The sequence below is a fragment of the Triticum urartu genome, chromosome 6A (genome assembly GCF_056163025.1).
Source record: "Triticum urartu cultivar PI428250 chromosome 6A, HENAU_Tu73, whole genome shotgun sequence".
NCBI lineage: Eukaryota > Viridiplantae > Streptophyta > Magnoliopsida > Poales > Poaceae > Triticum > Triticum urartu.
In genome coordinates, this window is record NC_141878.1 from 5,561,946 (window position 1) to 5,634,034 (window position 72,089).

General features: G+C 46.1%; 2 protein-coding genes, 1 long non-coding RNA gene, 1 other non-coding gene and 1 pseudogene across 4 annotated transcripts in view; 4 read left to right on the plus strand and 1 right to left on the minus strand.

Annotated features, from left to right (window-relative positions):
- Positions 1 to 15,534: 15,534 nt before the first annotated feature.
- On the minus strand, positions 15,535 to 16,364 carry LOC125515125 (uncharacterized). The gene is made up of 2 exons (XR_007286827.2): positions 16,088 to 16,364; positions 15,535 to 15,884 (listed from the first exon to the last, which is right to left on the minus strand). It is a non-coding gene; the product is annotated as an uncharacterized LOC125515125 (long non-coding RNA).
- Positions 16,365 to 25,645: 9,281 nt separating this feature from the next.
- On the plus strand, positions 25,646 to 26,869 carry LOC125515943 (uncharacterized). The gene has a single exon (XM_048681423.2). The coding sequence runs from the start codon at positions 25,691 to 25,693 to the stop codon at positions 26,591 to 26,593; it is 903 nt and encodes a 300-aa protein (XP_048537380.2). The 5' UTR covers positions 25,646 to 25,690; the 3' UTR covers positions 26,594 to 26,869.
- Positions 26,870 to 31,039: 4,170 nt separating this feature from the next.
- On the plus strand, positions 31,040 to 41,316 carry LOC147963017 (putative disease resistance protein At1g50180; annotated as a pseudogene).
- A 17,792-nt stretch (positions 41,317 to 59,108) lies between these two features.
- On the plus strand, positions 59,109 to 60,374 carry LOC125516088 (uncharacterized). Its single transcript, XM_087526601.1, has one exon. It carries the CDS (start codon positions 59,132 to 59,134, stop codon positions 60,086 to 60,088), a length of 957 nt encoding a protein of 318 aa, XP_087382727.1. The 5' UTR covers positions 59,109 to 59,131; the 3' UTR covers positions 60,089 to 60,374.
- Positions 60,375 to 70,914: 10,540 nt separating this feature from the next.
- Positions 70,915 to 72,089, plus strand: part of LOC125517209 (uncharacterized) — an 8,081-nt gene continuing 6,906 nt past the window's right edge. Inside the window, exon 1 of the transcript XR_015607233.1 lies at positions 70,915 to 71,230. This is a non-coding gene — a transcript (uncharacterized LOC125517209). The remainder of the gene's footprint in view (positions 71,231 to 72,089) is intronic.

Genomic DNA, 72,089 nt, shown 5'->3' on the forward strand with positions numbered 1-72,089 from the left:
TCCGCACCGGCCAGTTGAATTCGTTATTGAACTTGAGCCTGGCACGGAACCTGTGTGCAAGCGTCCTTACAAGCTCGGACCTGAAGAGTTGAAGGAGCTGAAGAAGCAACTCGATGAGCAAGAAAGAATGGGTCTCATCCGGCCTAGTTCTTCTCTGTGGGGTTGTGGTGTTCTTTTTGTGAAGAACAAGGATGGAACGGACCGACTTTGTGTTGATTACCGTCCAGTGAACAAGAAGACCATCAAGAAGAAATACCCACTTCCCAACATCAATGAGCTGTTCGAACAACTCAAAGGTGCTCAAGTATTCTCCAAGCTTGATCTCCGTATGGGTTATCATCAGATTCGCATTCGTGAAGAAGATATTCCCAAGACAACATTCAGAACAAGCTTTGGTTCATATGAATACACTGTCATGTCTTTTGGCCTCGCCAACGCTCCTCCGACGTTCTCTCGCATGATGAACTTCATCTTCAATGCCTACACCAATGACTTCGTTTTGGTCTATCTCGACGACATTCTGGTTTTCTCCAAGAACAAGGAAGATCATGCCAAGCACTTGCGTTTGGTTCTCGATAAGCTTAGAGAACATCAGTTCTACGCCAAGTTCTCCAAGTGTGAATTTTGTCTTGATGAGGTTCTTTATCTTGGTCATATCATCTCTGCCAAGGGCATTGCCATGAATCCTGAGAAGGTGTCTGCGATTGTGAATTGGGAACCTCCTCAGAACGTGAAGCAACTCCGCAGTTTTCTCGGTCTCGCAGGCTATTGCCGAAGATTCATCGAAAACTTTTCTAAGATCGCAAAGCCTCTCTCAAATCTTCTTCAGAAGCACGTCAAGTACGTTTGGTCTCCGGAGTGTGATATTGCTTTCAACACTTTGAAAGAGAAGTTGATCACTGCTCCAGTTCTGACTCCGCCTGATGAATCCAAGCCGTACGAGGTCTTTTGTGATGCCTCTCTCCAAGGTCTTGGCGCAGTTTTGATGCAAGAGAAGAAAGTTGTTGCTTATACATCTCGCCAGTTGAAGCCTAATGAGAAGAACTACCCCACTCATGATCTAGAGTTGGCGGCAGTTGTGCATGCTCTTTTGACTTGGAGACATCTTCTATTGGGAAGAAAAGTGGACATTTTCACTGATCACAAGAGTCTCAAGTACATCTTCACTCAGCCTAATCTCAACTTCAGGCAAACTCGATGGGTCGAAATGATTCAAGAGTATAATCCGAGTATTGAGTATACTCCAGGCAAGGCTAATGTGATTGCTGACGCTTTGAGCAGAAAGGCCTACTGCAACAGTCTGATTCTCAAGCCTTATCAACCCGGGCTTTGTGAAGCTTTCCGCAAACTTAATCTGCAAGTTGTTCCTCAAGGTTTCCTCGCCAACCTTCAAGTCTCTCCTACCTTAGAAGACCAGATTCGCCAAGCCCAGCTTCTTGATGCTATGGTGAAAAAGGTGAAGATCGGGATTGCCAAGAGTCAGTCCAAGTACTAGTGCTACCGCATTGATGACAAGGACACTCTCTTCTTCGAGGATCGTATTATTGTTCCCAAAGGTGACCTCCGTAAAGTGATCATGAACGAGGCTCACAATTCTCTCCTCTCCATCCACCCTGGGAGCACGAAGATGTATCAGGACCTTAAGCAAGCTTATTGGTGGACTCGAATGAAGCGCGAGATCGCTCAATTCGTGAATGAATGTGATGTCTGCAGAAGAGAGAAGGCAGAACACAAAAGGCCAGCTGGTCTCCTCCAACCTCTTGCCATTCCAGAATGGAAGTTTGACCACATTGAAATGGACTTCGTGACTGGGTTTCCAAAGTCCAAGCGTGGCAATGATGCTATATTTGTTGTCATCGACAAGCTCACCAAAGTGGCTCACTTTCTGCCTATCAAAGAGTCGATCACTGCAGCTCAATTGGCGGAACTCTATACCTCTCGCATTGTCTCTCTGCACGGTATTCCTCAAGTGATCTCTTCAGACCGTGGCAGCATCTTTACCTCCAAGTTTTGGGATTCTTTCCAGAAGGCCATGGGCACGAACATCCGCTTCAGCACTGCTTTCCATCCTCAAACAAGCGGTCAAGTCGAGCGTGTCAACCAGATTCTTGAAGATATGCTCAGGGCTTGTGTGATCTCCTTCGGCATGAAGTGGGAGGATTGTCTTCCTTATGCTGAATTCTCATACAACAACAGTTTTCAAGCAAGTTCGGGCAAGGCCCCTTTTGAAATTCTGTATGGCAGGAAGTGTCGTACCCCTCTTAACTGGTCTGAAACCGGTGAACGTCAGCTTTTGGGTAATGACTTAATCACAGAGGCAGAAGAAATGTGAAAAGTCATTCGTGATAACCTCAAAGCAGCCCAATCCCGCCAGAAGAGCTACTATGATAGTAAGCATCGTGATTTGGCTTTCGAGATCGGAGATCATGTTTACCTCCGTGTCTCTCCTATGAGAGGTACTCGTCGCTTCGGTATCAAAGGGAAGCTTGCCCCTAGATACGTGGGACCTTTCAAGATTGTCAGCAAGAGAGGCGACCTCGCCTATCAACTCGAGCTTCCTTCAAACTTTGCAAATGTTCATGATGTGTTCCATGTCTCTCAGCTTCGAAAGTGCTTCAAGACTCCTGACCGCACCGTCAACTTCGAGGACATTGAGCTCCAAGAAGATCTCTCTAATCATGAGCACCCAGTTGCTATTCTTGAAGAGACTGAACGCAAGACTCGCAACAAGTCAATCAAATTTCTCAAAGTCAAGTGGTCTCACCATTCCGACCGTGAAGCTACCTGAGAACGCGAGGATCACCTCCGTTCTGAGTACCCGGAGTTCTTTCAGTCCTAGATCTCGGGACGAGATCTTTTCGTAGTGGTGGAGTGTTGTAACGCCCCGGATATAACTTTCCCAATTTGTACTCCAACTCTTGCCGTTTCCGGTGTTAAGTTATATTTATTTCTCGGGTTCGGGTCTTTGTCTCCGTGTGTTGTTTTCGTTTTCATGCATCTCATATCATGTCATCATGTGCATTGCATTCGCATACGTGTTCGTCTCATGCATTCGAGCATTTTCGCCGTTGTCCGTTTTGCATTCTGGCGCTTCGTTCTCCTCCGGTGGTCATTTCTAGCTTTCTTTCGTGTGTGGAGATTAAACATTTCCGGATTGGACCGAGACTTGCCAAGCGGCCTTGGTTAACTACCGGTAGACCACCTGTCAAGTTTCGTACCATTTGGACTTCGTTTGATACTCCAACGGTTAACCAAGGGACCGAAAAGGCCTCGTGTGTGTTACAGCCCAACACCCCTCCAATTTGGCCCAAAACCCACCAAACTCTGCTCCATGCTCTAGAGCGTTCGATCACGATCGCGTGGTCGAAAACCGCACCTCATTTGGACTCTCCTAGCTCCACTTATGCCTATATATACACCCCCCCGATTTCGGATCTCTCCCTCTCCCCGAAACCCTAATCTCAGATCTCCGCCGCACCGGACGTGTCCGGCCGCACCGGACAACGTTCGATCCACCCCGCAGCCGCCACGTGGCCGCCGTACCGCCGCCGCCGCTGCAACCCGCTCGGGCCCGGGGCAGGCCCTCCCCGGCCCGGAGCCGCCTCACCGCCCGCGCCCGGAGTCCCCTCGCCGCGCCGCCTTCTTCCCCGTCACCGGGCCGCCGCCGCCGCGAGCACCTTCGCCGGGCCACCGCCGCCGCCCGCCGGAGCTGCTGCTCCTCCCGCTCCCTCGCGCGTCCCCGCGCCTCGCCGGACCCGGGACACCGGCGACCGGAGCCGCCGCGCCTCCCCCTGCCCGCGCCGGCCTGCTTCTCCTCCGGCCGCTTCGAACGCCGCGACTATGAGCGAACTCCGGCGACCCCGATCCACTACAGTGCCGCATCGCCAGATCCGATCCGCGCTACAGTAACCCTAATTTTTTTCACGAGGTGGTTTTTTTTTCTCTAAGTCCTGAAATTCTTGATACATATGCTCCTGTTCGCGACTCCGTATCTCCGCATCCGTAGCTCCGTTTTGGGCATATAATATATTAAAATGTTCGTCTCGACGAGTACATCATTTCATTCCATTGCATCATTTTCATTTGAGTTCGTCTTGATGCCCAAAATGCTGTTATAAGGAGGCTTCGTGAGTTAATTGTCAGATCTGCTAGTTCATCTTAGACTTTTGTCATTTTTGCCATGATTATTGTGTGCATGATATGCCTGTGAGTCCTTCATATGTTTTGTTAAGCATCTTGTTATCTTTCCAGAGGTGCAACCCATGCATTTTTAGGATGTGTGTGGTGACTTTTGCAAGCTTGCGAAGTGAGGCACCCGGTAAATCTGTTTTCAGAGACTTAGTAGTTTTCACTAAGTCTGGGATTATTTAGTTCATGATGCCATATGTTCAGCTTGTTTCCTAGTGATCCGTGCCTCTTTTGAGGATGACCAGTAAATGAGTTTTGTTAATCATGTTATGCTCTATCCATCCATGTCTTTGTTTGCAATTATGGAGCACCCTAGCTTGAGTCAATCGAGCTCTACTTTTGCTTCATGGTGAATCTGGGCAGTTCGTCAACTTGTTTGCGATTTTGCCGATGCTATTGTAGTTGATCCGTGCATGCTATGCCATTGTTCTTGCCATGTCTAGCTTTTATTTTGTGCCTTCTTAATGGATGTATGCTTGCCTTGCCATGACTTGCACCGTAGTGAGTGCATCGAGCTCGTTTACATGCCTTCGTGAGTTATATTTCAGCATGTCTCAGTTTTCACCAAGTCTGAAAACTGATTGTGTTTTAGCTATGTTCGTGTGCCCGTTAGTATATTTTGTGAACCCTTTTGGCCCCAGGTCACTTTGGGTCTTTTGTTAAGCTTGTTGAGTAGCTCCATGTAATGTTCTTACTTGTCTTAATCAGGTCTTGTTTCATGTTGTTTTGCTGCTCCGAAGAGGGCTTCGTGATCTGAAATTTCAGACAAGTGTTAATTTCACTAAGTTTGGAATCTGTTTTGCATTTGCGTTTTTGCCATGCTTGTTTGAACCTCTTAATGGATGAATTGGCCATGGCTCAGTGCTAGTATTTTGTTAAGAATCTTGTGTGCATCCCTGCCATGTATTTTGTTGTCATGTTTGGTGGCTGTTGCATGTTCATTTCATTGCATTTAGATGCCTACTCGCTGTAAATCGCAGACCGGTGTCATTCTTAAAACGCTTGCCATTTCCAAACCGTAACTCCGATTCCGATGATCTTTATATCGTTTTCAAGCGATTTCATCTCATCTTTCCAATGGCACCCTTGGAATTCCAAGTTGATGCCAGGTTCATGCATTTCCTGTCATATCTTGCATTTTGCATCCCGCATCGCATCCCGCCTAGCATATCATCATTTCATCATATTGTTTGAGTTTGCACGTGGTTGATTGTATCCTTGTTGCTTGTTTGTCTTGTTTGGGTAGAGCCGAGAGACGAGTTCTCTACCGAGGAGCCCGTTGAGTTTGCTTGTGAGGATCCAGTCAACTCTGACAACTGTGCAGGCAAGATGATCATACCGTCGAAATCACTACTATCTTTGCTATGCTAGTTTGCTCGCTCTTTTGCTATGCCATTGATATGATGCCTAACATTTGCTTGTCAGCCTCCCAATTGCCATGTCAAACCTCTAACCCACCTTGTCCTAGCAAACCGTTGATTGGCTATGTTACCGCTTTGCTCAGCCCCTCTTATAGTGTTGCTAGTTGCAGGTGAAGATTGAAGGCCGTTCCTTGTTGGAACATTTATTACTTGTTGGGATATCATTATATTGCTATGTTATCTTAATGCATCTATATACTTGGTAAAGGGTGGAAGGCTCGGCCTCTCGCCTAGTGTTTTGTTCCACTCTTACCGCCCTAGTTTCCGTCATATCGGTGTTATGTTCCCGGATTTTGTGTTCGTTACGCGGTTGGGTTATAATGGGAACCCCTTGATATTTCGCCTTGATTAAAGCTTTTCCAGCAATGCCCATCATTGGTTTTACCATTCGCCACCTAGCCCCTTTTCTTTCCCTTGGGTTCTGCAGACTCAAGGGTCATCTTATTTTAACCCCCCGGGCCAGTGCTCCTCTGAGTGTTGGTCCAACCGAGCGATGTCCGGGGCTACCAGGGGTAACTCTGGGCTGGCCTACCCGACGTCTTGCTCATCTGAGTGTGCCCTGAGAAAGAGATATGTGCAGCTCCTATCGGGATTTGTCGGCGCATTCGGGCGGTGTTGCTGGTCTTGTTTTAACCTGTCGAAGTGTCTTGAATTACCGAGATACCGAGTCTGATCGGAACGTCTTGGGAGGAGGTCTATTCCTTCGTTGACCGTGAGAGCTTGTCATGGGCTAAGTTGGGACTCCCCTGCAGGGATTGAACTTTCGAAAGCCGTGCCCGCGGTTATGGGCAGATGGGAATTTGTTAATGTCCGGTTGTAGATAACTTGAACCTTAATTAATTAAAATTGAATCAACTGAGTGTGTTACCGTGATGGCCTCTTCTCGGCGGAGTCCGGGAAGTGGACACGGTGTTGGAGTAATGTTTGCGCAGGCTGTTCTCTAGCTTCTCGCTCGTGCCTTGCCTCCTCTTCTCGCTCTCCTTTGCGTATAAGTTAGCCACCATACTTGCTAGTCGCTTGCTGCAGCTCCACATATATTTGCCTTTCCTTCCTATGAGCTTAAATAGTCTTGATCGCGAGGGTGCGAGATTGCTGAGTCCCTGTGGCTCACAGATACTATAACTCCAGATGCAGGTGTTGTAATGATTGCCTAACTTGCGACATTGCTTTCAATGCGGTTATGTCTCTAAGTCGTGCCTCGACACGTGGGAGCTATAGCCGCATCGAGGGCGTTACACAAACGTCACAACGTAACTGGGTGATTATAAAGGTGCTCTACAGGTGTCTCCAAAGGTACATGTTGGGTTGGCGTATTTCGAGATTAGGATTTGTCACTCCGATTGTCGGAGATGTATCTCTGGGCCCTCTCGGTAATGCACGTCACATAAGCCTTGCAAGCATTGCAACTAATGATTTAGTTGTGAGATGATGTATTACGGAACGAGTAAAGAGACTTGCCAGTAACGAGATTGAACTAGGTATTGAGATACCGACGATCGAATCTCGGGCAAGTAACATACCGATGACAAAGGGAACAACGTATGTTGTTATGCGGTCTGACCGATAAAGATCTTCATAGAATATGTAGGAACCAATATGAGCATCCAGGTTCCGCTATTGGTTATTGACCGGAGACGTGTCTCGGTCATGTCTACATTGTTCTCGAACCGTAGGGTCTGCACGATTAACGTTACGATGATAGTTTCTTTATGAGTTTATGTATTTTGATGTACCGAAGGTTGTTCGGAGTCCCAGATGTGATCATGGACATGACGAGGAGTCTCGAAATGGTCGAGACATAAAGATCGATATATTGGAAGCCTATATTTGGATATCGGAATCGTTCCGGGTGAAATCGGGATTTTACCGGAGTACCGGGGGGTTACCGGAACCCCCTCGGGGGTTATTGGGCCTACATGGGCCCTATGGGAGAAGAGGAAAGGAGGCAAGAGGTGGCCGCGCGCCCCTCCCCTCCCTAGTCCGAATAGGACAAGGAGAGGGGGGCGGCGCCCCCCCTTTCCTTTCCCTCTTCCTCCTCTTTCCCACTTCTCCTTCTCCAACTAGGAAAGAAGGGAGTCCTACTCCCGGTGGGAGTAGGACTCCCCCTTGGCGCGCCCTCCTTGGCCGGCCGCCCCCTCCCCTTGGCTCCTTTATATACAGGGGCAAGGGGGCACCCTAGAACACACAAGTTGATCTTCGTGATCGTTCCTTAGCCGTGTGCGGTGCCCCCCTCCACCATATTCCACCTCGGTCATATTGTAGCGGTGCTTAGGCGAAGCCCTGCGACTGTTGAACATCAAGATCGTCACCACCCCGTCGTGCTGACGGAACTCCTCCCCTAAGCTTTGCTGGATCGGAGCCCGGGGAGCGTCATCGAGCTGAACGTGTGCCAAGAACTCGGAGGTGCTGGAGTAACGGTGCTTGGATCGGTTGGACCGGGAAGACGTACGACTACTTCCTCTACGTTGCGTCAACTCTTCCGCTTCGGTCTACGAGGGTACGTAGACAACACTCTCCCCTCTCGTTGCTATGCATCACCATGATCTTGCGTGTGCGTATGAAATTTTTTGAAATTACTACGTTTCCCAACAGTGGTATCAGAGCCTAGGTTTTATGGTTTGATCTTATATGCACGAGTAGAACACAAGTGAGTTGTGGGTGATATAAGTCATACTGCTTACCAGCATGTCATACTTTGGTTCGGCGGTATTGTTGGATGAAGCGGCCCGGACCGACATTACGCGTACGCTTACGCGAGACTGGTTCTACCGCCGTGCTTTGCACACAGGTGGCTGGCGGGTGTCAGTTTCTCCAACTTTAGTTGAACCGAGTGTGGCTACGCCCGGTCCTTGCGAAGGTTAAAACAGCACCAACTTGACAAACTATCGTTGTGGTTTTGATGCGTAGGTAAGATTGGTTCTTGCTTAAGCCCGTAGCAGCCACGTAAAACTTGCAACAAACAAAGTAGAGGACGTCTAACTTGTTTTTGCAGGGCATATTGTGATATGATATGGTCAAGGCATGATGCTAAATTTTATTGTATGAGATGATCATGTTTTTGTAACCAAGTTATCGGCAACTGGCAGGAGCCATATGGTTGTCGCTTTATTGTATGCAATGCAATCGCCCTGTAATGCTTTACTTTATCACTAAGCGGTAGCGATAGTCGTAGAAGCATAAGATTGGCGAGACGACAACGATGCTACGATTGAGATCAAGGTGTCGCGCTGGTGACGATGGTGATCATGACGGTGCTTCGGAGATGGAGATCACAAGCACAAGATGATGATGGCCATATCATATCACTTATATTGATTGCATGTGATGTTTATCTTTTATGCATCTTATCTTGCTTTGATTGACGGTAGCATTATAAGATGATCTCTCACTAAATTTCAAGATAAAAGGTGTTCTCCCTGAGTATGCACCGTTGCCAAAGTTCGTCGTGCCCAGACACCACGTGATGATCGGGTGTGATAAGCTCTACATCCATCTACAACGGGTGCAAGCCAGTTTTGCACATGCAGAATACTCAGGTTAAACTTGACGAGCCTAGCATATGCAGATATGGCCTCGGAACACTGAGACCGAAAGGTCGAGCGTGAATCATATAGTAGATATGATCAACATAGCGATGTTCACCATTGAAAACCACTCCATTTCACGTGATGATCGGTTATGGTTTAGTTGATTTGGATCACGTGATCACTTAGATGATTAGAGGGATGTCTATCTAAGTGGGAGTTCTTAAGTAATATGATTAAATGAACTTAAATTTATCATGAACTTAGTCCCTGATAGTATCTTGCTTGTTTATGTTGATTGTAGATAGATGGCCCGTGTTGTTGTTCCGTTGAATTTTAATGCGTTCCTTAAGAAAGCAAAATTGAAAGATGATGGTAGCAATTACACGGACTGGGTCCGTAACTTGAGGATTATCCTCATTGCTGCACAGAAGAGTTACGTCCTGGAAGCACCACTGGGTGCCAGGCCTGCTGCTGATGCAACTGACGACGTTAAGAACGTCTGGCAGAGCAAAGCTGATGACTACTTGATAGTTCAATGTGCCATGCTTTACGGCTTAGAACCGGGACTTCAACGACGTTTTGAACGTCATGGGGCATATGAGATGTTCCAGGAGTTGAAGTTAATATTCCAGCAGAATGCCCGGATTGAGAGATATGAAGTCTCCAATAAATTCTATAGCTGCAAGATGGAGGAGAATAGTTCTGTCAGTGAGCATATACTCAAGATGTCTGGGTATTGTAATCACTTGATTCAACTGGGAGTTAATCTTCCGGATGATAGCGTCATTGACAGAATTCTCCAATCACTTCCACCAAGCTACAAGAGCTTCGTGATGAACTATAATATGCAAGGGATGGATAAGACAATTCCCGAGCTCTTCGCAATGCTAAAGGCTGCGGAGGTAGAAATCAAGAAGGAGCATCAAGTGTTGATGGTCAACAAGACCACTAGTTTCAAGAAAAAGGGCAAAGGGAAGAAGAAGGGGAACTTCAAGAAGAACAGCAAGCAAGTTGCTGCTCAGGAGAAGAAACCCAAGTCTGGACCTAAGCCTGAAACTGAGTGCTTCTACTGCAAGCAGACTGGTCACTGGAAGCGGAACTGCCCCAAGTATTTGGCGGATAAGAAGGATGGAAAGGTTAACAAAGGTATATGTGATATACATGTTATTGATGTGTACCTTACTAGAGCTCGCAGTAGCACCTGGGTATTTGATACTGGTTCTGTTGCTAGTATTTGCAACTCGAAACAGGGACTACGGATTAAGCGAACACTGGTAAAGGACGAGGTGACGATGCGCGTGGGAAATGGTTCCAAAGTCGATGTGATCGCGGTCGGCACGCTGCCTCTACATCTACCTTCGGGATTAGTATTAGACCTAAATAATTGTTATTTGGTGCCAGCGTTGAGCATGAACATTATATCTGGATCTTGTTTGATGCGAGACGGTTATTCATTTAAATCAGAGAATAATGGTTGTTCTATTTATATGAGTAATATCTTTTATGGTCATGCACCCTTGAAGAGTGGTCTATTTTTGATGAATCTCGATAGTAGTGATACACATATTCATAATGTTGAAGCCAAAAGATGCAGAGTTCATAATGATAGTGCAACTTATTTGTGGCACTGCCGTTTAGGTCATATCGGTGTAAAGCGCATGAAGAAACTCCATACTGATGGACTTTTGGAACCACTTGATTATGAATCACTTGGTACTTGCGAACCGTGCCTCATGGGCAAGATGACCAAAACGCCGTTCTCCGGTACTATGGAGAGAGCAACAGATTTGTTGGAAATCATACATACAGATGTATGTGGTCCGATGAATGTTGAGGCTCGTGGAGGATATCGTTATTTTCTCACCTTCACAGATGATTTAAGCAGATATGGGTATATCTACTTAATGAAGCATAAGTCTGAAACATTTGAAAAGTTCAAAGAATTTCAGAGTGAAGTTGAAAATCATCGTAACAAGAAAATAAAGTTTCTACGATCTGATCGTGGAGGAGAATATTTGAGTTACGAGTTTGGTCTACATTTGAAACAATGCGGAATAGTTTCGCAGCTCACGCCACCCGGAACACCACAACGTAATGGTGTGTCCGAACGTCGTAATCGTACTTTACTTGATATGGTGCGATCTATGATGTCTCTTACAGATTTACCGCTACCGTTTTGGGGTTATGCTTTAGAGACGGCCGCATTCACGTTAAATAGGGCACCATCAAAATCCGTTGAGACGACGCCTTATGAACTATGGTTTGGCAAGAAACGAAAGTTGTCGTTTCTTAAAGTTTGGGGTTGTGATGCTTATGTGAAAAAGCTTCAACCTGAGCTCGAACCCAAATCGGAGAAATGTGTCTTCATAGGATACCCAAAGGAGACTGTTGGGTACACCTTCTATCACAGATGCGAAGGCAAGACATTCGTTGCTAAAAATGGATCCTTTCTAGAGAAGGAATTTCTCTCGAAAGAAGTGAGTGGGAGGAAAGTGGAACTTGATGAGGTAATTGTACCTGCTCCCTTATTAGAAAGTAGTACATCACAGAAACCGGTTTCTGTGACACCTAAACCAATTAGTGAGGAAGTTAATGATGATGATCATAGAACTTCAGATCAAGTTGCTACTGAACCTCGTAGATCAAACAGAGTAAGATCCGCACCAGAGTGGTACGGTAATCCTGTTCTGGAAGTCATGCTACTAGATCATGATGAACCTACGAACTATGAAGAAGCGATGGTGAGCCCAGATTCCGCGAAATGGCTTGAAGCCATGAAATCTGAGATGGGATCCATGTATGAGAACAAAGTGTGGACTTTGGTTGACTTGCCCGATGATCGGCAAGCAATTGAGAATAAATGGATCTTCAAGAAGAAGACTGACGCTGACGGTAATGTTACTGTCTACAAAGCTCGACTTGTTGCAAAAGGTTTTTGACAAGTTCAAGGGATTGACTACGATGAGACCTTCTCACCCGTAGTGATGCTTAAGTCTGTCCGAATCATGTTAGCAATTGCCGCATTTTATGATTATGAAATTTGGCAAATGGATGTCAAAACTGCATTCCTGAATGGATTTCTGGAAGAAGAGTTGTATATGATGCAACCAGAAGGTTTTGTCAATCCAAAGGGAGCTAACAAAGTGTGCAAGCTCCAGCGATCCATTTATGGACTGGTGCAAGCCTCTCGGAGTTTGAATAAACGCTTTGATAGTGTGATCAAAGCATTTGGTTTTATACAGACTTTTGGAGAAGCTTGTATTTACAAGAAAGTGAGTGGGAGCTCTGTAGCATTTCTGATATTATATGTGGATGACATATTACTAATTGGAAATGATATAGAATTTCTGGATAGCATAAAGGGATACTTGAATAAGAGTTTTTCAATGAAAGACCTCGGTGAAGCTGCTTACATATTAGGCATTAAGATCTATAGAGATAGATCAAGACACTTAATTGGACTTTCACAAAGCACATACCTTGACAAAGTTTTGAAGAAGTTCAAAATGGATCAAGCAAAGAAAGGATTCTTGCCTGTGTTACAAGGTGTGAAGTTGAGTAAAACTAAATGCCCGACCACTGCAGACGATAGAGAGAATATGAAAGATGTTCCCTATGCTTCAGCCATAGGCTCTATCATGTATGCAATGCTGTGTACCAGACCTGATGTGTGCCTTGCTATAAGTCTAGCAGGGAGGTACCAAAGTAATCCAGGAGTGGATCACTGGACAGCGGTCAAGAACATCCTGAAGTACCTGAAAAGGACTAAGGATATGTTTCTCGTATATGGAGGTGACAAAGAGCTCATCATAAAAGGTTACGTTGATGCAAGCTTTGACACTGATCCGGACGATTCTAAATCGCAAACCGGATACGTGTTTACATTAAACGGTGGAGTTGTCAGTTGGAGCAGTTCTAAACAAAGCGTTGTAGCGGGATCTACATGTGAAGCGGAGTACATAGCTGCTTCGGAAGCAGCAAATGAAGGAGTCTGGATGAAGGAGTTCATATCCGATCTAGGTGTCATACCTAGTGCATCGGGTCCAATGAAAATCTTTTGTGACAATACTGGTGCAATTGCCTTGGCAAAGGAATCCAGATTTCACAAGAGAACCAAGCACATCAAGAGACGCTTCAATTCCATCCGGGATCTAGTCCAGGTGGGAGACATAGAGATTTGCAAGATACATACGGATCTGAATGTTGCAGACCCGTTGACTAAGCCTCTTCCACGAGCAAAACATGATCAGCACCAAGGCTCCATGGGTGTTAGAATCATTACTGTGTAATCTAGATTATTGACTCTAGTGCAAGTGGGAGACTGAAGGAAATATGCCCTAGAGGCAATAATAAAGTTATTATTTATTTCCTTATATCATGATAAATGTTTATTATTCATGCTAGAATTGTATTAACCGGAAACATAATACATGTGTGAATACATAGACAAACAGAGTGTCACTAGTATGCCTCTACTTGACTAGCTCGTTAATCAAAGATGGTTATGTTTCCTAACCATGAACAATGAGTTGTTATTTGATTAAAGGGATCACATCATTAAGTGAATGATCTGATTGACATGACCCATTCCATTAGCTTAGCACCCGATTGTTTAGTATGTTGCTATTGCTTTCTTCATGACTTATACATGTTCCTATGACTATGAGATTATGCAACTCCCGTTTGCCGGAGGAACACTTTGTGTGCTACCAAACGTCACAACGTAACTGGGTGATTATAAAGGTGCTCTACAGGTGTCTCCAAAGGTACATGTTGGGTTGGCGTATTTCGAGATTAGGATTTGTCACTCCGATTGTCGGAGAGGTATCTCTGGGCCCTCTCGGTAATGCACATCACATAAGCCTTGCAAGCATTGCAACTAATGAGTTAGTTGTGAGATGATGTATTACGGAACGAGTAAAGAGACTTGCCGGTAACGAGATTGAACTAGGTATTGAGATACCGACGATCGAATCTCGGGCAAGTAACATACCGATGACAAAGGGAACAACGTATGTTGTTATGCGGTCTGACCGATAAAGATCTTCGTAGAATATGTAGGAACCAATATGAGCATCCAGGTTCCGCTATTGGTTATTGACCGGAGACGTGTCTCGGTCATGTCTACATTGTTCTCGAACCGTAGGGTCCGCACGCTTAACGTTACAATGACAGTTTCATTATGAGTTTATGTATTTTGATGTATCGAAGGTTGTTCGGAGTCCCGGATGTGATCATGGACATGACGAGGAGTCTCGAAATGGTCGAGACATAAAGATCGATATATTGGAAGCCTATATTTGGATATCGGAATCATTCCGAGTGAAATCGGGATTTTACCGGAGTACCCGGGGGTTACCGGAACCCCCCCCCCTCCGGGGGGGGGGGGGGGGTTATTGGGCCTACATGGGCCCTAAGGGAGAAGAGGAAAGGAGGCAAGAGGTGGCCGCGCGCCCCTCCCCTCCCTAGTCCGAATAGGACAAGGAGAGGGGGGCGGCGCCCCCCCTTTCCTTTCCCTCTTCCTCCTCTTTCCCACTTCTCCTTCTCCAACTAGGAAAGAAGGGAGTCCTACTCCCGGTGGGAGTAGGACTCCCCCTTGGCGCGCCCTCCTTGGCCGGCCGCCCCCTCCCCTTGGCTCCTTTATATACAGGGGCAAGGGGGCACCCTAGAACACACAAGTTGATCTTCGTGATCGTTCCTTAGCCGTGTGCGGTGCCCCCCTCCACCATATTCCACCTCGGTCATATTGTAGCGGTGCTTAGGCGAAGCCCTGCGACTGTTGAACATCAAGATCGTCACCATGCCGTCGTGCTGACGGAACTCCGCCCCGAAGCTTTGCTGGATCGGAGCCCGGGGAGCGTCATCGAGCTGAACGTGTGCCAAGAACTCGGAGGTGCCGGAGTAACGGTGCTTGGATCGGTTGGACCGGGAAGACGTACGACTACTTCCTCTACATTGCGTCAACGCTTCCGCTTCGGTCTACGAGGGTACGTAGACAACACTCTCCCCTCTCGTTGCTATGCATCACCATGATCTTGCGTGTGCGTAGGAAATTTTTTGAAATTACTACGTTCCCCAACAGGGCTAGCCAGGCCCGAACGAAAGCCCCCTTTTCTACTAGTGCAAAATAGAGCGTCGCGCCTTCAATGCCACACCAGGTCGGCGGCAATGAAGTTGAGCGTAAGATACTATTACATTTAAAGTTACTCATAGACTAAGGCAAATAAATAGGCACAAATAGTAGGAAATTTACTGCATCGGTTCAAATATGTTAAAAAATAGTTCTGTAAAGAACTGAGAGGTTTTAAGTAATCTATTAGAGTTACTCATAGACTAATGTAATCGATCTATATGTATGGTCCATGGATTTAGGTTTTAAGCACTGATTCCAGTATAAATGAAAGCTTCAAGTGCACTTAGCATTTACTATATTTATTAATAACTCTATGAGTTTTGCCTTTAAGCAGATTTTTATGAGACTAGACATATTATTATCGCTTCCAAACATAACTCTATTACTCCTGGATACATAGTGCTCAATTGTTAAAACAAAGATTCAAGTGCACTTGACATAGTAAGTATCCATTGAAGTTCTATATGACGATGCAAATCTTGCAGTTGCAGAAGCCGAAGAAGACACCATCACACCAAGACTGCGTGACTTTATAATACCAACGATGCTGGCAATGATACAGGCATTCAGACTTTATACAAAATGTCATCATGTCGCGCTTAATCTCACAGTTCTCTGTGCATCTCAAATATATTAAGGGTTAGACCATAATAGTGAGACATCAATTGTAATAACATACCGTGTCCAACTATTGCATAATTGGTAACATGTATTATTCCTCCACGGCATAGAAACAATGTGCGTCAACATCGTATTTAAGAAAACTTCCAGTAATTCCATAAGAAACCTACTTCAGAAGAACAAAAGCTAGAACATACCTGTAGTCATACTGCTTCCTAACAACACAAGCATCACCATAAAACAAGCAGTGGCGGATCGTTTGTCCATCCTTGAATTCCACAACTGACGAGGCCCAAGGAACAATATATAATGTCAAATGGATAAGGAACGAAGTATCTTATCTATAGGCTTAAAGGCAAATAAAGCTGCATCCAAAAGATATCATGACCACGTACAGGAAGATGGTCCCCACTAAGGCTAAAGGGATAGATGATATCAAATGGATATGTTTCAGCAAGCCATCTATAGACCTCTAAAAAGGGACATAATCAAATGCATGCAAGAGATAACATGACCAAAGAATAACCAATTGTCTTGACTTGCAGTTAATCTATTATATTTGAAGTGTACTAATCACCAAGCGTACAAAATAAAATTATTTAGTGCTGGGCCAAATTGTTGTTGGGACCACATGCCATGATGGAGACGATATCGTGGCCCCAGCGGATACCTGTGAATGTCACCCTTTATTTATTTATTATCCAAAATTAGCCAAAAAGAATCCATGCACCTTCTGCCATGGGTGTTACTCAGTAAATTTCACATGTAAAATCCATCCCAGTTGTAGATATCTCTGGTGGGCTGATGAGTTGTTCCTTCCACAAACGCATCTACCTCTGATTGTTACTCCTAGAGGATTTATAGCATGATGATAGTAGTATGCCACACATATCCTGGATGTTTGTCGATAAAGCTTCTTTTCCAAACTGGTTTCGACGAGGCGGTGTTGAGTATCGTGATTAGTTAGGAAATATGAGATGGACTAGGATTTGTTCTGACTTGTCTTGTACTCCGAATTGATCATGTACTCCTATATATATACACGCCCATGATACTCAAGCAATAAACAATCGATTCTAGCAGGTTTTTTCTCTCTCGCCGATCAATTGGTCGGTGATCTTTTTTTGTTCTTTGATCTAAGATCGAATTGAGTTGCCCGTCCGTCGTCTGTCTCATCGCGCGTCACTACTCCAACATTGGCTCATGGCCTCCACAACTAGGGGTGGGCATTCGGTAGAAACCAAAATTTTGGTTTATAGTGTTCGGTTAATCATCAAATTCGGTTTACAACCTAGAAAACAAAATTAACATCCAAAAACAGCTAACCAAGATTTCGGTTAACCACAAATTCGGTTTGGTTTTCAGTTTAAATGGAATATATACTTCGTTGCTTACAAGCTTACAACTTAGCTGTGATCAAACTCGTCTGTGCACCCCCACCCTCTTCTATAACTGAGCATGTTGTCCCTTGAGAGTACCTACGCGATGTGGGACTAAACAAAGTCGCTGCACACCACCGGCTCTCAGAAGTAGTGATATTAGTTATTCCGTTTGGGGCTTTGGGACATGCAATTGGTAAAAGGCCCATACCTATAACGCAAAAGGTTGGCTTAGCTCACACTGCGCCGTCTGTACGGGCGAACCCTATTTGGCGCTGCAGGCACCCATTAATGTGTATTTTGCAAACGAGCGCCCCGCGCTGGGCTGACCCATTCTAATATTTTCTCCGTTTTTCGAAAACGTCAATAAATGCTGGCACTAGAGTTCGAACCCGCAGCCCCTCCATTGCAACCACTACGATGTAACTACCAGGTCACCACCGCGCTAGTGCAAAGATAGTTCGTTTTTCTTTTTTTAGTTGTCATTCAGTTCAGTTTATTATTTTTATTTTTTATTTTTTATCATTCTTTTTTTTGTTTAATGCACGGTTTTTTAAAATTTGTGAACCTTTTTTCTAAATTTACGAAAATTTTCTATCAATTTCTATACTTTTTTTCAAATTCGATGAACTTTTTTAAAATTTGATGATTCTTTAAAAATCGGTGAATTTGTAAAATTTCGCTGAACTTTTTTCAAATTGGAATAAATTTTTCTTAATTTTGATAATTTTTTTCCATTTCGACGAAATTTTTTCAAATTCACTGAACTTTTTTTCATTTCCTATGAACTTTTTGAAATTGATTGAACTTTTCGAATTCAATGAATTCCTTTTCCAAAATCCACAAAAAAAATTTCAATTTTTTAATCGACGGTGAACTTCTATTCAAAATCGATGAACTTTTATTCAAAATAGATGAACTTTTTTAAGAACTGATGCACTTTTAAAAAAACTAAATATTCATTTTTCAAAATTGCTGGACTTTTTCAAAGTTTTTGAACGTTTTTTAAATTGATGATTTTTTTCTAATTCATGAAAATTCTTTGAATTCATGATCCTTTTTTTAGTTCGCGGTTTGTTTTTACATCTATGAACTTTCAGATTTTCTTCAAATTTTTGTTCGAATATTGTGTTTTTCTAATTTATATACGCAGTAAATAGTAGGGGTGGAAAGTGGTAGCGGATAATCCGAAATATCCGATATTCGTATTCGAGAAAATGCCTATTCATATCCGAAACATCCGCATCCGAACCAAAATGGAAATGGAAATTATCCGTATCTGAATTTATTAAACAAATAAAAAATAAAATATGGTAGGAGATTTTGACACAAATATGGATATGGAAGTGGATATATCCGTATCCGAATAAGATTATGGGAGGTAATTTTTAAAATTCTAGGCCCAATATTCCAATTATCCAACATAAAAGCCAAATAAGTGGTCAAATTTTACTCTTTATATGATTAAACTGATAAATTATTATGCATTACAATAGTATTTATACATAAACCTATTTATCATTGACTTATTGTATGTCACAAGTTGATTATTTTAGGTCACATAGCTATCGACTAATTTACTTAAGCAATATGTTAATATTATTCGTATCTGTTCCGAATCAAGAAAATATCCGATATGTATCCGTATTCGAATAATATCCGAGCCGCATCCGTATCCGATAATATTCGTATTTGGATTCATATTCGTTTTGAAAATATGAAAATGGAAGTGGTAAGAGCACTATCCGATCCGCATCCGATCCGTTTCCACCCCTAGTAAATAGTGTGGTTATACGTACTTCTTGAACAGATCGGGCCCTAATAATTCACTAGAGCCTCTGTGGTATAGTGGTTGGCAACACGCACCTAGGCACCAAGTTGCCTAATCGGCGCTGACTAGGGGCTCCCGCCTGTACACGGTAGTTCTGCGGCAAGACGCGCGCCTAGCCTCGAGCGACGGCTATTCGGTTTTTCTTTCGGTTATAGGTTTCATACCGAACCGAGCAATTTAATTTCGGTTATCATAAGTAAAAACCAAATTTCACTGGTTTTTTCGGTTTCTGTATTGGTTTAGCATTTGGTTGGTCGGTTTTTATGCCCACCCCTGTCCACAACTCTCCTCCATCCAGATCGGTTCGTGCACACCGGCTTCACGCTTGCATCAGCGTGCCACTGTGCGCGTCAATGCTTGGTCGTACCGCGTTGCGTGGCCAAGGCACCCCGCGCGGTGCACCTGCCTGCCTACGTTGCGTCATCCATGCACATGCATATAGCTACATGCACCCTTGCACCGTTCTGGATGAGGACATATTGTACTTCGAGAGCTGGATTAGCTCTGCATCACTGCCGCCGATCTTCTTCCGCCTGGATCGCTGATGCCGAAACACACAAGCCCGTCGCGACGAAGAAGATTCCGCCTGGATCGCTGCTCCAACACGTGCCAGCTAAATTTCCACTTTCCATTTTCAGTTGAACTAATGGTCTAAATTTTTTTGCATCTTTTTTTTGTAAATATATGAATGGGTCTTGCAAAACATGTATTTACCATGAACTGTCCTAACTAAAAGCATATACACATTATTTTACTCCCTCCGTTCCAGAATATAAGGTCTATTGATATCCATGCAAGTCAACCATTTGAATGTTTGACCAAGATTATGAAATAAAATAACAACATTTGCAATACCTAATACATAAAATATGAAACTACTTCTCATGATAGATCAAATGATATAAATTTTGTATTGTGGATATTGATATATCTTTCCCTAATAATAAAGCACGGACTACTTCTAGTCGTCCGTCATTGAAATTGTCACCAAAACTGTCGTAAATACCCACCATGCCATCTATAAGTAAAGAAAACGATTCGATTTTTTTTCAAAGTCATCGGCGTCGTCGGAAACGGTTCTTATAAGGTCATACCCTAATGTATTTTAAGGGACTCAAGTATCACAGTGGCTAGAGCCTTTGTTTCTTGTGAGGGAGACCCGGGTTTGATCCCATGTTCTGCCCCTTTTACCTCATATTCTTCCACTCTTAACAGCAAGCGCGCCTCCTCCACCCCACACTTGTTCATGGGCCGGCCCATCATGCGGGGCGTGACGTCCCTTTTTAATTAATTTTTCCTTTTCTTATTTATGTTTCTATTTTTCCTTCTTTAAATTAACTTGGGATTTCCAAAAATTATAAATTTCAAAAAGGTGCGAGTTTGGATTTTTTGAGAAATCAAAAAATGTCCATGAATTCAATTTTTTTTAAATGTCCGGTATTTAAAAAAACTCTTTGCATATTATAATAAAAATCACGATTTCGAAAAAAATGCTCACAAAATAAAAGGTACTGATGATTTTATCATGTATTCAAAACATATTTTGGAAATTAAAAGAAATGTTCCAAAATTCAAACAGATCCGTAAATAACAAACAAAATTAACCTGCTTACATAGCGATCTTTTTTGGATCAACAGACGTCGTTTTATGATTTTGTTAGTACATGGCGCCTTTCCTAAAAATATCGTTTCCGACTTCTGTTCAGCGTTCAGCCACACAAAATTGACACATCTTCCTATGTGTTAGTTTTTGTAAGCTATATGAAAATCACTAAATGTCTAATTTGCCCCCATACACATCTGTGTTTATTTTTTTTGGCAGCGGACATCTATATTTCTTTAAATTAACTTGGGATTTAAAAAAAGTACAAATTCCAAAAGGGTGCGAGTTTTGGATTTTTTTTTGAGAAATCAAAAAATGTTTGGAAAATTTTAGATTTTCTGGTATTTAAAAAAAATCTTTGCATATTATAATAAAACTCATGATTTCGAAAAAATGCTCGTGAAATAAAAAGTACTCATGATTTTATCGTGTATTCAAAACATATTTTGGAAATTAAAAAATGTACCAAAATTCAAACAGTTCCTTAAATAACAAACAAAATTAACCCACTCCATAGATATCTTTTTTGTATCTGTATATAGACGTCGTTTTATAATTTTATTTAGTACATCGTGTGTTTCCTAAAAAAAATGGTTTCTGTGTTCTGTTCAGTGTTGAGCCCCATAAAATTGACACATCTTCCTATGTGTTAGTTTTTGTAAGTTATATGAAAATGACTAAATGTCTAATTTTCCCCATACACATCCATGTTTATTATTTTTTGGCGGCGGACATCTATATTTATTCTGATACCACAGTTTTATTGGTCATGGTAAACATCGCGACGTTAGGTCAAATTGTGACCAGACCATCACATTTTTAGCTTTTGAAATGACTTTCTAAAAGTTCCTTATCTCATTGTGAGATGATTCAGACGTAGTTTGTTAAATTACATTTTAAAAGTCCTTATCTCATTATGGCATATGTTTCAGACTTCTTTTTATCTCTACCACATTTGCGTAATCTGATTGTTTTTCTCCCGTTGCAACGCAGGGAGATATTTCCTAGTTTTTCTAAAAGTTTGGTCAAACATGCACTCGTTTGACTTTTGAAAAAACAAATACACCTTATATAAATGATGGAGGGAGTAGTTGATTAAAAACGTACACACTGGAGGACCAAGTTCAGGGCAGATGCCAGAACTAACCCAGTCTTCCTTAATGTCACATTACTTCTCTTTCTTTCTTTTTTACGGGGAGTCACATTACTTCTCTGCCGATTGATCAACAAATAATGTATAATTGTGACCATAGATCATTTCATGCAAAATTTACTTTAATGCACGGTAACTACTACTACTCCGTCGGAGGGAGTACAATTTTGTTGGACAAATCGATGGGTGCGGCAATGTAATCCATCATAGTCATGGTTATTTGAACAATGAAGGAGATAACCATAAGCTCCAAACAAATGTTCATTTTTTTTTAGAAAAGGAGGATGACCCCCGGCCTCTGCACCTGGGAGATGCATACGGTCATTTTATTGATTATTCTTGAGGACCTTACAAAGTGTTATAACAATAAGCCTGAATCCACCATCTAGGCAACATATGCCACTACTCCTATCCATATGATGAAGGGGTGCTAGCTAGGCCACTACCCAGACCACTCACCTAATCCTAACATCAAAAGCCGGAATCCCCAGTCTAGCCACATACCGGGTCTGGGGCATAAACCGGTCTGACGCACTCACAGGTGTCGTCTCCACCATCTTCCACTGGTCCATCTCCAAGCAGATTGAGGTGCCAACCTTGGCAGCTTCTCCGCCATCAACTCCATCATGGCGCCAAATGACGACCACCACCTACACTAGAACATCGCCAAGCAGATGGAGCGCTACCACAAGATGAAGATCAGCGGTAGAATAGATAAAACGCCGCACACATTGCCGCCGCCAAACACCTCACACGCACCACAAAGCACCCACCGTGCTTCCGAGAACCCCAGACGACGCCTTCAAGAAGGAACGCGACGAAGGTACGACGCTATCGCCCGCAAGGGGAACTAGAGCTTTCGCCCAAATGAAGAGCACAGTGAGAAACGGGACAGGACCTCGACAAGGCCTCCAAGGATGGAACCAACGCCCACAAGGCGCCGCCATTGTCGTGGCCTCCGCCGACGGCCAAGGGTTTCCCCCGGTCCCGCCCCCGTCCCATCCACCCGGCCAAAGACCTGGCCAGGGGAGCGCACGCAGCCGGAGAAGGCGTTGGACTTCATCGAAGCAGGCACGCCGGGTGACGGGGCACCCCGACCCACCGCAGTAGACGTCCACCGAGACCTCGCCACCTGCACAGCCGAAGTCGCGGACCACCAGCTCCCACGGCCGTCGCCCGTCGAGAGGCCAAGCCATCCACACCGCTCGAGGCCGCCGCCCCGGCATCCACCCACCGCGCACATCCCGTCAAAACACGGAGAACGACCCACACCGCCGCCACTAGGGAGACCACACCGCGAGCACCCAAGCCGGGCGATGAGGCAGTGCCGCGCCGGCCAGGTCCGGGCGGATCCGGCGATCCCCGGCCCACCAGCCGCCAGAGAGGAGCCGGCCCCGATCCAGGGCCGAGCCGGCCTGATCTGGCAGTCGGACCTTCCCAGGAGACCCCCACACCCGATCAGGAGAAGGGCTAGCGACAGCTCCGGCGACCGACGGCCGCCACAGAGGGCCTGCGTCGGCGGCCACCAGGAGCTGGGGAGGCGGGCGGCGGCGTCTCATGCGGGGTGGGGGCGCCTCCAACGTCGAGGCGGGTGCGCAGGGAAACCCCGCCGCCGCCTACCGCCGCGCGGGCGGCTGCCGGCGGCGGCGGGGGAGGAGGAGGGGAGGCGGGGGGAAACCGGCGGGCGGCTAGGGTTTCGCCCCCGAGTCGCCCGGAGTGGACGACACGTAGTTTATATATTTTTTCTTTATTTATGAGAGAAATGAGGGCCCCTCACCCTTCCGATTACATATAAAGAAGCTATGGTCTTGATGCAAACTATATCAGCTAGATTTAGATAGAAGGTCCAAAGACCAACGACTAGGATATATTTAGGCACACTTTGGCCAAACATATACACACTCAAGCGAACTTGCAAACATCACAAAACACTGAAACTTCATTACAAACCAATGTAGGAAAAAGCAAAGCAAAGGATCTTCAAAGCGAAGCTGGAGAAATGCCTTGGCAATAGTGCAGCAACCGCTGTCAGGTTTTTCCTTGCCTACTTCGAGCACCGTAGCCGTGCTCCTAACCTAGACGCCGCCGCCACCACCACCACTCTTCTTTCCGGTCCACGGCAACTACCTCGATACCGGCCACCCTGACTCGACATCGACCACGGCGCCCCTCACATAGCTACACCATCCTACGCTCTTGGCTACCTCGACATCAGCACAAAGGGCAAACGCATTGTTATTCTAGCTTATCTCGTACTCAAAGAAGATCATGTGCTCCCATATATATGCCCACGAGACTCAAGCAATACATCAACAATTCCACCAATTTCCCCTCTATTCCTTCTACATGGAGAAATGCCTTGGTAGCAGTGCTGCAACCTGAAGAACACCCTGATAAAATTCTGAGCACACCAGGCCTCCAACCTAGTGAAGCTCAAAATATCTCACTTGTTGTTTGTTCTATCAGTCCTGTTCCCCACTTCGGCGCCTCTGAAGAAATATCATCACGCGTGCTGCAGACGAGGATTAAAGTGGCACTCCACTCACCCAACCCAATCTAGTTGTGAGGTCATATCGTCTTTAACTTGCTACTCTATGGATGTCTTTTATTTTCATCTATACATACGATTCAATCGGTAGGTTAGGTATAAAGTCATCCTACTGCCCAACTAGATGCAAGCATGCATATGTACATAGGACTGGTCTTTTTTTTCTTCTAGAACATTGCATGTATACCAACAAGCAACTGGTCGTGATTGGTGTATGAAATGTGAAAGTTACGGCTACAACCGAAATGAGTGCCCTGTGCACGGCGTGCACTGATCGTGATTATTAGAAACCGCGTACTTAAAGGTGCATCACTGTCCGATAGGAAAGCTACTAGCTTTGGTCACTTCCCGATATTGTCAAAAAAGCTTTGGTGCTAGGCTTCTTGGATTCAAAGGGGTTTTAATGAAATTTTGGAGGAGACTAATCCTTAGAAAATTTTCCTGTATGTGTTGTTTGAGTCGTAGAATAGCAATTCATAGAAGAAAATAATATATCATAGGACTCATTTACACTAGATTCCATAAAAAATAAATCCATACATGCAAACCTCAAGTTTAGAATCCGATGATTGTGTACAATAAAACATCCTACAGGCTTCTTCATTTTTTTATCAAGAACTTTATTCTTACACCTCAAATTTTTCTCAAGAAAAAGGTGTGGCGTGTTCATACAAAACAAAAATTTCAACAATTTCATATGTAGTCTACACAAAGGGGAAAAAACCACAAATACAAAATTTAAAATAGGCTAATTTCTACTGCATTTGGGCTGGAAATTTATTTTTTGTGTGTAGCCTACAAATCATCATATGGCTTAATTAAACTATTCAAATGCGTACATAACATGTATATGTTTTCATAATTTTATAAATTAACATAAAATAAATATTATTTTTAGCACAATTTAAATTTTCCATGCTCAAAGCCATCTACTACGCTGCTATCTGTTCAACAGAATTATTGAAAGTGATCAGGTTGTTCACAACTCGGGCGACTGTATGCTTCTGCATGTTGCTCTCTCACGATCAACTGAAAAATGCCACATCTATCCGGACCAACACCACTCCAACTTCCCTAGATAACTTTTTGTTGTGATTGGCCTCCTATTGAAGCACTATAAGGGGAGGCATGCAGCCCTGCATCTCCAAAAGGCAAAGCTAACAAGCCCAATCAGAGTTGGAGTAAACAGCGTACATGCTTGTCCAGCCTTGATTGGCTGAATTCGCCTATAAATATGAAGATCGAGGCGCACACACTTGCAAGTACGTAGCAACACAAGCCTAGCCATGACAATGAGGACGCGCCCCTCCTCGTCCTCTCTTCTCGTAGCACCGCTGCTGCTTATGCTTCTTCCAGCGCTTGCTCTTGCTGCAGGGAGGCACACCTTGATCACTAGAGACCCTCTATACGGCCCACAGGCTAACCCAAATCCAGAACCACTATCAGGAAAACAACCAAATCCAAATCCTCAACCATTGCCAGACCCACAACCACTGCCAGGACCACGACCAGACCCAAACCCGCAACCACTACCTGATCCTAAACCTAATCCAAACCCACAACCACTGCCTGAGCCACAACCTGATCCAAATGCTCAACCATTACCAGGACCACACCCTGACCCAAATCCACAACCATTGCCAGGCCAAAACCTGCAACGGTTGATGAACCCACGGCCAAACCCAAACCCGCAGCTACTACCAGACCCACGGCCAAACCCAAACCCTCGTCCATTACCAGGACCGCAGCCTGATCCAAATCCACAACCATTACCAGACCCAAACCCAAAACCATTGCCGGACCCACAACCAAACCCAAACCCTCAGCCATTACCAGGACCGGAGCCTGATCCAAACCCAAAACCATTTCCAGACCCAAACCCGAAACCATTGCCGAACCCACAGCCAAACCCAAACCCTCAACCATTACCAGGACCTCAGCCTAATCCAAACCCACAACCATTACCAGACCCAAACCCAAAACCATTGCCGGACCCACAACCAAACCCAAACCCTCAGCCATTACCAGGACCGCAGCCTGATCCAAACCCACAACCATTACCAGACCCAAACCCACAACCACTGCCAGGCCCACTGCCGGACCCGAATGCACAACCAAAACCACCACTTGGGACACAAGTAGAAAAGGAAAATGTGGAAGCACACATCCAAGAGGAGCCGCTGGGATGAGATGTTCGAGTACATCAACCGCGCCAGATATAGTATACTCGTGACTTATATTGCCTGCTAGATTAAATAAGTGGTGTGTTGTAACCCACCACCATCAAGTCATTCTGTGCTATATAATGTCAAGATCAATCAAGATTAGGGTATGATGCCCATGTAAATCTTGTGATTGTTCTGACTTACTTTTCTGGCTTGTATGGATGATAATTGTATGTGTGTGCTGGTTGTACTATGATTGTGTGATGATATATATATTAAAATTTCTACTTTGTACCTTTACTTTTATCATTTTTTACAGGGATTATGCAGAAAGGATTTACCCCAAAGCTTTAAATTTGTGCTAGTAAGAACGGTGGAAACTTATTTACAAGGTAAATCCTAGCGCAAATTTAAACTTAAGGAAATTTATGGCGCGATTCAACGCGGGTTAGCTTGGCAGCGTGCATGGTGCACTCAATACGTAAGTCTAGACACATTTAATGAAAGTTCGAGGTATAAAGTGGCTAGGATTCTAATTTGGGCGGTAAAATGTTGATTAACTACATATAATACACATAGATTTTGAATTTACGGAGAATATTTGCACAGATTACTTTGGGCTTATCTCGCCCAAAAAAGAACTGATTTGTCTATAGGTAAGGCAGTATTTTGTCTAGTGGGGGTGTATGTGCACGTTTGTTCCTCCGGGGCAAAGGCTTGCCTGGATTATGCCATCAATGATGATGTGGCGGTTGCTAGTGTCGTTATTCCTTCTTGGAGGGTCGCCGTGCAGCTCTTCCATCTTGGTCACCCTTGGGATGTCTTCAGTAAAAGCCTAAGGTCCCTGTTGCAGGGTCGGACAACATTGTTATTTCTGCATCGCTCCCCACTTAGGGCGCCGTCTTGAAGATTTGTTCCCCTCCACACTTTTCCTGGGTTGGATATGCACATTCTCACGGTTGGATGGTGCACAGCTGATGATGCGAGTAGTTGGTGTTGGCACTCGTGACGACGACAATGGTGGCGAGCGGAGCTAGGTCATGGTTGGCCCTTCTGAAGTTGACAGTCGGGTGCGCCAATGGGTGTGCCTATGCTTGTTTCTTGTTGTAACAAAGAAGATGAAGCTGCGTGTGGAGGGGCGCCTGCGGAAACGATGACTCCATGAAGATGGTTTCAGTGGACGCTGCTCTCCAGAGATTGCGCTGGACTAGATCGGTGCGAGGCTTGCAATTTTCCCCAGCAAAGTTCATCGGCAAAATCCAAGCTGCTATGTTGTCGAAGCTTGTGGCCAATTGTTTGGCAGTGGCCGAGACGGTTCTCGTGTATCGTTCGGAGGGATCTTGACGTGTTACCCATGGTGCAGTCAGAGTTGGCTTGCTCGAGGAGAGGTGATTTTGTTGATTGAGAGGAGGATATATAATATAGTTTTGTTTTTCTTTTGAGGAAGATAACTTTGTTTTTTTCCTTTAGAGGATAGCCTTAGCTTTTCACCTTGAGCAATCTATATCTATATCTATACCTACTAATAAAGCAAGGTGCGTTTCTCCGATTTTTTCATCCGTTCACGGCCAAAAAATTATTGTTTTTCTTTCCGAGGTGGTACTAAACTTTCTATGTTCGTCTATTAGCAAAGGAAAAACAATTTGTGCAAAATTTCGTACATGGGCCGCGCGCACTATGGCCCCGTAAAGTCAGCCCATTTTTTCCTGCCCATGTAGCAACAAAAAATCCTATTTCCCGCACAAGGCAGTAAATAGTTTCAGGTACGCACAAGGCGCCCAAAACTCAGCGGCCGATTTATGCTTGTGTTCGGTTTCCATTTTTATTTTTCTGCTTAGTTCTCTTTTTGTTTCGTATTTAATTTTTACTTTTCATTTTTATTCAAGAATTCATAAAAATATACGAATTACATAAATGTGTTCCTATTCTAAAAAATGTTTGGAATTTTTTTAGTTCTGCCAAATGTTTTTCAAAATTTAAAAAATATTTCCATTTGTTAAAAATGACTGTATTTAAAAAAACAATATCTAGAAAAATGAATTTTGAAAATATTCCAAATTCGAAAAATATTAGTGTTTTCGCAATATGTTCAAAAATTGAAAATAATGTTTGCATTAAAGAAAAAAATTACTACAACTCTTCTGAATCTTCAAAACATGTTCTTGTTGACAACTTAAAAAATGTTCGTGGTTTAAAAAGATTCATGTTTTTAAGAAATGTTTGTGAATTTCAGGAAATGTTCCATTCAAATTTTTTGGTCTTGCTTTGTCCAAAAATGTATGGAATTTTCAGAAAAATAATTGTTCGTAATTTGGAAAATGTTCACGTTGCCAAGTATATTTGGCAGTATATAATTATCAGTTTTTGAAAAATTTAAAAAAAATTCCACGTTGCATTATGTTCTTTAATATTCATGCTGACCATTGGTTAACAGGACGTGTTTGTTTGAGTGGCTAGCGACATGTGGTCTGGTCTTTGAGGTCATGAGTTTGATCACTCCCAGACTGGGCCTGCTCCGCATCCGGCACATCGAGCTAAGTCGGCTTGTTCAAAATAAAGGACACCATAACTTATTGAACTCCATGTGCCGATAAAAGAGAATATGCTGGTAATATAATTAAAAGAAATTGCGGGCACGAGCCAATACAAGAGAATACAGACATGTGGGGGTCTTGATCCATTCTTATAATGAGCTAGAGGCATGTAATTTTATTGTTCTGTTGCAAAGCACGGACATGTGGGCTAGTTAGGATAACCTAGATAGATTACTTTTTGTCGATCAAGTCATTGGGAGGAGGATAGCATAGTTTTCATTCATCGCTTGGGCCGAGACGCCCAGTAACATATGGAGTTGTTTGGCCTCAGGCTGGTCATAATGGGAAGTATCATATACTAGTATCATGCATATGATACTAGTGTATTATACTACCTTCCTAACGCATAGTATCATACATTAGTATCATGTAGTACTATATTTATTGACATGCATGACACATACTAGCATAGTATTTATTATGATATAGTATCATGATATGATACTCAACACTCTCTTTTTTTCATTTAATTCTATGCCATCTCATCAAAATTGCCTAGTTGACATGCATAATACTAGTTATGATACTTCCATTACAACCAGACTCACGCGTCCGCACCGAGCGCTCACTGGAATGGAGTCTCAATCACTTGGCCGGCGGTGATGCTGATGTCCATAGAACTCGATTCAAAGTCCTCAAAGTCTCTGCTGATCTCTCTATTGCATCTATTCCACTTCCCAACACGTACGCACTCTATCCCACTGCTCGCCGGCCGGCCATGGCGGTGATGCAGATGCCCATGGTCCGATCTCTCCTCCTCTCGCCACCCCCTTCTTCCTCCTCGTCTCCCACCCATCCCCCGCCTCCTCCTCCCTTCCTGATGTGGACCTCAACTACCTCATCGTGGACGCCGGCGGCCACATCCCGGGCGCCAACGACCACGACGAACACCAGGAACTCTTCGCCTCTGTTAGCAGTAATCTTGTCTGGTTGATTAATTAATTCCTAGCTCAATTGTTTAGTCCGGCTAGGAGGTATCTTGGCTATAGACGTGTGTATCAAGTAGTACTAGTCCGGCAGGATTAGTAGTGTCCTGGTAGGTTTCTTAGGTATGTGTCCGTGTATGATCAGGTTAGCAGGTTAGCAGAGTCCGTATAGGGCAGGGTCTGGTTGGTCGGCTGGAAGCTGTGTATATATATACATAGCCAGGTCATGAGATTTGTATCGACAGAAAACAAGAAAAGAAATAAAGAGAAAGAGAGACACGACACGTGCCTTTGGCTATCAAAGTTTCTTGTGCGCGCCTTTGTCGTGATTTCATATGATCGATCCTGTGGGCGAAATTCCAACAGCCTCCGACGACTACAGGAGGAGCCAGGAGGACCATGAGGTGGTCAACGAGGCCCACGTGATCGTCCTCACCGCCGCGAACTTCACCCCCTTCATCGGCGTCCGCCGCCACGTTGTGGTCAGACTTTTAGGCGCCCTGGTGCTACTGGTCCTGCAAGCCCATCCCCGAGTACGCCGCGGCCGCATCACACCTGGCCGACGAGGGGCTTGACGTCGTGCTTGCCAAGGTGGACGCCACCCTACCGTCCACTTCTTCATCGACGGCGTGCCTTGGCGCTACCCCTACTACGGCGAGCGGACCAAGTAAGTACTCCCTCTGTAAATCTATAAAGAAAGTGTGGTTAGGCCTCAGTCGACTGAGATTTAACAAGTCTTAGTCAAGTGACATAATATGAAGAAAGAGAGAAAACTGAAAAATAATTGCACGAATCTTAACGTAAGATTTCACGGATATAGTATCGACTGAGACAGTCGACTGAGACTTAGCAAGACTGATAAAAAATATAAGACCGTTTAGATCACTGATCTAAACGGTCTTATATTTCATCCCTCATGGTGGCGAATTTTCCACTGCTGCGGGGACGCCATGGTCACTTGGATATCCCAGAGGCTGGGCCCTGAGGTGCAGAACGTCACCACCATCGACGAGGCCGAGAAGATCATCACCGGCGGCAAAGTAGCCGTGCTAGCTTTCCTCGACTAACTTTAGGTACGTTCCAATCCCAGCAAAGTCTACCATCCAACCGAATTGCTGCAATTGCACCGCACATGTGGCCCAAAATTGATTACTCTTATCAACAAATGCTATAGGGTGCTCACACCGAAGAGCTTGCTGCTGCCTCAAGGCTGGAAGATTTCAACAGCTTGTACCGGGCTGTCAACATCTACCAGACTACCAGTCCTGATATAGCCAAGCTTTTCCATGTTGACCCGCAAGCAAAACACCCATCACTAGTCCTGCTCAAGAAAAAAGAGGCGAAGTTAACAGTATATGGTAAACTTGTTTTAGCTTCTCCTTTCCATTTCTATGTACCGAGTTGTTTTGACTGTTAAATTGGCTAACAATGTACTGTGTGTATTGCAGATGGTGAGTTCAGAGCGTCTGCAATTGCCGAGTTTGTTTCGGCCAACAAGATTCCATTGGTCACATACCACCCTCACACAGGAAGACACCCCTCCGGTGTTTCATAATCCGATCAAGAAGCAAGCAAATCACGTTGTGTGCCATGGGGAATTTTTGATATTTATTATGGATGCAGTTGATGAATTGAGTTGAATGGAATGGACTGCTTATATATATGGATGCAATCAACGAACCCAACACAGTACAGCGCCAACATGCTGACCATTTTTCTTAAATTCAGTTGAATGGAATCGAATGCTTGTTGGCAAGCAGCGAGCCAATGGGAGGCGGCAAGCGCCTGTTAGTTGCAAATAAATCGCCTCTGATTTTCTTCTCGTGTGAAATACCCATAAGGTGATGTGTGTGTACACATAACTGAATACCAATGGCAAGCTCAATCATTAGTGTTATTGTTATCTAATTGGGACACAATTGCAATGTAACGAGTCAAAAAGGGATGCAAACATGATTTTCATGAGTAAAAATTGGGGATATTATGAGTTTATGACAATGGGTCGTATTGTTGTCAAAACATGAGTACTTCTATGCTTCAAACATTTTTATTCATAATTGATGAGATATTTCTTCAAGGGATAGGGCACAAGTTCATTGGGTCAGCATAGGTCCACAGAATTCTTGAATGATGTCGCACGCTGACCAACACTCCAAGCTTGTTTAATGCTTAAGGCTTAGTAGATGATTTTTTTTCTTTTCTCTTCAGTTCAGTCCATCGTGTTATCTTATACCCTGTTGGATGAACCCATCTACACAAGATAACAATGACTGAGTTGTGCATCTTGAGAAAGGGGTTTGAAAAAGCTCTTTGAGGCGGGAATGCCACGGTATATCCTTGAAGGGAACTCAAGGCAAGCACAATGAATGAGTGGTGTGAAATTAACCTTCATGTCATCATTGAACATGTATAATTTCAATTGACGGGGCGGCGAGAGAAAATCACCTTCTCTTCTCCATGAAGGAACGGATACCAAGAGAATACTCATACTAGAATCAACCTTTCCACGACAGAAAACTACCTTTTTTTAACTATCCTATATGCAATTTGTCTTTTTAAGTGCAATCTCCTCGTGATGGCATAGTATAAATAAATGACAGAAGATACAAAATTGTTGCTTGCATGTGTCATCGATTTTCTCTTAAAGAACTACATAAGCAGTGGGTGGGGTTACGGCTAGGGGAGCCACTTGTGCAGAACAAAAACGATGGAGCGGCCTTAAAAAAATGATAATTTAAGATCTCGCACCTGCTACCACCGTTAATATTCTTTTTTTATATGGAACCATCGTTAATATTATTGATGGCCTTAGAAGCGAGACCTCCTAGTTGACGCAGTAGTTCAGATGGTTGGCACATATGATCACTCACGTATGCTCTTTTGGTCGCCTCGGGATTTCTTCTTCTTTTCTTCGTTTTCTGTATGTGTCTAGCCATAGTTTTTGTCTTATTTGACTTTGTTATTTGCCAGTGTGATTTTTTATATGTGTTCGCAGTGTGTATGCTAGTTATACATAGTTCGGGTGTGTGCTTGTTATGATTGTATCTCTCGATGCAACATTATAAGTAAATAAAAGGCACCCGTTGTCGAAAAAGTTGAGGATACGCATAGGTGACTCTGAATGGGTAGGCCCACTAAGACGTGCAGACCTATTTTTGCAGCGACGGAGCTGTCCGGTACTGTTTTTTTTTCGTTTATTCATTTTACTTCAGTTTCTTGGTTTTCTATGGTTTGTGAAAACACAAAAATGAACGTGTACTTTTAAAATGTTCAGCATTTATAAAAATATTAGCGGGTATATAGAAAATGTTCGCCGTATATTTCAAATGTTCCTCATATACTAAAAAGTGTTATGTGTACATGAAAAAATTGTCCATTGTGTATTAAAAAATTATAGATGTATTTAGAAATATTCACTATATTTTTTTAAAAATAGTGTGAATATAAAATATGTTTTCCATACAATTAAAAAATTTGTTTGACGTATACTACAAAAATGTGCAGCGTATATTAATTATCGTGTAGTAAAGAAAGTACAGTGTGCGTTTAAAAAGGAAAATGATAAATGAAAGGAAACTACAAGTACAAATGCCACGGTCATGTATGACATATCAGTACCATGCTTGTACTGGTGACTCCTCGCGAACACCAAAAAAATTGACCACTCTGAGGATAGCCAGCAAGTAGTTGAACCAATCAAATCGAGGCACAAAAACGTGCACATTGAGGGATGTGAAGATGATGATGAAGAGAAAGAGGAAACATCAAAGGGATCAAGAGGGGATAATGAAACTCGAGGCTGTGCCAGGTCGGATGTGCTTGTCCATGTAGGTAGCATGCACGATGGAGTAGACTCACATCACCAACTCTCCTCGGTTTCCTTTATCAATATCCGTCTCCAAACATTTTTCCCTAAGATCCAGAGTAGCGTTGTTTATGTAGCAGCTGCAAAGTCGTCGGTTTGTGACCGAATAAGCCAAATATAGCGATCCAAGAATGTATGGGTGCATGCAGTAGTTTCCATCGTCTTCTAATGATAATGAGACCGGCTACTTTACTTTTGTGTTTCCTCAATTTTCATCGTCTTCTAATGACAACGAGACCGATCACTAATATGAATGATTTGTTCCTTATGTTGGGTGCCCCCCCCCCCCCCCCCCCCCCCCCTTGAAAAAATATTTACATAGTTTCTCCACGAGCATGTTATGCCATGTAGGCCGACATGAGTGGTGTGTTCCGCTTCTTCGACAAACCGAGCAAAGAGGAGCGAAGATGAGAAGTAATGGGATGCATTTTCCACATTGCCATACACATCGGCGAGTCGCTCGACAGCACTGTCATGCCAGCCTAGTAGTCGCCAGACTCTATTTATTACTGACTTGTAGTACTGTGTGTAGCGTTCGGTTGTCTTGTGTACTAGAACACCGATAGCTGCCACCTTACCTTCGCAGGACCATTTATCTCCTTTTTCTCGAACGTATATGCATCTGTGGCAACCAAATACATGATAAAGTTCTCGGATCGATATTTTTATTAATATAACTGAGGCGGGCTGGATTGTACAATGGTTGTCATAGTGCAACTTTAGTGTATCTGACGTCCGAACACTGTGTTTCTGAGCCGTAGCGAACTACAGGGACTCGTGGAAGCACAGCGAGACATTCCTCTATATGAAAGACCAACAGCGGGTTAAAAATTAGATGTCAAACTCCACACACAACGTGCATTTCACAATCATACACACAAGATGCACGTTTTGTGTTGGTAAATCAAGGTATCATAGGCGGGTGCTCGTTCCTGCTTTTTTACACTACTAATTAGTATTTACAAATATATAGCTAGTTGTATAGCTAACTTTTTAACAATTAACAAATTAAACTATGTGTATAACCCTTGGGAGTATAAAATTATTTTCTATGAACTTTTTTATTAGTATTGCTAACAAATAAAATCATGCCCTTGTTGAATCAGCATATATCTAACATTATTATTTTTCAATTTTTTTAATTCCCTTAATTATACTATAGCATTTTATCAATAAACAGTTTGCTTCTAAGTTAACTAATTACTAGCATTTAAACAATTTGACATTAATATAATACTCAAAGGCATGACGGCAGGAGCCTTTTAAATTGACGACACATAGTATAATATTAAATTGACATTAATATAATATTCTCCAATGACCTGATCAAATTCAACATAGGCGCGAACAAATATGGCAGGCCTCTGCTCGCCATTGACGCCGAGTTGCATATCAAGATTGTTAGTGAACCTTTCACATGGTCGACTCGCATTGTTGAGCTGCAAGGGAAGCTAGCGATGGTACTGGGGAAATTCCCATCATACCACACCGGCCCTGAGCCTTTCTTCAAGGTTTATATGTTGGATGATGACTCGATGACAAAGTATGCTCGTAAGTGGGAGGAAGTAACGACCTTGGGTGACTCCGCCTTATTTTTGGGGAAAATGTCCAGGGCGGTTGACGTGCTGGTGGTTGGGCGCGGCAGGGTGCAGAGAAACCACATCTACGCTGATGATATGACATACTTGGCAAGTTTTGATGGCAATGGTAACCGTGTATATCCTATGCAAGATGAAAGTAGCGACAATGTCACACAGAGGATCAAATCAGCGGGATCTTATGTAGCAGCTCGTGCTCAAACTGGCATCTGGGTACTCCCTCCTAATTTCTAGCCAACCAAGAGTAGTCTAGCTAGCATGGGACTTTTAGGGTTTTACTTTATTTCTAGTGTATCTGGTGTTGTGGTCACATTTACAATAAATTTGACCTTGTAGATTGTAGAAATTTTACAGTATACAATGTCACATTTTACTATGAATCGTAGATGCGTTGTTAAAATAGTCGTTTGATAAAACTATAGTGATTGGGATATGTGTGTTAAAATACTAGAATTGCTAATTATTATCATGACTAGTTTCACCTGAATTGTTCAGTTTTCTCATATATCAGAAACAGGCAGAAACCCGAGTTTCTACTGAGGGGAGGGGGGGGGGGGTATCAAGGGAGAGGAGGGAGTAGAATCTCACTACTACAAATCCGAATAACACTTACCGGCCAAATTTCATCATCACTAACTAGTTGCTGGTCTGTCAATGGATCAGGGTTTGTGATGACTTGCTCATCATAGACCCGCAATCTAACCGGTCAGTGATAGTGTACTAGTTCGGACCGCCAGCCAGTCAATCGTACCGATTCATTTCACCATTGCATGCATGCACTTCATTTCAGTATGTTACCAGCAATGCAAACGAAATTTACAGAAAGACATGAACACAATACACAGGCATAATCACTCAGTTGCACATTGTTTTTCATAAGACAATTCACATGTACATTTACACAATTGACAATTCACGGCCAACGATTCGAGAATACTTGCAAAAGCTACACACATAACATTTGAACCTCTTTACAAACGAGAGAGAGGGCACATATTTTCTCACCAATCTCTATCCTACTTCATAAACCCCTTAGCCATCTTTTTTTGTGTAGTGCCGCTAATATGTAAGTCTGCACACAGCAGAATTTGTCAAGACAATTAACATAAAATATTTATTGGTTCATTTAATACAAATGGTAGTTAAGAATATCATACATAAGGTTAAACACTCCGCTCAAGGCTCTCTCGGCTTCTCCAAGAAGCAACAGGTGGACATTTGTTGTGCATCTAGAGGCAGCAGAATCTTCCAACACTTGCTTCAGATCTTAAGAAACTATTTACCTTTTAGGATTCTAACACTTATGCACACAACCCATATCCAAAATGAGGATTCCAGAGTAGCTCGGGCCTACTACCCCTACAACTTTCTCATCTCTTCTTTTTTTGTGCAGTGCAACTAAAATATATGGTAGCTGCAATAAAAATATTTTATTTAGACCTACCTGAGTTTCATTAGACATCAAAAAGTAAAAGAATATGCATAAACCTCGAAACAGGGTTTCCCCCCGCTTTGTATTACAAAGCAACCATCACCGCATTACTGGAGCGAACAACACATCAAGCCCAAAGATAAAACAAGAAGAACAAGAGAGAAACAAATGCCAACAATGGCAGCTTGACGACACGTGGATGACCCGCCACCGCTGCGCCCTCCGAAGTCGTCCCACCACACACCCAACACTCCGGCACGCCCCGTACCAAGCAACACCTTCAGGAAGGAGAGCGACGACGACCACGTTGTTGCCCGGACATGTCCTAGGAATTCCCTCGGCACGCAGAGGAAGGAGGTGAAAGGGGTCACCCGACGCCCTCCAAGGAGGGGTGGCGGCACCTGCAGGCGTCACCTCGTCGGAGTCATACGAGCCGAGATGGATTTCTCCCACCCCCAGAACACCACTACCCAATCGCTCCGGAGTCTTCCACCCAACACGCCACCCACCCTCCTTCGCCACCGCGGTCGTGAGGCCACCCACGTCGTCTCACTGAGGCCGCCACCGCGAGGCCTAGAGGACGGAAAATGAGAACGCATGGAGCCGGGGGTGGCAGCACCGCAGCCAAGCGGGAGGGGACAACCTCCACCGACGCCGCGCCAGAGGCCAGTTCCTCCAGCGCCATCGCGATAGCCGGCCGGACGCCGAGGCAGGAGGCAAACCAGGCCACCCGGGCCCAGCCGGGCTCAGATCGATCCCGCAGAGACTCCACCGCCACGCTGCACAATCCGGCAACGATGCCGCCACCACCCAGGATCCAGACACCCCACCGCCGCTTCCAGGAAGATACACCACAAATCGGAGCTGCCGGCCCGCCTCGGCCCAGATCTGGGCCGAACGGGCGCCACCAGCCCGCGCCGCCGCGGAGCTCCTACGCCTCTGACCACCGAAGTCAGCGGCGAACCAGCCCACCGCAGCGCCGAACCATCGCCACCTGAGAGCACCTCCTGAAGCAGCGCCGCCCCGCACAGGATCTGCCGCAGGGGGGAAAGCCGTGGGCCGCACCGCCGGCGCCGCCCGAGCCGAGCCCGGGGATGCACCCCGGCAACGATGGGGAGAGAGAGGGTGGGGGAGAGCGCTGGAAAGGAGGGATGGACAGCGCAGCCGGCCGCCCATGAGGGACGGACGCGGTCGCGCGAGGAGCTTTCTTGTGGCTCGTGAGAAAAAATACAAATGTGCGTCGAATATGAATAAACCAAGTCTGTCGTCAAACAATATTCCACTCTATCTCCTAATGGGGGAGTTGGTTGCATTTACACTATTTCCGGTGAAATATTCATCACTACATTGTCGCATATAACATGTAGAATATGTTCTCTAGGGCAGAGAAACCCGGCCCGACGAGAACATTTTCTAACATATATATGACAGAGTAATATTTTCTAGCATATTCGTTGGTTCATGGAACACCTAGCAATTTTAAGATTCATAGCAATACAATTACATGCATCCCAGAATTATAATACATCCATGACATGCATAACACAATTGAAGCTGCAACATAGATACAAAGGAACGGAGCAAACCGCCGTGGCCAGCCGTGCGACCAAAGAACATTGTAGTACAAGTCAGGTCTACCACCATCGCGGGAGACACGGCTAGGAGCAGGACAGATCCCCATGACAGAGCAACTGATATGCTGGAATGTGGCAAAGTCCCGACGGGAGAGCGCCATTGTGGCCTCCGGACGGCTTGCAAGTGACAACGCTCGGGCCGGTGCGGCCGCGAAAGAAGGCCACAGAGCTATTGGAGAGGCCGCCACAGATCAGCAGCAGAGGGTGAGGAGGGATAATAGGGAGGCCGACAGGAGGGAGGGACTGGATGGACGGACTGGCAAGGATGATGCGGATCTCTCTCCTGAAGATGGGTCAGCGGTCTACAGATGATGGCGGCGTCTAAAACATGTGCATGTGGTGTGCGCTTTAGGTCTGCTGCACTGGCTGTTCGTTCCGACACGTTATGTGGATGGATCAGCGACGATACCGGTTTAGATATGAGGAGTGTGAGAGCACTCCACATTTTCGAGTTTTGTAGGTGTGAGTGATGTCTTCGAGTAGCTTGATGTATATTTTTGTTAGACTTTGGTGGAATAATAAATAAAGATGGCCGCATGCATTGATTGATGCAGAGGCCGTAGTTTTAACCTCCGTTAAAAAAGTACAGAGCAACACTGACTCGAAGTAGGGGTTTGCTTCTATACTGTTATAAGAGTCAATTCTGGGTATGAAACGCCAGTGAATGATAGGTTAATGTTGTAGAGATTGATTCAGCTGAACAGTGCCTTGTACTGCTACTCACTTGGTAGTTGGCACTCTGTTGGAACTTTGAAGTTAGCCAATGATGATCATGAAAACCTTGTTGTGTCATGGGTTTCTGTCCACTCCCTCGCCAAAAGTGGGTTTCTATCTCCTCAACTAATTCATGCTCCAATCAGTCCTCCAACGTAGACAAGAAAAACGAGTGCTTCAAGTAGACTGGTGACTCCAAGCTAGACAAGAATCAAGTTGGGAAAACTTGACATCGATTTTACATTGTTATTCAAGCATTCAAACCATGTTTACATGTGGTTCGTGCGGGGATTATGGAGTGCAAACCCATAAATGGTTCAGGTCACATAACATGTGACCATTGTACAAGACTTGGTTGCATTAGATTTCAAGAAACCTGAGTCTGTATATGTACCGCTCTGCTTCTATCTGATAGGATATTTTCATGGAGCAGGACAGAGTCTGAATGGAGTCTTTTTCTATGAATTCAGCCAGTAACATGATTCCTTGTGCTCACTATAATAATAAAAAAGAATCCAGTTTCTATAGTTGTGCAATTTCAATGACAACAAACCCAAATCACAGCCCCAAACGTTGCTGAAAGCGACAGATCATATAAATCGACAAGTGACGCAAGTCTATTACTACCAAAAATCTGCAGTAATATTTCCAAATCTGGGCCATCCATTAAACTATAGTCTTTTTAATAACCTAAATATTATTCATTGCAAAAATTAATGTAAAAATAAGCTAAATATTATTACTAGTGGCACAAGCTGGTTCATGTAATTGTTCTTGTTACGATCGAGTAGTACACATGAATGATCTACCACCGCCACTGGCAGGAGTATTTTGATGTACTAGTTGGTGCACTTCTAGGGTGCTTCCTACTCCATTACCAGCACTAATAACACACCACCACTCAATTATTGCCCTACTTTTCTGCTAGAAATGGAACGAGTTGGGGGTTCAACACCATTTCTCTTGCTCCATCAAACCATGGCGCTTGTGTAGTCGCCGGCTTCAATCAGGAGGAGTAGACCGCCTTCAATTTTCTGAGCCACGTCGATCTTTCTCCCAAAATGTTTTCTGCTCCTGTCCTTCCGTTCGCAAAGCGCATGCCGTCTCTCACTTGTGAGCTGCTTACTTGGTGCTGGATTTATCCCTGCATTCGGTAGTGGGTGCCTTACTCAGCTCTGCTGCTTCTACTACTACTCGGTAAGCATGCGGTCTTGGTGTTGCAGTGGATGTAATTTTTTCCCAGTGGAACCGGACGGCGATGGAGAACAATTTCCTTTGTCTTTCCTACAACAGATTCCTGTCCTCTAACTCCCATTTATTCGGTACGTCGAGTCCCTCCAGAGGGACATGAAGAGCTTGAACGCTGCCCTCGTAAAGGTGGCGGAGATTCCAAGGGACATGAATCCCTAAAAGGGAGCTGTCGTATGACATGGAGGATGTCATCGATAACTTCCTAGTGTCCGTCGAGGGATATGAATCTGATGCCATCCCCAACTCAAACATGATCAAATGATAGGTAGGGAAGATGGCCAACTTGTTCACAAAAGGCAAGACTCGCCATCAGATCGGAGATGCAATCAGGTACATCAAGAACCGCTCTCAAGAGATGGCTGGCCGGCGTGCCAGATACAGGGTCAATGATGTTCCTAATCCAGCTAGCAAACAGAAGGTTGACCCTCGTGTATTGGCTTTGTACAATGATCACAAAGAGCTCGTTGGCATTGAAGATGCATGGAATAAGCTAACCAAGAGGCTCACACATGGTCTCAAGCAACAGCAGCACAAGATGAAGATGGTCTCAATTGTTGGACCAGGCAGACTTGGCAAGACTACACTTGCTAAGCCAATTTACGATAAGCTTCGAACACAATTTGTACACACGGCTTTTGTTCCGGTGGGTCGAGACACTGAAGTGAAGAGTCATCAACAATTTTTAATTCACAAATATTTCCTGATTTGTCAAACAATTTTGGTATTGTTTTGAAATTGGGAATTTTTTTAACCACACATTATTTAAAGAAGAAAAACACAAACAAAAATGAAAAAACAAAAGGCATAAAAATGAAATAATAAAAATAGGGCGGGAAAAACTCTTACATGGGAGCCAAGGGTGCACGTTCCCTCCTACTTTGCACGCAGGTGACCAAATAGGAGGTCCCCGGATAACACTGTAACAAAAGGAAAACACTATAACAAATGGTATAAGCGTTGAATAGGAAATTCCTTCACAACCGGTAATGGAGGAGGGCTCACACATATGGGCCAGTCCAGTTACAATTAGCTATCTAAAGTAGTGTGGGCGGCAGGTACCGATAACACTAATCTCCCTCCTAAGTTTCCCCTCTCGTTAGGGTTTTTCTCTCCCCTCGAGCGACGGCGACGCCAACACCGTAGGGACTTTTCCTCCCGGGCTGTTAACCCCCTTCCGGCGATCGCTGTGGCCTTCGGCCGCCGCGGCGTTCTGGGCGGGTGGTGACTCCTTGGGACCTACCGCTCGCGGAACCCTAACCTCGAGCGAGCGCATGATGAGTTCGACTGCATTTGGATCAAGTACGGCTGTGTCCGATCTGGCTGCGATGATGGAGGAACTTGGACTGAAAGAAGATGATCTGATTGATGTTGTGGTGGAAGACACCGAGCTGCCGAAGGAAGAAACACGCTGGATGGCGTTGGCTAGGGTTCACACGGAGAAAACATACAGCCAATATTGGTTTTATAGGAATATGAGAGTGGCCTGGGACCTAGCTCAAGAGGTAAAGATCAGACCACTAGAAGATAATCTGTACTCAATGCAATTCTCGTGCCTGGGTGACTGGGAGAGGGTTATGGGAGATGGCCCCTGGAATTTCAAGGGGAAAGCAGTAGTTCTGGCAGAGTATGATGGCTTCACAAAGCCGTCGTCTATAGAGCTCAACAAATTGGAAATTTGGATCCAGATTCACGACCTGCCCGATGGCTTCTTTTCTAAGGTCAAAGCTCTGTCTGCTACTGTGGGAGAATTCATATATGCAGAGCCTAGATCCCTGGATTTTGAAGGTAACTTTGCTAGAGTTCGAGTCAGGATCGATGTCACTAAACCTTTGAAGAACGTTGTTTCACTGGTAATAAGGAAAAAGGATTCGGTGGAACGAGTCATCTTTAGAGTCAAATATGAAAGACTGCCGGACTGATGTGCAGTTTGTGGACATCTAGGTCACCAACACAAAGAGTGCGGGGACGGGGTTCATGCCCCAAAGACTCTGGTCTTCAAAGATATCAAGGCGACATGGTTTAAAGGCCCCGGTAGTGGACCGGGCGAGAGCAGCAATGCAGGGAGAGGTCGCGGCAGAGGCCGTGGGGGAAGAGGAAGAGGACGATCGCCCAATAGTGCAGACTCGTTTGATGATCAACATCACCAGGAACGTGATCAGCGAGACGGAGATGTAGCAATGACTGAGGTTGATCGCAACAGGAAGAGAGGGGCACATGATCCAAAAACCACGTTCCCAACCTATTCGGTACAACAGACGAAGCAACTGTTTCTGCCAACACCTGCGGTGCCCCTTAGCCCTCCTCCCAAGCAGGATCTGAAAAGATCGAAGTCAACCTCGTCTAATGAGTCAGCTCTGGAGAAGAGCACAGTTTCTACCAAAAACCCTGATGCGCATGTGGCGGGCTCCGAAGCGGGGCCGCGCCTAGCGCAATGAGTCTTCTTTGCTGGAACTGTCGCGGGATTGGCAAAGCCGCGACAGTTAGAGAGCTTCGCGATCTAGCGAGGCAGTTTGCCCCCTCTATTGTTTGTATTCTTGAAACTCAAATAGAGGGAAAGAGGGTTGAGAGTATGGCTGATAGCATAGGCTACAATAAAAGCTTTGCAGTTAGTAGTTCCGGTAGAAGTGGTGGACTTGGAATTTTTTGGAACGATGAAATAAAAGTGGAAGTTATCGGTTACTCGAAGTATCACATTGATATTCTTGTTGATGACTTAGTTGATTTGCAGGTAAGAATTACCTTTGTCTATGGCGAAGCCCAGGTACCAGAGAGATACAAAACATGGGACACCCTGCGCGGTATTGCTGAGACGCAGAACATACCGTGGGGCAGTCATGGGAGATTTTAATGAGGTTCTTCACAGCCATGAACATGATGGTGTGGGACAACGAAGCCAAGCCCAAATAGAAGCATTCAGGGAAGCAGTTGATACATGTGGGTTATCATATATTGGATACTCTGGCACCAGTTGGACATTTGAAAAAAGGGTCACAGGAGGCACCTACACCCGGGTTAGGCTGGACAGGTGCCTGGTAAATACAGAATGGGCTCTCGCCCTCGCATCATCACAGCTATCGCACAAAAGCGCTGCTAGTTCAGATCACGTTCCTATTCTTATTCAGCTACGTGAGTTGCATGCATGCAGAATTGGCCACAAGGCTTTTAAATATGAGACGATGTGGGAAAGGGACGAAACACTGTTTGACACTGTGCGTGATAGCTGGAGTCTGCAGGATGGAGAATCGGTTGAGGGCATACATGCAAAACTAGGGAACCTGGCGGGAGATTTGTCGGCGTGGGACCGCAACCACTTCGGATCGGTGCGTATGGAGATTCGCCAACTCCAACGCCAGCTTGAGGTCATGCGTTCAGCGCCAGGACGGACGGGCCCGACAAACACTGAAACCAAGATAGCTGACAGACTGGTCGAACTGTTTCATAGAGAGGAATTGATGTGGCGCCAACGCGCTCGACTGGATTGGCTGGTCCATGGTGACAAAAACACCTATTGTTTCCACCTGCGAGCGAGCAGACGCCGCCGGAAGAACCAGATAAAATCGTTGCAGCGAGCGGATGGACAGCTGACTGAGGACAGGGAGGAGATGGAGGAGCTTACCACCGAATTTTACAAAAACTTATACACAACTGAGGGAGTACAGGGCATGGATAGGGTACTGGAGTCAGTACCTACTAAAGTAACGCAGGCAATGAACATCGTCTGAATGCTCCTTACACACACGATGAAGTGAAAAGTGCGCTGTTCCAAATGTTTCCAATCAAAGCCCCTGGCCCGGATGGATTCCCCGCTCACTTCTTTCAGCGCCACTGGGATGTATGCGGTGCAGATGTAACGAAAGTGGTACTCAAAATTGTGGACGGGACAGAGTCAGCAGCATGCATTAACAATACGGTGCTGGTTCTCATCCCCAAGGTTAAAAACCCCACACTCCTTGCCCAGTTTCGGCCCATAAGTTTATGTAACGTGCTCTATAAAATAGCGTCCAAGGTAATCTCCAACAGACTCAAACAGATACTGCCAGATATAATTTCTGCTGAACAGTCAGCCTTTGTTCCGGGGAGATTGATCACAGACAACATAATAACGGCATATGAGTGCTTGCATTTCATGAAGAGGAACAAGGCAAAGAAAAATCACTCATGTGCTCTGAAATTGGATATGATGAAGGCGTATGATCGAGTTGAATGGGCTTATCTCCAAGCCATCATGATTAAATTGGGTTTTAACAGAAGGTGGGTGGATATTGTAATGGGCATGGTTACCTCAGTAAAATTCTCAGTCATGTTCAATGGAAAGAAACTTGAGAAGTTCAAACCATCACGTGGAATCCGACAAGGTGACCCAATATCACCGTACTTGTTCTTGTTAGCAGCAGAGGGCATGTCGTGCCTTTTCAAATCACAAAGTGAGTCATCAAACTTGGGTGGGATTCAGGTGGCGCCGCAGGCACCACTAGTTAACCATCTTCTATTCGCTGATGACAGCCTGCTGTTCTTCAAGGCCAACAGTGCGGGTGCTACAGAGGTTAACCAGTTGTTGGAAATGTATAGCCAAGCTTCAGGTCAAAGAATCAACTACAACAAATCCTCAATTTTCTTTAGCAAAGGCGTTTCTGAGAAACTCGCAATGCTATAAAAGGTATGCTCAATGTCCCCAATGAAACCTTGAATGAGAAGTATCTGGGCATGCCATCTGATATAGGGAGTTCAAAAAACGGTGCCTTCAAATATTTGAAGGACAGATTATGGAGCAAAATTCAGGGATGGATAGAGAGAACTTGGTCGGCGGCAGGAAAAGAGGTACTAGTCAAATCTGTTGCCCAGCCAGTGCCGGTATTTTCCATGTCTTGTTTCAAACTACCTAGGGGGTTATGTGAGCACCTCAATATGCTAATAAGGAAATTTTGATGGGGGAGCTCAAACGGCCAACGCAAACCTCACTGGGTCTCTTGGGAAGCAATGACACAACCAAAAAGCATGGGAGGCCTTGGATTCAAAGATTTTGAGCTTTTCAATCTTGCCATGTTAGCCAGGCAGGCATGGAGAATGTTACAAGATCCCGAGTCTCTGAGTGCACGGATTCTGAAGAGCGTATATTTTCCACATACATCTATACTTGAGGCAACACTTGGGAACCATCCAAGTCAGATATGGAGAGCCATAGTGGAAGGCCGGGATATTCTTAAATTGGGACTGATCAAGCGGATAGGAGATGGGGCGAGCACCAGCATTTGGACCGAAAACTGGCTTCCCCGGTCAGAGATGATGAGACCGTATGGTTGTTGCGTAAGTAATCCTCCCAACACAGTATCTGAACTGATCGATGCAACTAATGCTTCATGGAAGAGATCTGTGGTGGAAGCAACTTTCTTGCCTTTTGATGCTAAAATCATCATGGGTATCCCGTTGTGTATGGCTCCTATGCAGGACTTTTGGAGCTGGATGCACGAGAGAACCGGACAATTAACAGTCAGGTCAGCCTATATTATGTTGGTATCTATGAAGCAACGGCGAGAGGCGTGGCTAGAGGGCTCCGGCGCATCTTTAGCATCGAAAGGCAAGAAAGTTGCTGGATGCACGAGAGAACCGGACAATTCACAGTCAGGTCAGCCTATAATATGTTGGTATCTATGAAGCAACGGCGAGAGGCGTGGCTAGAGGGCTCCGGCGCATCATCCAGCAACCATGTCGATGAAGCCTCTTGGAAGTCCCTCTGGAAAACTGCGGTACCAGCAAAGTACGCATGTTTCTATGGCGTTTATCAAAACAGTCACTACCGACGAAGGATGTGAGGGCCCATCGTAATATGTCAACAACTAGCTCGTGCGGCCTCTGCGGTTCTCCTGATTCATGGCGTCATTCCCTCCTGGAGTGCACAGTCTCCAGATGTATATGGGCGTTGGTAGATGAGGACTTGGGCTGCAGTCTGGTCGCATCAACGGAGACGAGGGCGAAGAGCTGGCTCTTTGGATTAATGGATATGCTAACACATGAGAAGTTCACTCTGCTGGCGGTCACCTTATGGGCGATCTGGACCTCGAGGAGAAAAGCTATCCATGAATCAATATTCCAATCACCCAGGGCGACGAAGGAGTTTATAACTCGCTTCATGGCTGATTTGGCTACTGCCTCACTCCCTGCAAAGATCAACGTACGTTCTGCAGCTACTGGCCACGCTTCTACACAGAGGCCGAAGGCTCCACCTGCTGGCTATGCTAAGGTTCATGTTGACGCGGCAGTAAGATTTCAGAGGGGTGGCACGGCCGCGGCCATATGCAGAGACAGCCAGGGTGTCTATATGGGGAGCTCATCACTTGTCATTGTCGGAGTTTGCGACCCCGCGACACGGGAGGCCATAGCATGTCGGGAGGCTATTTCCCTAGCACAAGATCTTAATGTGCAACGTTTTGTGGTGGCTTCGGACTGCAAACAAGTCATTGGCGACATTGCTATGGGTAGTCATGGCACTTATGGAGCTATAATCAGAGAGATAAAGATGAGATCATCACCACTTTTATGTAATTTCACCTTTGAGAGTCGAGCTCAGAATGCTGAAGCTCACGAGATAGCTAGGTTTTCTTTATCACTACCACCAGGGCGTCATGTGTGGCTTGGCCAGCCCCATGACCATCGTTGTGTCCCACGCACTGTGGATTTTGATTAATAAAGTTGGCTCTTTCCCTCAAAAAAAAAAGGTACCGATAACACTGTAAACGGCGCTATAAGCGTTGAATAAGAAATTTCATCGCAGCCGCCCCAAACCACAGCCCCAACCAGCGCTTCTGATCCTCTTCGTGCACCGGTGGCCTCAGCCTGCTTACTCATTGTCGGTGCCTACCAAACTCCGTGCTATCACCTTTGTTACTCCATTAGTGGCTGATTTATTTTCTTTACCATTTTGTACTACTCCATTAGATGCACTCTTTTTTAAGCATTTATTTGACATGACGGTTTGTGATTACAACAGCAGCAAGCAGAAACTGAACAAACAGAGGTTCGAATCAAACGACTCATTACATCACAAAAAATACAATCATATTGTTACAATAATTAAAATATGGTATATTAATTGGATATATAGAAACCAGGACATCTCATCGGTCTTGAGCTTCCTTCACCTTGGTGCTACTGTTCAATTTGCTCTTCTTTAGCATTGGTGCTACTGTTACCGTTCTGACGGAGCTTGCTTTTCAATTTTTTTTCTTTTCTTTCTTGTCGAGATCAATGCTGGAGCCTGTTTTCGTTTCCTTGTTCTTTTCTCTTTTGTCCAAAATGTCGGAGCCTGTTTTCTTTTTCTTTTCCTTTTTGTCGAGAATGGTTGAACCTGTTTCCTGTTTCTCTTCCTTTTTATCGAGAATGCTGGATCCAATTTCCTTTTCCCTTTTCTTTTCTTCTGTGTCGAGGATGCTTGTGCCTGATTCCTTTTTCTTTTGCTTCTCTATTTTGTCGAGAATATTGGAGCCTTTCTCCTTTTCCTTTTTCTTTTCTTTTGTGTCAAGAATGCCTGAGCCTGTTTCGTTTTCCTTCTTCATTTCTTTTGTGTCAAGAATGCTGGAGCCTGTTTCTTTTTTCCTTTTCTTATCTTTTTTGACGAGAATGTTGGAGCCTGTTTCATTTGTCTTTTTCGTTTCCTTCATGTTGAAAATGCTGGAGCTTGCTTCACTGCTCGGTTTTGCCTCAACTCTGTACCAATGCCGATAAGCTGGTTTGGACTGCGTTCTGGATGTGCTCGGGTGCATCATTTTCATTTGTCAGTCCCAGCCAAACAAGGTTTGGCCGCACAGTGCGAACAGTTGAAAGGTGATCTTCACCGTGTCTATTCCAGATTGTACAGAGTTATATATATATACGCCTAGGTACAGCAGCTACAAGCAACGGAGAAGGGGATCGTGCGTAACAGACGCAGGTGTCCCATGCTACTTGCGCGAGCCGATCGGTCCAGCCGAGGGACCCGGTAATGTACATGCAGGAGGCGTTTTACAATTCCAGCAGCCCCCCACAGCCGCAACGGGGTCTTCGACGACATTGAGGCTGGACCGGAACTCTGTGAAGACGCCGGTTGGTATTCCCTTGGTGAAAACGTCAGCAAACTGGGAGGTTGCCGGAACATGCAGAACACGAACATCTCCGAAGGCAACGTGGTCGCGCACGAAATGAAGATCAATCTCCATGTCCTTGGTGCGTTGGTGTTGTACCAGGTTGGTGGAGAGGTACATCACTGTTGGGTAACGTAGTAATTTCAAAAAAATTCCTACGCACACGCAAGAACATGGTGATGCATAGCAACGAGAGGGGAGAGTGTTGTCTACGTACCCTCGTAGACCGGCAACGGAAGCGTTGACACAACGTAGAGGAAGTAGTCGTACGTCTTCCCGATCCGACCGATCCAAGTACTGAACGTACGGCACCTCCGAGTTCTGCACACGTTCAACTCGGTGACGTCCCTCGAGCTCCGATCCAGCCGAGTGTTGAGGGAGAGTTTCGTCAGCACGACGGCGTGATGACGGTGATGATGTTCTACTGACGCAGGGCTTCGCCTAAGCACCGCTACGATATGACCGAGGTGGAATATGGTGGAAGTGGGCACCACAAACGGCTAAGGAACGATCACGAAGATCAACTTGTGTGTCTAGAGGTGCCCCCTGCCCCTGTATATAAAGGAGCAAGGGGGGAGGCCGGCCGGCCCTCTATGGGCGCGCCAGGAGGAGGAGTCCTCCTCCTAGTAGGAGTAGGACTCCCCTTTCCTACTCCTACTAGGAGGAGGAAAGGAAGGAGGAGAAGGAGAAGGAAGGAGAAGGAGGAAAAGGAGGAAAGGGGGCCGGCCCCCTAGTCCAATTCAGTTTGGGCTAGGAGGGCCGCGCGCCCTGCCTCCTCTCTTCCACCACTTGGCCCATGAGGCCCATTACTTCTTCCTCGTATTCCCGTAACTCCCCGGTACTTCCGAAAATACCCGAATCACTCGGAACCTTTCCGATGTCCGAATATAGTCGTCCAATATATCGATCTTTACGTCTCGACCATTTTGAGACTCCTCGTCATGCCCCCGATCTCACCCGGGACTCCGAACTACCTTCGGTAAATCAAATCACATAAACTCATAATACAATCGTCACCGAAACTTTAAGCGTGCGGACCCTACGGGTTCGAGAACTATGTAGACATGACCAAGACATGTCTCTGGTCAATAACCAATAGCGGAACCTGGATGCTCATATTGGCTCCCACATATTCTACGAAGATCTTTATCGGTCAGACCGCATAACAACATACGTTGTTCCCTTTGTCATCAGTATGTTACTTGTCCGAGATTCGATCGTCGGTATCTCAATACCTAGTTCAATCTCGTTACCGGCAAGTCTCTTTACTCGTTCCGTAATACATCATCCCGCAACTAACTCATTAGTTGCAATGCTTGCAAGGCTTAAGTGATGTGCATTACCGAGAGGGCCTAGAGATACCTCTCCGATAATCGGAGTGACAAATCCTAATCTCGAAATACGCCAACCCAACAAGTACCTTCGGAGACACCTGTAGAGCACCTTTATAATCACCCAGTTACGTTGTGACGTTTGGTAGCACACAAAGTGTTCCTCTGGTAAACGGGGGTTGCATAATCTCATAGTCATAGGAACATGTATAAGTCATGAAGAAAGCAATAGCAACAAACTAAACGATCAAGTGCTATGCTAACGGAATGGGTCAAGTCAATCACATCATTCTCCTAATGATGTGATTGTTGGGGAACATAGCGGAAATTCAAAATTTTCCTACGTGTCACCAAGATCTATCTATGGAGAGACTAGCAACGAAGGGAAGGGGAGTGCATCTACATACCCTTGTAGATCGCTAAGCGGAAGCGTTCAAGTGAACGGGATTGATGGAGTCGTACTCGTCGTGATTCAAATCACCGATGATCAAGTGCCGAACGCACGGCACCTCCGCGTTCAACACACGTACAGCCCGGTGACGTCTCCCACGCCTTGATCCAGCAAGGAGTGAGGGAGAGGTTGAGGAAGACTCCATCCATCAGCAGCACAACGGCGTGGTGGTGGTGGAGGAGCGTGGATATCCTGCAGGGCTTCGCCAAGCACCACAGAAGAGGAGGGAGAGAGAGATGCAGGGCTGCACCAACGAGAGATTGAATCGTGTGTGTTATGGGCAGCCCTAGGCCTCATATATATAGGGAAGGGAAGGGGCTGCGCCCCCTCTAGGGTTCCCACCCCTAGGGGGGCGGCAGCCCTAGATGGGGAGCAAAGGGGGCGGCCAAGAGGGGATGGGAGAGGAAGGCGCACCAATATGGGCCTTAAGGCCCATATCCCTTAGGGTTTGCCCCCTTTCCACCTCTTAGGCGCCATGGGCCCTTGTGGGAGGCGCACCAGCCCACTAAAGGGCTGGTCCCTCACCACTCTCAGCCCACGCAAGCCTCCGGGGTTGGTGGCCCCACTTGGTGGACCCCCGGGACCCTCCCGGTGGTCCCGGTACATTACCGATAAACCCCGAAACTCTTCCGGTGACCAAAACAGGACTTCCCATATATAAATCTTTACCTCCGGACCATTCCGGAACTCCTCGTGACGTCCGGGATCTCATCCGGGACTCCGAACAACATTCGGTAACCATATACAAACTTCCTTTACAACCCTAGCGTCATCGAACCTTAAGTGTGTAGACCCTACGGGTTCGGGAGACATGCAGACATGACCGAGACGATCTCCGGTCAATAACCAACAGCGGGATCTGGATACCCATGTTGGCTCCCACATGTTCCACGATGATCTCATCGGATGAACCACGATGTCAAGGACTTAATCAATCCCGTATTCAATTCCCTTTGTCTAGCGGTATTGTACTTGCCCGAGATTCGATCGTCGGTATCTCGATACCTTGTTCAATCTCGTTACCGGCAAGTCTCTTTACTCGTTCCGCAACACATCATCCCGTGATCAACTCCTTGATCACATTGTGCACATTCTGATGATGTCCTACCGAGTGGGCCCAGAGATACCTCTCCGCTTACACGGAGTGATAAATCCCAGTCTCGATTCGTGCCAACCCAACAGACACTTTCGGAGATACCTGTAATGCACCTTTATAGTCACCCAGTTACGTTGTGACGTTTGGTACACCCAAAGCATTCCTATGGTATCCGGGAGTTGCACAATCTCATGGTCTAAGGAAATGATACTTGACATTAGAAAAGCTTTAGCATACGAACTACACGATCTTTGTGCTAGGCTTAGGATTGGGTCTTGTCCATCACATCATTCTCCTAATGATGTGATCCCGTTATCAACGACATCCAATGTCCATGGTCAGGAAACCGTAACCATCTATTGATCAACGAGCTAGTCAACTAGAGGCTTACTAGGGACATGGTGTTGTCTATGTATCCACACATGTATCTGAGTTTCCTATCAATACAATTCTAGCATGGATAATAAACGATTATCATGAACAAGGAAATATAATAATAACTAATTTATTATTGCCTCTAGGGCATATTTCCAACAGTGATCCCATTAATCAAATGACAACTCATGTCTATGGTTAGGAAACATAATCATCTTCGATCAACGAGTTAGTCAAGTAGAGGCATACTAGTGACACTCTGTTTGTCTATGTATTCACACATGTATTATGATTCCAGTTAATACAATTCTAGAATGAATAATAAACATTTATCATGATATAAGGAAATAAATAATAACTTTATTATTGCCTCTAGGGCATATTTCCTTCAGTCACCGGTATGTTGTCTCAGTAGACAGTGGTAGCACCATGGAGGCCATCCGATATCCTGAAGAAGCTTCATAGCCAACACGACTCCGTGACCGCGTTGGCGACAGCTCGGTACTCTGCCTCCGCACTCGATCGCGACAAGGTGGTTTGTCGCTTCGAGGACCAGGAGACGAGGTTGTCACCGATGTACATGCAGTAGCTAGACATCGAGCGTCAGGTACGGTGTCGGGACAACCGGCCCAGTCGGCGTCTGTGTAAGACATGAGCTGGGATGAAGCGGACAGACGAAGATGAAGGCCAAGGTGGGTGGTACCGCGCAGATAACGCATGATACGTTTGAGGAGGGCGGCGTGTAGCGTGCGCGGCGAGTGCATGACGAGGCACACCTGCTGGACGGTGTAGGCGATGTCCGGGCGCATGAGCGTGAGGTACTGCAGGGCACCGGCGAGACTACGGAAGAGGGATGGGTCAGGAGCAGGGTCGTTGGCTGAGGTGGCGAGCTTTGCTTTGGTGTAGACGGGGGTAGTGATGGGTTTGCAGTTGAGCATGGAGGCGCGATCAAGGATCTCGGTTTGCAGTTGAGCATGGAGGCGCGATCAAGGATCTCGAGCGCATACTGTCGCTCGGAAAGAAACAAACCAGTGGGGTTGCGCTGAACATTGACGCCAAGGAAGTGGTGGAGCGAGCCGAGGTTTGCCATGGAGAACTCAGAGGTGAGAGCGGCGGTAACGGTGGTGAGTAACCAGGAGGAGCTAGCGGTGAGAATGATATCATCAACATATAGCAAGAGGTATGCCACTGAGGTGCCACGGCGGAGAATAAATAGGGATGTGCCGCATCTTGACACCGTGAAGCGGAGCGAGAGAAGGAATGTGGTGAACCGCTGGAACCACGCACGAGGAGCCTGCTTAAGTCATACAAGGACTTTTGGAGTTTGCACATGGTCGAGGGGTGTGCGGTGTCGACGAAGCTAGCCGGCGGCTGACTGTGGACGAGCTCATCGAGAGTGCCGTGGAGGAAGGGGTTCTTCATGTCCAGCTGGTTAATGGCCCAACGGTTACTGATGGCGACACTGAGGATGACGCGGATGGTGGCCGGTTTCACCACACGGGGCTGAAGGTCTCCCCGTAGTCAATGCCGGGCTGCTTTGTGAAGCCACGAAGTACCCAACACGCCTTGTACCGAGCGAGGGAGCCGTCGGGATGAAGCTTGTGGTGGAATATCCACTTCCCATACACCAAGTTGACACCTGCAGAGCAAGCAACCAAAGACCACGTTTTGCTTTGCAACAAAGCATTAAATTCTTCAAGCATAACATTGTACCAGTTGGGGTCTTTGAGAGCTTCTTTGTAGTTTGCGGGAATAGGAGAGATGGGGGCGGGAGAGGTAGCGACGGTCAGAAGCTTCTTTGGCTGCAGAAAACTGGACTTTGCGCACGTGCGCCTGGCATGCAAGTTTTTGGCAGGTAAAATCGGCACGACTCAGGGTGGGATCGTACTACATGCGTGGGCGGCATAGAGTGAGGGGTGCGAGGGGAGGCAGGGCCACTGTGGTGCAGAGGCGTAATAAGTGGCGGGCTACTGCATCTAGGCGTGGAGATCGAGGAAGGCATGCGGGCCCCGGGGCTATCGCATGCAGCAGGTGCACCTGGAGGGGAGGCGCGCCGCATGCAGGAGATGGGTGAATCACTGCATGGGTTTGGGAGGTGGGGTCGGGCTGCATGCTTGGGGATGGGAGGTGGTGCGTGACTGGTGGAGTGGGTGATCCGAGGGGGATGGAGGTGGGTGCTTGATTTTCTGCGGCCGGAGCAGACCCCGCTCGTGCAGGCGTGTGGCCGCTCGGGGCATCAACGAATGGGAAGGTGTTTTCGTCAAAAATGACATGTCTAGAGGTAATGAGTCATCGATTGGAGAGGTCCAGGCACCTGTAGCCTTTATGCTCAAGTGGCATACCGAGGAGAATGCAGCGAACGGAGCGGGGAGCTAATTTGTGGGGCATAGTGGCATAGAGGTTTTGGTAGCAGAGGCAGCCGAACGTGCATAGGGAGGTGTAATCTGGAGAGGTACCAAAGAGGGCGTAGAAGGGTGGGATGTGGTCGATTGCTCGGGATGGGCGAAATTCAGTAAGTATGTGGCGGTGTTGAGGGCGTCGACCCAAAACGAAGGTGGCATGTGAGCTTGGAGGAGTGTGTGCATAATGTCGTTCATGGAGCGAATGCCATGCTCGGCCTTCTCGTTTTGAGGGGAGGTGTGCGGGCAGGAGTGACAAAGGGTGATGCCTCGTAGAGGAAAGTGCATAGGTGAACGTTGAGGAAGTCGCCCCCATTATCACATTGGACACACTGTATGTAAACACGGAATTGTGTGAGCATGTACTGGTAAAAGCGTTCAAGGGTGGCAGCGGCATCGGGCTTATGGTGTAGCGGGAAGCTCCAAGGGAAGTGAGTGAAGTCGTCTATGACAAACAAATAATATTTAAAGCCGGAAAAACTCGCAATTGTTGAGGTTCATATATCATAGTGCACTAGTGGAAAAGGAAAAGTAGTAATGACAGAGAATCTGGAAAAAGGAAGGCGAGCATGGTGGCCTAATTGACATGCATGACAAGTACCATGGGGTGGACTGCCTTATTACAATTTGGTTAAAAACTGCTCGTCAAACGGGAAAGGGAGGCAGCACTGGGGTGCTCTAATCACCGATGCCACAAGTTTCCAACGTCCATAGAGAGCGCCGCCTGGTGGTTGGTGGTGCCGCCGGAGAAGGAGTAAAGCTGGCCGTAGCTACTGTGGTTCATAAGGAGTCTGAGTGGCTAGATCCTTCACAACAAAGTCAAGGGGGTAAAACCCAATTGTTACTGAATTGCCAATGCAAAAACGACGAACAAGAGATAAGATTTGTAACGACACAAGGGGAGTATAGGATGTTGTGAAGATAGAATAGCAATTCATAGGATTTGTAACGACGAACAGAGATAAGATTTGTAACGACACGAGAGGCACGATTGTGCCCTTTTCAGAAAGGAAAAAATGTGCTCCCGGTTTGTTTTTTGTTCGGTATTTTTCGTAAAGTAAAACGTTCATCAAAACCTATCAAATCGGATCTAATTTTCAAGATCTCGGTGCGAGGAATACAACGGAGAAAACGATTCAAGATTTGAATGCATGTTTTAACCGATAAAACATGTTGAATAAACGAATCAACAAAAAAAGGAAAACTCACTAGTTGCGACATGGTAGGAGTGACCTTTGCAAAGAGTACTCCTTAATTAGCGATTTGGGTTTTCCGGCGACGCATCCTACCTAGCTTGATGCAAATGGCCCAACTTTGATTGGCTAGCTCGGGCAACAGGGTCTTTGATAGATTTAGATAGATGGTCCAAAAACTAACAACTACGGCATTTTTTAAACATAACTATGAAATTTTCAGGCACCCTTGAGCCAAATATATAAAGACTACAGGGAACTTGCAACCATCACAAAACACGGGAACTTCATTGCAAACAAACAGAGGAACAAAGCAAAGCAAAAGTTCTTCAGAGCGAAGCTGGAGAAATGCCTTGGCAGCAATGCTGCAACCTGAAGACACCCTGATAAATTCATGGAGCGAATGCCGTGCTCGGCCTTCTCGTTTTGAGGGGAGGTGTGCGGGCAGGAGTGACAAAGGGTGATGCCTCGTAGAGGAAAGTGCATAGGTGAACGTTTAGGAAGTCGCCCCCATTATCACATTGGACACACTGTATGTAAACACGGAATTGTGTGAGCACGTACTGGTAAAAGCGTTCAAGGGTGGCAGCGGCATCGGGCTTATGGTGTAGCAGGAAGCTCCAAGAGAAGTGAGTGAAGTTGTCCATGACAAACAAATAATATTTGAAGCCGGAAAAACTCGCAATTGGTGAGGTCCATATATCATAGTGCACTAGTTGAAAAGGAAAAGTAGTAAATGACAGAGAATCTGGAAAAAGGAAGGCGAGCATGGTGGCCTAATTGACATGCATGACAAGTACCATGGGGTGGACTGCCTTATTACAATTTGGTTAAAAACTGCTCGCCAAACGGGAAAGGGAGGCAGCACTGGGGTGCCCTAATCACCGATGCCACAAGTTTCCAACGTCCATAGAGAGCACCGCCTGGTGGTTGGTGGTGCCGCCGGAGAAGGATTAAAGCTGGCTGTAGCTACTGCGGCTCATAAGAGGAGTCCGAGTGGCTAGATCCTTCACAACAAAGCCAAGGGGGTAAAACTCAATTGTTAACAATTTGTCAATGCAAAAACGACGAACGGAAATAAGATTTGTAACGACATAAGGGGGGTATATATAGGATGTTGTGAAGATAGAATAGCAATTCATAGGATTTTTAACGACGAACAGAGATAAGATTTGTAACGACACGAGAGGCACAATTGTGCCTTTTTCAGAAAGAAAAAAACGTGACCCCGGTTTGTTTTTTGTCCGGTATTTTTCGTAAAGTAAAACGTTCATCAAAACCTATCAAATCGGATCTAATTTTCAAGATCTCGGTGCAAGGAATACAACGGAGAAAACGATTCGGGATTTGAATGCATGGTTTAACCGATAAAACGTTTTGAATAAATGAATCGACAAAAAAAGGAAAACTCACTAGTTGCGACATGATAGGAGTGACCTTTGCAAAGAGTACTCCTTAATTAGCGATTTGGGTTTTCCGGCGACGCATCCTACCTAGCTTGATGCAAATGGCCCAACTTTGATTGGCTAGCTCGGGCAACAGGGTCTTTGATAGATTTAGATAGATGGTCCAAAAACTAACAACTACGGCATTTTTTAAACATAACTATGAAATTTTCAGGCACCCTTGAGCCAAATATATAAAGACTACAGCTGAACTTGCAACCATCACAAAACACGGGAACTTCATTACAAACAAACAGAGGAACAAAGCAAAGCAAAAGATCTTCAGAGCGAAGCTGGAGAAATGCCTTGGCAGCAGTGCTGCAACCTGAATATACCCTGATAAATTCTCAGCACACCAGACCTCAAAACTTGTGAAGCTCTAAAATTCTCACTTGCTATTTGTTCTATCAGTCTTGTTCCCCACTTTAGTGCCTCTGAAGAAATATCATAGCGCGTGCTCCAGACAAGGATTAAAGTGGCACTCCACTCACCCAACCCAATCTAGTTGTGAGGTCATATCGTCTTTAACTTGGTACTCTATGCATGTCTTTTCTTTTTCGTCTATACATATGATTCAATCGGTAGGTAACTTGGCACTCTATGGATGTCTTTTCTTTTTCATCTATACATACGATTCAATCGGCAGGTAACTTGGTACTCTATGGATGTCTTTTCTTTTTCATCAATACATACGATTCAATCAGTAGGTAACTTGGTACTCTATGGATGTCTTTTCTTTTTCATCTATACAGACGATTCGATCGGTAGGTAACTTGGTACTCTATTGATGTCTTTTCCTTTTCATCTATATGTACGATTCAATCGGTAGGTAACTTGGTACTCTATGGATGTCTTTTCTTTTTCATCTATACATACGATTCAATCGGTAGGTAACTTGGGACTCTACGGATGTCTTTTCTTTTTCATCTATGTATACGATTCAATCGGTAGGTTAGGTAAAGTACGTTTTGTATATAGGAGTACTTTTTGTTTTATTCCAGAGCATTGGATGTACACCAACAAGCAACTGATCGTGATTGGTGTATGAAATGTGAAAGTTACAGCTACAACCGAAATGAGTGCACTGTGCACTGCGTGCACTGATCGTGATTATTAGAAACCGCGTACTTAAAGGTGCATCACTGTCCGATAGGACAGCCACTAGCTTTGCTGCGAAATAGGCTTCTTTGATTCCTTTCTTTATTTTGGGGGGAATAGGCTTCTTTGATTCAAAGGGGTTTTAAACTTTTAAGAGAATTTTGGAGGAATCTAATCCTTAGAAAATTTTTCTGTATGTGTTGTTTGAGTCATAGAATAGCAATTCATAGGGGGGGAAATAGGACTCATTTAAACTAGATTCCGTAAAAAAAGTCCATCCACGCAAACCTCAAGTTTAGAATCCACGATATTCCTGTGTACAACAATACATCGTACAGGCTTCTTTATTTTTTATCAAGAACTTTATTCTTGCACCTCAAAATTTTCTATAAAAAAGGTGTAGTGTGTTCATACAAAATTTCAACAAAATATATTTGAAAAAAAATCATATATAGTCTACACAAAGGGGAAAACGACAAATACATAATTTAAAATAGGCTTATTTCTATTGCATTTGGGCTGGATTTTTTTATGTAGCCTACAAATCTGTGTATGGCTTAATTAAACTTCTTGGACACGCAAATAACATGTATACGTGTTTACATGATTTTTCTTTTTTTAAAAAGAATTTACATGATTTACAAATTCCATGCTCACAGCCATCTGCTACCCTGCTATGAATTCAACAGAATTATTGAAAGTGGTCAGGTTGTTCACAACTTGGGCAACTGTATGCTTCTGCATGTTGCTCTCCTACGATCAACTGAAAAATGTCACATCTATCCAGACGAAAACTACACACACTTTTTCTTTCTGGTGATAACTCAAAACCTTTCTAAATGACTTTTTATTGTGGCTAGCTGCTGGTTAGAGCACTAAGCGGAGGCGTGCAGTCCCGCATCTTCAAAAAGGCAAAGCTAACAAGCCCAATCAGAGTTGGAGTAAACAACGTACATGCTTGTCCAGCCTTGATTGGCTGAATTCGCTTATAAATAGGAAGATCGAGGCGCACGCACTTGCAAGTTCGTACCAACACAAGCTTAGCCATGACGATGAGGAAGCGCCCATCCGCGTCCTCTCTTCTCGTAGCACCGTTGTTGCTTATGCTTCTTCCAGTGTTTGCTCTTGCTGCCGGGAGGCACAACCTGATCACTAGAGACCCTCAGTACGGCCCACGGGCGAACCCAAATCCAGAACCACTACCAGGAAAACAGCCAGATCCAAACCCTCAACCATTGCCGGGACCACAACCAGACCCAAAGCCGCAACCACTACCCGAGCCTAAACCTCATACAAACCCACAACCACTGCCAGATCCACAACCTGATCCAAACGCTCAACCATTATCAGGACCACACCCTGACCCAAATCCACAACTATTGCCAGGACAAAACCTGCAACAGTTGATGAACCCACGGCCAAACACAAAGCCGTGGCCATTACCAGACCCACGAGCAAAACCAAACCCTCGGCCATTACCAGGACCGCAGCCTGATCGAAATCCACAACCATTACCAGACCCAAACCCGAAACCATTGCCGGACCCACAGCCAAACCCAAACCCTAAGCCACTACCAGGGCCGCAACCTGATCCAAACCCACAACCATTACCAGAACCAAACCCAAAACCATTGCCGGACCCACAGCCAAACCCAAACCCTCAGCCATTACCAGGACCGCAGCCTGATCCAAACCCAGAACCATTACCAGACCCAAACCCGATACCATTGCCGAACCCACAGCCAAACCCAAACCCTCAGCCATTACCAGGACCACAGCCTGATCCAAACCCGCAACCATTACCAGACCCAAACCCGAAGCCATTGCCGGACCCACAGCCAAACCCAAACCCTCAGCCATTACCAGGACCGCAACCTGATCCAAACCCACAACCATTACCAGACCCGAATCCACAACCACTGCCTGACCCGAATGCACAACCAAAACCACCACTTGGGACTCAAGCAGAAAAAGGAAATGGTAAAGCAAACGTCCAAGAGTAATTGTTGGCATGAGATGTTCGGGTATATCAACCGTGCCAGACATAGTATTGTCATTACTTATATTGCCGGTTGGATTAAATAAGTGGTGTGTTGTAACCCACCACCATTAAGTCATCCCATGCTATATAATGTCAAGATCAATCAAGATTAGGGCATGATGCCCATGTAAATCTTTTGATTGTTCTTATTTACTTTTCTGGCTTGTACGGAGGATGATGGCTTGTGTGTGCTGGTTGTACTATGATTGTGTGATGATATATACTAAAAAAATTACTTTCTACCTTTAGTTTTATCATTTTTGACAGGGATTATGTGGAAAGGATTTACCCCAAGCTTTACACTTGTGCCAATAAGAAAGGTGGAAACTTATTTACAGGGTAAATCTTGGCGTAAATTTAAACTTAAGAGTGAATAAAAGCATGGTGCAAATTTGTAACATGAGGGGAAACATTTTGCAGAATGAAAGTTTGAGGTATGAAGTGGCCAGGATTCTAATTTGGGCATACATTTGCCACAAGTTACAAATTAGGTGGTAAATGTTGATTAACTATATATATTACATTTAAATTTTGAATTTATGGAGAATATTTTCACAAACTACTTTGGGCTTATCTCGCCCAAAAAAGAACTACGTTTACTATAGATAACGCACTATTGGGTCTATTCTCCCTGTGCAAGTCTTGCTACAAGTACTCCGTCCATTCCAAAAAAATATTTGAATTTTTTCATTGTCAAACTATACGAACTTTTACCACGTTTGTGGAAAATTTTATCAACTTCTTGAAGCACCCCCTCATCCTCTCTTCTCGTAGCAGTGCTGCTTTTTGCGAAAAGGATTCAGATCTACTATAAAGGTTCACCAGAAGTGTAGAGCATCCCCAACATAATAAAAATCACGTGGGAATCCAGAAATCTCTGGACCATCGAACAGTCACTACCGCGACCAGGACGAGCCACTGTCACCGCTCACCTACCGGAGTCGGCCTGGCCTCGATGACACCCGGGAAGTCTTCATGCGCGTGCCCCTAAGGCTCTTGTAACCTTCCTTCATTTCTTCTGCAACTCTAGAATTTGAATCATGTCGATAAGGTTGAGAAAGAGAGAAGCATGGCCGCACACTAGCTAACATGGACCCTAAGTTAACAACCTCCATAACAAACTCATCTAGGTAAGCTCGCGACGCCCTCCCGCTAGGGCGTCTCGGGTGGAAACCCTAGCCCCCGCCGCCGGGCACGTCCATCCCCCCTCCCCTCCGCCGCCGCTAGAGGAGGTCGCCGGGTGAAGCCCCAGGAGGCTGATGGCGGCGGCGGAGGCTCTCTTCCCTCCCGCGCCAGATCAGGTGAGGCGGGTCACCCATGGCGCCGGGGCGCTCTCCCCCCTATCTGTGTCGTCGCGGCGCGTCTAGGCGACGACGCAAGGCGGCGGCGTGGTGCTGGGTGGGGGCGGCGGAGCTACTAGGCTCCGAGGAAGATCTGGTGGCGCCAGTCGTTCGATGAGCTCGCGGGTCATGCGGGCTTGGTCGCGGTGGCCGGTAGCTCGGCCTGTCAGCGGCGGATGGATCCCGGGCGGCGGCCCTGAAAGGTGGCGGCAGGTGAAGCTCAGGCTTCCCGCGGCGGCATGGCGTGGTGTTGTCCCTATCCAAGGCGGACTGCATCGCCGATCCCGTGGTTTTGTCGCAGATTGGTTCAGTTCAGATACGGTGATGAGTGTGCGGGATCATCTCGGCGGCTCTCGTAGTTTGGCGAGGTGGGGTGAGAGCCCTCCTCCCAAGCTCTAGTGGTGGCGCACTCAGGAAGTGGCCGGTGCGCCAGGGCTCCTACGGTGGCACTGTTGTTGTGGTTGGTCGCCGGATCTAGGCGGCTAGATCTGGGGCTTTGAAGGCGGTCGAGACCGTGCACAGGTTGTCGGGTGGATTTCTTAGGACGGATCCGGGTGAAAATTTGGTCTCGGTCGTTGGGCGGAGCCGGTGATGACGATGCCCTTATCATCGTTTCATTCATGAAGGCATCATCAAGGTGAAGCTCCCAACCTCACCCATTACCTCCGGGGGAAACCCTAGATCCACTACTAGGAAAAGGCCTACTAATGGCGCACCTAATTTGGCCATTAATGGCGCATTAGTGGTGCGCCATTAGTAGCACGCCATTAGTATATTTTACTAATGGCGCACCACGGGTGCGCCATTAGTATCTAGTATACTAATGGCGCACCTCAGATGCGCCATTAGTATATACAACAGTGCGCCATTAGTATGCCTCCCAGGGGGCCATGTATACCCAGGTGCTTTGGCATACTAATGGCGCACGACAACAAGATGCGCCATTAGTAACTTCGGCATACTAATGGCGCACTGTTTAATGATGCGCCATTAGTATCCTTTGGCATACTAATGGCGCACTATGATGTGATGCGCCATTACTATGAATATTAGGTTTTTTTTATTTTTTAATTTTCTGTTTTTTGCACAGGTTACAAAATGTATAATTAGACAAAATATAAACAGCACACATCAACAACAGATTCATCGAATACAATAGAAGATTAGTCTCTGAATACAATTCATCATTTTAGTCTCCGAATACAATTCATCATATTAGTCTCCGAATTGAAAAGACCAAACAAAGATAGAACATTATATTACAAGTCTCGAGACCGCGAGTTTGTCTTCACATTACAAGTCGATATCGATCATCTAAACTACCATCACATAGAAGAGAGCTGCGGTCATCACGATGAGCATCATCACGATGAAACTCGTCTTCATCCGGTTCCTCCAACGCTCCCTCCCCTCTCCCGCTAGATAGCGGGTGTATCTAGATTCGGCCTCGGCCCTAGTGGCGTACCCTTTGTAACTGTTACCGCTGAATCGGTGAACCTGTCTCCGACACTCCTCCCAGTCGTCGTAGACTCCGGGAACCTTACCCTTGTACACGACATACCACGGCATCACTATGCAGTAGCCAAACGAAACGTTAGTACCAATTCACAGACAATACATAAACAATATATAAGTATGCAACAAAACGATCGGAAGAGAAAAGCAAGACATTAATAGCATCGATTACATCTTAAGTTGAACGACTCTCGAAACCAAAGAGACATACTACAAGTTCATTAAAGTTTAATTACAACATGAGCCAATCGATGTTTCAGAACTAGACACAGCATCACTGCTTTCGACTCGACTCAAGGGACCGGAGCGTGGATGAAGCCGCCGTCTATCGTGGGAGTCATGAAAGAACGGGCGTTGTCAGCCTGCATTTGTAGGATTGTGTCGATGTCACTGTTGGACGGTTGATTTCTGAGGTAGAACTGCCCCGAGGTACGAAGGACATCTTGATGGATGATTTCCGCAAACTCCGACTGGATGCGAAAGAATTCTTGTCTGATGTCCGCGTCCTGGATTGCCGACACGCTCGCGGCCCAATCTTTGAGTCTACTCGGTAGCAGAAGGTGATGATGGTCCCGTACGATCGCCCGCATGTGATGGATGGCGTAGTAGGCACCCTTCTGACCGCCAGGCGGCTGCTTGACGCAGCAGAACGTCGTATTGTGGGAGAACACGTGCTTGCCGTACTTACGAATAGGCCTGGTGAAGGTGCCTCCAGATTTGACGTAGCCGGGGAGAACATCATCAAGAACCTTCTTGACATTTGTGTAGTCTACGTTCGACTGACGGTCCGGGTCGAAATACGTGGCCATGGAATATTTGGGGCTTAGGAGGATGAGCGTGCAATGTGTGTCACTGCAGAAAACACGGAATGTTAAAAGAAAAACGATCGAAATCTAAGAATTCATATGTTACGGGGCGGTTGAGGGGAGGACTTACTCGGGAAAGTAAGGCACGAGGAAGTTATCCTTATCTTGGTTTGCCAGAATGACGCCTTCGAGGTAAGAACTCGCGACTTGCCGGTCCCCAGCGCTGCCCAAGATCTTGGCACGCATGTAGAAGGGGTCGACTATCACGATGTCCGGGGTCTTGTCGCGAATGATCCGCATCTCCATACTCAGCGAAAATAGCCGAACGAAGGTGTAGTGCAGCGGATGAAGGTTCAACATAGCGTGGATGTCATCAAACCGCAGGACAATCGTACCCCCGATGGAGTTATCCACAAAGCCCTTGCCCTCTGGCACCTTGGCCGCGAAAACCGGGTATGCCACATCCTTCTCTCCGAGACGCCGCTTCTCCAAAGAAAGAACACTGTCATGCAGACTCCGCATAGCACCGGTTGCAGCATCGAGCATATTTCTCAGTAGCATCGGCCTACCCGCCACATGCACCCTCCTCGAGATATCCTCAGGTGAAGGTGGCCCGTCCTGAGCACGGATCGTACTCGGTGCCGGCTGGCCCGCACCCTTGTTAGTCTTTCTTTTGCGTGCCTTCTTCTTCTCATGTAATGGGACCGAGTTCTGCTCACAGACCGCCTTCTTGAGTGTGTTGGGGCTGATCATATTTCGCACCTCGCCTATCTGAGGCTCGGTGAAGTCGGCAGCTGGAGGCGTCTCTTGAGAGCTGAACTGCAGACGATGCCTGTTGCAACTTGGCTTCTCCGCGGTACCAGCTAGATCGCGCACGTCTTTTGTTGGGTTGGGTTCTTGAGAAGGAGGCCCCATGAAGTCGCCACCGTACCCATGATCGGCAAAGTACTGATCGACGTTGGCAAATGTATCGTCATCGTCGTCGTTCTGATCCTGTGCCATATGCATGTTTGGATCCAGTGGTATAGGGATGTCCGGCACCGTTGCGGCGGTCTTGGCATGGGGCCGACTTGGCGGCGGCACGACTGGCGGTGTTGTCTTTGGGGTGGTGTCCCCCACCCCCAAACGAATCTGGCTCTTCGGCCAAAGCAGGGGCCAGCTCAGGCAAGCGCTGAGGGTCATCACGTCATCATCGTCGGCCCCGACGGGTCGAATCGGAGGTAACAACTCGTCGCAGCCTGGCAGCACCCGAACCAGTTGAACCCTAAACAAGTTGGGTGGCATCTGGGTACCGTGGAACAAGGGGTTGCCCGGTTGAACGATTTTGCCCTTGGCGACATCGACCAACTCGTTGTTCACGAAGTGCAGGAGAGTGCACGGAACGTCGGCGGCGCCCTGCGAAAACATGTAGGGCGTCAGGGATGCCCAGTCAAAGGCAAGGAGAGGAAGTCCTCGGCCGAGAGAGGCTTAATTAGTTACCGTGATGATGGCGTCGAGCTCGGCTAATGTCGAGGCACCGCCAACGGCAGGCGTGCAGTTGACGGAGGGGCCGCTTGCTGCAGAGGTGCCGGCCGGCGTACACCCGGGTGCATTAAGCTCCCGTGCCGCCTCCGCCGGAGACACCAATGGCCCCGCCATCGCACTCTGCGAGTTGCTGGCCGTGAAGCTAGGAATCGGGGGCGGCCCCTGTTGGCCGCCCGCAATCCACGCACTAATCCCCTGGATCAAGGTAGGCACAATGGCGGTGATCGTCGCTCCGAGTTGTTGTTGCACTTGCTCTTGGACAATCTCCAGAATCCGCGCCACCTGTGCCCTGAGTTCTTGAACCTCGCGCGCCTGGCTTTCCGAGCTGGTCTTTTTGTCCTTTCGCCCACCAGTGTTATAGTATGACGACCATTTTGTCGACAAGCCTTTGCCGGCCACACGACCAGCTGACGTCGGCTTACTGAGCTTATCCTTGTTCTTCATTACATTCAACGCCCTATTTAGAGTGGTGTCCCAAGGGTTGCTCTTAGTCGACCCCGCGCTACTGCTTTCAGTCGCCTGCGGAAGGAATGTGAACCATTTAGAAATTTGGCTTCATTAATTAGAATGCAACCATATGGAGCTAATTACGCGGGGGTGTATTCCTTACCAGAACAAGCTCAAGCGCCCTGGTCTTCGGATCCGTGGTAAGCTCCTTTGTTTTCGGGTCCTTCTTGTACCGGGCCCTGACAAAGTTCCTGGTCTGCTTGTCACCGTATTTATCAAAGAGGGGCGGTAGGCCTTGCTCGGCACGGTCCGCCTCCTCCTTGTCCCATATAGGCTCCGCCACTCTGTAACCGCCGGGACCGAGTGTGTGTTCCCCTAAGTTCACCTCCCGCATTTCTTTCCCCCACTTACTTGATTCGGAGCTTGCGGTGCTCGAGCAATTGATCTTGAAGTCGTTGTAGTCATCTTCGGTGATCGAAGGATTTTTCTCCTTGATCTTCTCATAACTCTCACCTTTCTCGATCATTCTCTTCACATTGCTTTTCCAAGTAGACAGGGATGTGCTCATCTTCGTGAGGGCAGCACTGTTCACTTTATTCCCTTTGAGGCTTGTGTTTTCAAATTCAACGGGGAACTTGTATCGTTCGTGCAGCTTCGTGAAGAGGAGGTTGCGCAAATTCCCTCGGTCAGGATGCCTGAGGTTCTCGGTGTTGATCGAGACGGTGCTCCGGAGAATGCACCCGAGCTGAAGCGAGTACCCCTTGACTATTCGTTCGGGCGCCGTTGGATTCCCGTTGGAGTTCACTTCAGTAACTTCCTCCTTGAGGGTGCGGAGCACGGTTGGGCGCCGGTCCTTCCGTTGCCTCTTCGGTTGGCTGCCATCTGTGCGTGCGCCGCCATCATCAGTGGTGGCATCCTCGGCGGCACCATCAGTGGTGGCATCAGTGGGGTCATCCTCGGCGGTACCATCAGTGGTCTCAGGATCGGTGGGGAAGGCGGCGTCCTCATACAAGTGAGGTTGTTCCTCCATTTCCTGGGACAGCTCCCAGAATTTCTTGCCACCCGAACCCCCGGCCTCATCGTTGTTGGCCATGTTTCTCTATAAATAGGAACAAAGTTTGGTCAAAAAGTTGGTTATTGTGAAGGAACAAGATCTCTAAGTTGACCAAATAACCTAATTCTCGAGGAATGTCGCCAAAAAGTTGGTTATTGTCAAGGAACAATTGAGAGATGTTTGTGATATTGCCTAGGTGTTTTGGGATAGAACCTGTTAGTGTATTGTTGCTAAGGTCCAAGTCCACGTTCTCAGGGTAACCTAGTTCTTGAGGGGTGTGTCTAGAAAGTTGGTTGCTGCAAAGATACAAGGTTGTGAGTTTGGTCAAATTGCCTATGATGTTTGTGATATTGCCTTGGATCTTGAAGGCACTGTTGCATGATGCAGTGGTACAGCCAGCATGGGACCTCATCTTTGCAGGCTAATTTTCTAGATTGTAACACTGGGTTTTGTGCACAAGCTAAGCTAGCTAAGACAGTAGCTTCCTTGCAACCCACAAAAGACAAAGGAAAAGGGGTGAAAAGGGGGAGATGGTTAGCTTTGCTGAGCAGGCAACATCTTCCTAACCCCCTTCTTCTTGTCTCCTCTCACTATCTCTCTCACACACATGGCAAGCAAGGGTGTCTGAGTGTGTGAAAAAAATACTAAACTAATCCAACCACTAAAGCAAATTAATTTTTATTTCGGTTGAGAATCGGGCACCTTCTAGGTCAAGAAAATTGGGCATGACCTTTGCTAATTTTCTTGACCTAGGAGTGCCCCATTTCTCAACCGAAACGGAAATTAATCAACATTTCAGGAGAAAGGGGTCATTTTAGAAGATCACAAGTAGCAGCAGCATCACTTGACAAAATCACAACTAGCAGCAGCATCACAAGTAGTACAGCAGCAACATCATCACAAGTAGTACAGCAGCAGCAGCAGCATCACACCACATAGGTATGAAATCACCACACCACATAGCAGCAAGCAGGTCTGAGTTCACCACACCACATAGCAGCAAGGGGAAAAGACAAATTCAGGAGACAATGTAAAATGCCAAATCAACACTAGCACTATCAGAATAAAACAACTAGTCCAGTGTTAGAAGACCATGCAGTAAAAGGTCAGTTAGACAACAAATATGATGTTGTTAATGGATCAGAGAGAGTACAAAACAACGTAGATACAGAACATTTGCAATCTCCAAACAAAAACTACCCAAAAAAAAAAGGTGACCTCCAACTAATGTCCTTGTTTTGTCAGATTTAATCTATAAATAACTAATGTCCTTTGGACCAATCAGTGGGTTTTCTGCCATCGCTCACTTCAATTCTGTGACAGCCGCTGATGTAGATAGATAAGGGGCAGTGGATAAAAAAGTATTCTGCCAAAGAGCTTCCAAAATATATAAGTACTTTGTGCCCTTCATGTTTTCTTGTTCCCAATGCCTCACGTTAATTCGTAGGCTCCTAGTAGTATGTATGTACTCATGTTTATGTATGATCCACACAACAACATTGTTGCATATGCGTGTACTTAGCGTTGGGTAGCCAACTCAGTTCAGATCTTGCCTCCCTGAGTTATGTTGTGACAGCTTGAGATTGTCCACTATATATGGTGTCACAAAGATGTTGGAGGAGCATATATATGTAGGTGCATTTCTCCGGTCACCCTGATATGATGCAGAAAATAGATATTAAAGCACAATGAATGTGTCGAGCTACTTTTTTCTCAACAATTAAGTGGGAAACACGAAGGCCTTCAATTAAGTGAAAATGTATTCGGCCTGCTCTGCTTAAGATGCCTGGTTCTCGTGTCGTTGTTGTGGAGTGATTGCACTAGAAGCTTGGATTGGTTCACCCGGGCAAGCTACATTACACAATTAGCTTGTTTGTGTTTTGTTTTTCACTGTAAGCCTGCGTTACTAATTGTGTAGATCAGTTTATTCGATCAGCAATGGGTCTCCCGAGAAGAGAGACGAGCTTGACCACTGGACTCCCACTGAAGAGCATGCTTATTAATCACATGCTTCATGGCTATGAATATCTCACATAGATTTTAAAAAAAAAATCTTCAGCAAGCAGCAAGCAGCATTGTAACAAAAATTAAAAATTTCTTCAGCAAGCAGCAAGCAGCATTAGTGAACTACAAGCAAGCAGCAAGCAAGCAGCAAGCAGCAAGCAACAGAGGGGGAGAGGGGGAGAGGAGGAGGGGGAGCTCACGGGGGCGGTGGTGTGGACGGGGCGACGAGGTCCGGGTGGTGGTGGTGCGACGAGGTCCGGGTGGTGGTGGTGCTCCGGCGACGGTGATGTGGACGGGGTGGCGTCCGGGCCACCGGCGACGAGGGCGGCGGGGCGATGGCGTCCAACGAGGGCGGTGGGGCGACGGGGAGAGCGGCGCCGAGGAGACGAGGACGACGGGGCGGCGGGGAGACGAGGACGAAGGGGCGGCGGGGCGGCGGCGTCGGGAGAGGAGAGGGCGGCGTCGGGAGAGGAGAGGGGAAGGGGATTGAGGGCGAGGGCGAGGGAGAGAGAGGGGATAGGGAGGGGCCGGGAGGAAATATGGATGGGGGCAATGGCACAATACTAATGGAGAACAACATAAATATAGCTTCCCCCCTTACTTACCTATCAAAACAAGGTAATTTAACCACTTAAATTGAATGAACCTATGGTGGAAATGAGGTGAAAAAGAGGAGGCACCCGAGACAAGGAGGAGGTGGAGAGAATGAAGTGGGGGGAAAGTGAGTGTGGGTAGGAGAGGCTGTCCAAAATATCTTGTTGCTGCCCACTTACTAATGGCGCACCAACTCTGGATGCGCCATTAGTAATCCAGATTACTAATGGCGCACCTTCTGGTGGTGCGCCATTAGTAGTTTTGCAAAAAAAAACTAATGGCGCACTGTCCCACAGTGCGCCATTACTAGTTTAAACTAGTAATGGCGCACTGTGGAACAGTGCTCCATTAGTAGTTTTGCAAAAAAGGAATAAAAATATAATAAAAAAACAACATTAGTGGCGCACTTTCCGGCAGGTGCGTCATTACTAGTTACAACTAGTAATGGCGCACTGTGTCTGGATGCGCCATTAGTATGTTTGGACAGGCGCACTAGTTAAAAAAAATATTTTTTTGATACTAATGGCGCACCCTGGGCCAGGTGCGCCATTAGTAGTTTCAACTCTAATGGCGTATCAGAAGGTGGTGCGCCATTCGTATATACTAATGGCGCACCGCTTGTCTGGTACGCCATTAGTGTCAATCTTATCTATAGCCCTTTTTCTAGTAGTGATCAGCTGATCGGATGACGGCGGCATTCATGTGTCGTTACTCCCTTGGGGGCGGCATTCTTGGAGAGGCACTCGGGCTCGAGGGACCAGCGGATGGCTTCTTCGGTGGAGCGGTGTTTATTTCTACATATTCATGGCGGCGGTTCTTGGCGGCATGGAGCAGTGGAGGCTTGGGTCAGATGTATGGCGATGGACACGCGTAGGAGGTCGATGTTGTCTGCCGTCATGGTGGCGTCGATGGCAGAGAGGCCTGACAAGGTCGATGCGTCGGTACATGCTTTGAGTATGGATCGAGGGAAGACGGAGGTGACGGCCCTTTGCAGCGTGTGCGTGTGGTACTCACTGAGAGTGCGCCGGACCGGAGTGTTACCCAGTCTCGCCTATGTGGCTTGGATGGGGCATCCGCCGTTAGATGTTAGGCTTTTGTGCGGTGTCTGTTTGGTATTTGGTCCGGACATTCGGCACCCCTTTATCAAGAGGATAGGAGTAGTGACAGATGTCGTCTAGATGATGGCCTCGGCCTTAGTGTTGTATTTCTTTGTAAGGTCATTGTGAATAATAAATAATATGGCCGCATGCATCTCCTAGATGTAGAGGCTGGGGTGATTTCTCCTTTTTTTTAACATGGACCCTAAGGAACCGCGTTTCAGAAAATGGCAAGATGTACATGTCGGTAATACTATATGAGTTTGCCGAAGTGCTCAATATTCCAGCAACCAAGAAACAACATTTGGGACTGCGTAGTGGAATTTTAGGTTTTGTTTTTTGTGTCGAGGATAGCCTTAGCTTTTTCCTGGAGCAATTAGGAGAACCTAACCCAGAGTATCAGGAGTCATTTGGCCTCACGCGTCCGGCACCGAGCGCTCGTGCAGACGAGGCCGGCCGGCCGGCGGTGATGCCGATGTCCACGGAAGCCGTAAAACTCGATTCAATGTTCTCAAAGTCTCCGTTGATCTCTCTATTGCATCCATTCCACTTCCTAAGTCCTAACATCTACGCACTCTATCCCACTCCTCGCCGGCCGGCCATGGCGTTGATTTCTCCATCGCTGCAGGGACGCCATGGTCACTTGGATATCCCAGAGGCTGGGCCCTGAGGTGCAGAACGTCACCACCATCGACGAGGCCAAGAAGATCATCAACGGCCACGGCATGGCTGTGCTTGCCTTCCTCGACTCCCTCTCAGTATGCTCCAAATTCATGTTAACCAAACCAAGATTGATTAACATCTAGCTAGTTACTAAGCTCCCATGAAATCCACCCTCCTCGTGAATCGCGGCTGGCGAGAAGACGATTGTGCCGCTGAGCCGTAGCCCCCAGCTGCCAGGTCGGTTTTTTTTACCATCGAAAAAAGTTGTTTGCATGGTGCCATCGCTACCCCACACCAGCAAACATTGGGCCTATCTCGCAAACCCTAAGATTGAACACCGGCGCTGCGTCCGGTTCTCCCCACCGCCATTAGCTCCATGTCGTGTTCTTCTCACCTTCTCCACGGCGTGTATGTCCCTTGCCCCGCCTGACGCGACCCCAGTCAAAGGGGATTTTTGATTTGGGATAGGAGTGGGTGAGGTGATTGACGACTAAGATTTCTGTGGGCGTCTTCCTGCTGTGGGTTGATGTGTTTCTTCTCTTTCATCGTTGCATCTTCCTTTCTTGCGCACCGGTATGGATTTTGGCATGGTAGCTATGGACAGAAAGAAACAGTAATTTTTTTAATCAATGCTGGGCTTCAGTTGACGACATGGTGCATGCCATCAGGCTTGCATTACAGAATTGGAGACTAACAGGTGCCAAGTGTTTGCTTGGACCATTCGGGGGTCTGTACATAGACATAGACCTCCTGTCCCTTGTTTTTTACATTCTCTTAATTTTATTTATCCTTGCCATGCGGCAATGTAAATATTCTACTACCTTCTTAATCAATGAAACGCCGATAGTCGCCGGAACTTTCAAAAAATAATTGGGTTACGATGGTCGTCAACCGGTTGGATGGTTTTCCTGATGTGCCC

Excerpts from the sequence above, each read along its gene's own strand:
- LOC125515943 (XM_048681423.2), top strand. The coding sequence starts at position 25,691 with ATGACAATGAGGACGCGCCCCTCCTCGTCCTCTCTTCTCGTAGCACCG.
- LOC125516088 (XM_087526601.1), top strand. The coding sequence starts at position 59,132 with ATGACGATGAGGAAGCGCCCATCCGCGTCCTCTCTTCTCGTAGCACCG.